Here is a 58,080-nt window from a genome sequence, read left to right on the forward strand (position 1 = left end):
TTAGACAACAGGAACAGAGTGCATTAAATACGAGGCTTTTTATTATGGAGAGATTAAATACAAATCAAGCATGAGCAGTTATTGTTCACAGAATTTTATGCATCAAGAAATGCAAGAATTAAAGCACAGCAGCAGCATTAACTTGCCTAAGTCACACTATACAGTAATGTGCATTCCAGTATATTAGACAACCTTCAATTTTACAGTGTAAACACAATTATGCAGGGCTGTATTTATGTATACACATAGAAATGAAAAGGAGAGAAATACTGGAGAGAAATCTACAATGAATAGTTTTAATAGTTCTTGTGTGTATTTCTTATGTGGACGGGTCCAAATTAATGTTACTGCTACAAGCAAAAGAGCTTTTTAGGTTTTCTGGCTCCTTTTTTGCCAGTATTATAAAGTTTTCAGTGAATCATGGCTGTCTGGTAAGCATAATGACAGTGCACTTCAAGAATTTAATTGTGCTATAACATCATTATGCTATATCTCACAAATTATTGTTTTCAGTACATGAACAGTATGTCAAATCTGCCAGTAAAAAATACACATAAAAACACCAATGCATTCCAGCTGGGACCACCTCAGCAAGTATTTACAGTGTTTCAGTGCTGTGCAACTCAAATAAATGTATCTCATACATAGAAAGTTTGATTAAAATTGTACCATAGTATTTTGCTTATCTTTGCCTCCTTTGGTATTTCAAGATGTTTCATGGAACTTCCTTTACACCATATGGGCCTGAACAGCAAGTGGATAAATGTCCTAATGTTTTGTTATCCCTATAAAAAGCATAAATACAAATGCTCCTCCTAAACAGGTAGAAGCTTTGTTTAAGATTTTATCAGAATTATGGGGACAGACAAACAGAAAAGGAGTAGTTTTACTGTTTGATAAACCTTTTATATATCTTTTGACATTGTAACTGAAATCAGGAGGTACTACCATATTTGCTTTTTTTACTTCTCTGTCTTTGGTTTTGGGTTTTTTTTCTGTTTTCCATAGTAAGCCTTCTGGTTTGTGAAATTCAAAATATCTGATTAGTAAATTTCAGTAACTTGGTTTCTGGTTTTGCTATCTTATTAGTGTTATAAAAAATGGCAAAAGTAAAGCTCACAACATGTCTGTAACTCATGATGTTTTAAAAAAATAGTGATATATTGAATTCTGATAGTATACTATAACAAATTCACTTTGATTTTTCTGCTGAGGAAGTCACTGGCGATACACTGAAAAAAAAGTGTACCATGGAGCCAAAGAATTAATTATCTGTCTTGTAAATGCTTTTTCTCTTTGTATTTACAACAGTTTGAACAGTGGAATAAGTTTGACATTCTGCTTTTGGTCAGCTACCAAATGTCTGTTTGAATTCTCAGACTGATTAGGCAGAGACATGTTTACCAATACATTCCTCTGAGAGCATCTTTAGCCTAATTTGATTTACTGATCCTTGTAAAAAATATCCTTAGCCTGCAAATTTTGTCTTCTACTTTTATTCAGTTTAAATAGTATCACCTGTGATTTTATGCCTGACTTTTTCCTAATATGTGGATTGGGAAGATGTATTTTTTCCTTTTTAACTGGAGTGTAGAGGTTTACACACTGAGTCTATGCCACATTTTCATTACAAAGGAAGTAGAGACTGTTTAAAATTACTTAGCTACTATTCAAAGAGTTACACAACTTTTCTACCTATGTAAAGAGCTGGTTAAAGTTGAATTATTTAGTTGCACTTACACACAGGTGTGGGTTGTGTCTGTGCTCAGGAATTATCCCAGCATTGATTAGTGCAGTAATGAGTTAGCTCATGTTATATTTGAAGATCAGTGGGGGCACGCCTGCTGCTGGCATTGCTTGACAGTGACTGTTGCCTAGACAGGGAGAAAAGCTTAGGACTGTTCCAGTTTCTGCTTTGTGTGGATTCTGAGCTCACCACCCCCATGGAATCAGAAGTGTCTGGTCGGCTGGAGTTTTTTCCATCAGCATTGTAAGGAATTGGGGCTTTGTTTGCACTGAAACTGCTTTGTCTTCTGTCACTGCTCTTTGGAAGAGAATTTGTTGGTGCTGCTGTGCTCTCAACCACTGCCTGTCGTCTACAACTGGTACCAGGAAAAGTTGTACCAGGCTGCACTGAAGTTTGAGATGGCATCTCAGCAAAGCTTCTCAAGTACATGTTTGCAGCAGTGTCTGCATTCTGAGGATCAACAAGAAAATGTTTCTTTTCAGCCTCTTCTTGTGCATGATGTGTCTCAGTCCAAAGCTCCCCAAGAAAGCCTTCGTTATTATTTGTGCTAGCATTTTGAGTCTGATTGTCCAAAGCATTTGTAGCTGGCCTCTTCTTTGGAGATTTCTTTTCCTGATTGCAGTGGGTGTAATTGCTGCTGCTTTCTGTACGGTTATTTGGCACAGACTGAAACATAGAAGGAGAATTTAAAACTGGGTAGAGAATAGTGTCAGTTTGCTTTTCCATCAGAAAGGTATAATTGCTAAGGGCACAAGGCAGTGTTTTCTGAGGGGTGGTGGATATTCCCAAAGAAGAGTGTGGTATCACAGAGTATTTCTTAGATTTGTTTATGTAGAAACTCTCGGAGTCATCTTTGGTTCTATTCTGCTCACAGAGTCCCATTTTAATTTTTCGGAATCCTAAGTGGATAATTTCTAGAATATTTAAAAGCAATGATACAGTTGCTATTGATTGCATAAATAAAATAAACACTGTCTTTTCTGTTGGTCTAGATACAAAGCAGTCAACTGTGTTTGGACATGGGTCTCTCTGACATTTATAAAGGGGATCTAAGTGAAAACCATAAAGAAGATACTGGCCAATCATAAAGCCAACTTCCACTGCAGATCTTGTGAAAATATGTATCACATAAGTGCAGAGCAGAGAGCCTCTCAGGGGTGCTTTGTTCAGCTTCCTTTGATCCAGCTGCCGGAGCTCTCTCTCCAGTCTTTTACGATTTTCAGTCATTTCTAATTCAGTGCTTTCAAGTTCCACCCTTACCTGAGCTTTCTTCTTTTGCCTTTCTTTTTCCAGGGCTCTTAGTCTGTATAAGGCATGCCCCATATACACCAAGGAAGGGGAAGACACAAAAATAACTTGCAAGACCCAGTATCTGATGAGGGAGATGGGAAAGGCCTCATCATAGCACACATTTCTGCAACCAGGCTGCTCAGTGTTGCATATAAATTCTGATTGTTCATCATTCCAAACATCCTCAGTTGCCACTCCAAGGACAAGCATTCGAAATATGAAGAGGATAGTGAGCCAAATCTTTCCAATAATGGTGGAATGAATGTGGACCTCCTCTAAAATGCCTCCAAGGAAATTCCAGTCTCCCATGGTTATTCTGCCATATTAACACTAAAATGTATGAGAGAAAAAGTATCAAAGATTGTAAAAGTTGCATTCTTTCTTTAACATATTATGAAAAACACAACACTGGGAAAACTATCATATCTCACATTGTAGCCATGGGAACATGACCAACTGCTCATTGATTATTAGGTATTATTTTCTTTCACCTATGAGATGGAGAACTGCATTATCTGCCTGTGCCTGCTTTATTTTTATTATTTATTATTAACATCCTGATAAAACATCACTACAAGATATTAAACACCCTCAGTCTGCATCAGATCAGTGGAAACTTGAATGCCTGACTTGTAGCAGGATTTAAAGAGCATTATGTGATCCATTTGAACATCATCCAGTAACAGTGTGAGAGCAGTACATTTATATTTAGGTCACTTATCCAGGTACAGGAATATTTGCTTGTCCTCATTTTTGGATGTTCCAAGCCCCATGTCACAGCTGTAATTATGGCAGTCCAATTACTGTTTCACAGAGAAAATTGGTTATATAAAGGAGCTCAAGAGGGAGTAAATCATCTCATGGAAATGTCAATATTAATTAAAATGACATGTTAAAGCATATCATTTTGTGCAGACATTTGCTTTTTGTTTATGGATGTCACCAATAAATAAATAGAATTGCTGTAATTGGTTCACTTCCTCTGATCAATGAAACCTGCATTTGAAATAGTGAATAGAGTGCCTAAGTGGCAAGCATTACTATTTTTGGCCACAACTCTTTGAAAAATAAATTATTTACACAAAAATTCTTTACCAGCATCTTCCTAAATGGCTGTCATCTGAACACAGATAAACTGGTAACATATGTGTGTAATTGTACATCTCACCTTTCTTTCATATGTTTGTTTCTCCATCAACAGGAGAAACATTGTGGTCAAAATTTTAAATTCCTTTTCAATATTTATGTTATTGTATACATACACAATTGTATCACAATTTTTCTTATGAGTGGGGACAAGCAAAACACTTGTAGCTAAACACCTTTTCATTGTATGTACAGCACAATTCAATAGAATAATATCTTACTTTGGTATTTTTAGGATAAAGATGCTCTAGCTTAGCATTTTCTCTTCAAATGGGGTTCATCTTCACCCTGTAAAACAGAAGTGCTAACAAGGCAACAGAAACTGGAATCTTATGGTTGCAATATTGATGTCCATAGAGGAATATTTATTTTAAGCCTTCTAAACATGAACATACTTTTGCAAATCAGTATATGAATAGGCAATTTAAGCATTTTTTAGAGAGAAACAAATTAAATTATTAATTAAAAATAAAACATACCTTTCTTCACAAAAATATGTAAAACTAAACATCTGCGACGTCCAATAAAAAATTACAGCCCCTGCCATCTTCCATCTATGAGAGTAAATTGACACATTTAAGCAGTTTATTTTGCTACAGTAGCAAATAGAGTGTGAGCTTTGCACATGGAATTTTTATTTGCTGGGGCTGAAGGGAGGAGAAAATCGATCTCTTGTTCAATCTGCTACTGCTCCAAGCATAATTTAACTATGAACAGTAAAAGATTCTCATTTTTAAAAAGCAAGAAATAAAAATTATGCACCTTTAAGTTCTTTGAGATTATCTTCTCTTTTGCCTCAATAGCACCTTTTGAGTTTTAGGAACAGTTCCAGCCTCATATAAATAAAACAGAGCTTTCAGACTATGTTTTAGTTCACATATCTCACTAGCAGCACACTCAGCTTGCCTGTGCAGAAGAAGGTAAATCTTCCCAAACACTCTCATTGGAAATTCCTGCAGTCTGTTCTCCTGCTACAGCTTAACACCACAATCCTGACATTAAAAAAAAAAATCAGTGGATGTACTTTTGGTTACTCCAGACTCACTCCCTGCTCACAGACAGCATCTCATATATTCTGTGATTCTGCACTTCTCTTCCATTCTCCTGAGACAATATTACTTGTCATGCTGATGTCTTTAAAAAAGACAATGGTTTTACTCTATTTTCCCCATCCATATAATTCAGTATTTCTTTTTGGGAGCAAATCATTATAATTCCTGTCTTAAATGTCAGACATACTAAAGATGTCATTCTTATTGATAGTGATACTTATATCTAGCCTATAAAAACTGACTCAGTGACACAAGTTCCATTTTTAATCCAGACCTTAAGCTACCCATCTGCATTACCTCAGCAGGGAAAATAGGGAGAACAGGCTGAAATATTTTCTGTTATAAAAGAGCACACAGACTGTCTGGTCTCAAAGAACATTTTGGGTACTGATGGTAAGCTGGGGAAACCCTTTTCAAATACTCTAAACATTAAGAAATGTTGGGCAGTGGGGAGGGAAAAATACCTTATTTTACAAAAGGGAAAAAGGAAATAAATATGTCTATTTTGTGTACAAAAATGTTTTCTGGAGCCAGCATTAGCAGTGCAGTGGCCAAGGGCACAGCCTCATTAGGCATGCCTGGTATTAATTGCAAGTCCATTGCTAAGACCAATATGAGTTAAGATGCAAATCTAGCACTATAATGTTCTTTTAGGTGATGCTCATCAGCACTCTGCAAAAGTGTAGCTCTGATTCAAATGCCCTGTAAAAGATGAATAAACTTCCTCTGCTGAGAACTCTAAAAAGCTAATCATTATCTTTTAATTTGGTGCTGAAGAGCAGTCAATAGGTCATGTCCAATTTCACACTTGACAGCTTGCTGAAAGTACTCAGTCATCGTGGCAAGCCGGCAGTCTGCAGCCAGCCATCTCTGTGAAGAACTTAAAGCAGGATCCTAAACGTGTGTTTTCTCTGGAGTACTTAAAGTAGGTCTCTAAATATTTATCTGTTATTAATAAAACCCTCTAACTCTGCTGAAGTGATCCACAGACACACACACACAACCTGCCTGCTTGTGCAGAGATGCTGAAGATGTGTTTGAAAACCTGAAGTGTTTGGTGAGGCTGAGCTGCCATGGTTGGTGATTTACTTGCTCTGTAAAACCTAAATATTAAAAAAAATATGTATAACAATCCACAGTGTTCCAGGATGAATTATCTCTTTAAAATGGTACTACAGTTAAATGACAACTTGACAACTCACGAGGGAAAATAAATTCAAGTGCCAACAATAATTTTATAGTGTTGGTGCTGCTTTTTACCTTAGTTAGACAGCTTGCAACTCAAACTGTTTATAGCAACATTCAGAATTTAGTAATTTAGTGTTGTATGGAGAGGCTATTAATTTTTCTTCCAGGTTTGAAGCTACCTCACTGGCTTTTTATTCACTGCAAAGCATTCTCTACATTTTTATGACTATATTGATTTTTCTTAGCTTGTGGTCAAACGTCACAGTAATCCTCCAATCATGGAAATTGTCTCTGAAGATCAAGGCCTTTTCATTTCTATACATCAATAATGTGCACTTTATGTGCACAATTGATTTTTATTTTCTAATGCCATCTGTCTGACCCACAATGGACAGCTAGATGAGGCACAAACATCAGTGAAGTGTCCTACACGTTTTCAGGCTAACATGAACTCACTGCCACAGTTTTCTTTCAGCAGTGAAGGAGGGCCACAAATTATAAACTGCAACAATGAGAAATTTGGACAACTGCACTACTCAGTGTTGTCTTTAGGCTCACCAAATCCAGCAGTAATGGGTTTGAAGGCAGACCAGAGATCACCACATGAAGACTGAAGCACATACTCTCCAAATTAGTGTATTTTCTGTGCTGCCTTATAGATTCACTTTTTATTGCTAAGATACACATGCAAATCAGTAGGTATGTTATAGATTCACTCTCTATTGCTAAGATACACATGCAAATCAGTAGGTGCACATTTATATTTTCACTTTCACAAGCAAAATTTCTGAAGGTGCCCTGGCCTATATCTGAAAGTGTAAGGGTTTTTTTCACAGTTTCTGTCTTTATCTTAGTTCACTGTTGATAGTTTTTAATTCATTCCTCTCTTAGTTCCTTAACTTTAAAAATTTGTATTTTCTGTTTACTTTAATATAGCTTGCTGTCTCTTTTCCTCTCTTAATCCATTGTCTGTAAAATTTTATTTATACATATACACTGGTACTGTAGCTTGCTGTCTATTTTCCTCTCTTAATCCATTGTCTGTAAAATTTCATTTATACATATACACTGGTACTGTAGATTTCTGTGCCTGCTTTCAGTTCTCTCCTGACTTTGCATTTTCAAGTTGCCATGTGTACTTTATCAGGCCTCTTCTCTCTATTTTTTTTTTCTTCTTTCCTGCCTGTTCTGTATCCCTCTGCTGGGCTCAGGGTCAGTGTCAGAGGAAGGGAGATGGGATTGCCTGGGAGCTGCAGCATCTAGGCTGTACTCAGGAGTACAAGGGAGCCAAGGGTACAAGGGATCCAAGGATTAAGACAGGCTGCAGGAAGGGATGGGCTGGGGCAGCAAACGTGCAGCCACTGAGGCTGGGGTACATAAACCACAGCCTCTGGTCAGAGTGCTTTGCTGTTCCTCCAGCTGTTTCAGCTCTTTGGGCAGGAATGTTCTGGCATTTAGAGAATGGAGCTGTCTGAGAAAGGCTTCAGGACCAGGGGAGCTTCAGCAGGCTGTGTAGTAGAAAATACACTTGTGACACCCAATCCCCCAGTCAGGATCCTGGAGGGAACCTCCCTGCTGTGTGACATCCCCCAAAATAAATCCACCAGCCTTGGTGGTCTCACTGGGTCTCATGGTTTCCTTCCCATGTGTCAGAGACTCCCATCAAAATCAGGCTGAGCCCCCCCATCCTAAATGCCGCCCCCAAATGGATCAGAAACCTCCCTCAAATGGGGCAGAGATGTCCTCAAATGGGTAAGAAACACCCCACATCTCCCAAGTGGGGGGTATGGAGGGGAGCAGTGACTGCTGCAAATTGTGGGTGGGGGGACAGCCCTGTCCCACCCCAATAAAGGCACCAGCCCTGGTGTCCCCACAGTCTTCATGGTCTTCGTGGGTCTTGTGATCTTCTGGGGTTGGGGAGACAGAGCCCCCTCCCAGAATGGTGAAGAGAGTACCCCAAACCCACACAAAATGATGGGGGCTGAGAGGGACCCGGGATTGTCGCCCCAAATCGGTGCTGATGGAACAACCCAGGACCTGTGACCCCTCCCGACACCCCCCAGAGGACCCGGCCCCCGGGTGACCCCTCCACCTCCACCCGTCCTCTGGGTGCCCTGGGCCCCTCCGAAGCTCCGCCCCCCCGCCTTGTCACCCGTCGCAACAGTGACAGCGTTGGCGTTTTGGTGGCGTTTCCCTCCGGGGCGGGGTTTCCTCGCCCAGGTCCCCCCAAAACGGTCCCCGCGCCCGCCCCGGCCTCATTTGCCCCCGGATCCGGCGGGGATGCGGCCCCAGAGAGGTGAGGGGGGAAAAGGGGGATGAGGGTTTTTGGGGGCGGGGGGCTGTCGCGGGCCCTTTCAGACTCGCTTTGAGGGGACGCTGGCCTTTTAAGAGTTTTGGGACAAGGTACTGGCCCTTTAAAACACCTGAGAGAGAGCACTTGTCTTTTAAGACGATCCATTAGGGGACACTGGCCCTTTAAGAGCTGCTTTTGGGCGATACTGGCCCTTTAAGAGCTGGTTGTAGGAGACACTGGCCCTTTAAGCCTCGCTATTAGGGGACACTGGCCCTTTAAGAGAGCCAAGAAGGGTCTGCTCACCTTCAGGAGCTCTGGGGGGCAGGAGGGGGGACACCGGCCGTGATGGAGCGGGGGGCTCCCGGGGCCTCCCCGCCGGATTCTCCCCGCGGGGGAGGAGGGGGTTCCCCGGGGAGGAGCGTGGGGACGGCGGGGACGGGCGGTGACGCATGGGAATCCCCGTGACGTCACGACAGGGGGATTCCTGCCTCGCTGGGGGAGTGCCCCGGGCTTTTGGGGTCTCGGTTGTGACACAGAGGTTTGAGAGGTCTCGGGAGTTCAGGGGGGCACCCCCGAACAGGGTCTGGATGACACACGGGGAAACGGTAACCTCTGAGGCCAGTAGGATGGCGGTGTTAAAGAGTGGGACTTCTGTAGGATTTAAGGGTTTAATTCCGACACGTGGTTATTGCCCTCCTAGTTCAGGTGTAGGGGGGACGCCTGGGCTTTTGGTGGGATTTTAGGAGTTTTCAGGGTTTCTCGGCATGCCGGGGACCCCCGAACCCTCCCTTGCATACCCCCAGGTCCCCCCCGCGCCTCTCCGCCCCAGACGGTGAAGCAGCTGCTGAAGGAGCTACGGCAGCAGAAGAGCAGGGAAGGGGCGAGATCCCCGGTGGGTGACCCCCCATCCCGGTGACACCTCCCCTGGGGACACCCCCACTCTCCTCGCTGACCCCCTCGCTCTTCCCCCAGGTTTTGGCTGTGCCCTCTCCGCTCCCCTCGGATGGTGAGTGACCCCCGATCCCCCAGCTCCCCCCACACCCCCTGTGCCCCATACATCCTCTCCATGCCCTCCCCATCCCTACGTCCCCCCTTCCCCTCCCATTCCCTCTCCATGTCCCCCCATCACCGGCTGTCCCCTCAGGCTCTCCCTGGCCCGTTGTCCCCGCGGTGACTCCCGGCCTCTGTGAGGTCCCACACGTGTCCCATGGCAGCCCGGGAGGGGCCCATGGGGGAAGGGTCTCCGGTCCGAGGGGGCTTCAGGTGAGCTGGTTCGAGGGGATGGGGGAGAAATGGGGCGTGAACTGGGAGGTTAAAGGGGGGGCAGTGTGGTAAATGGGGGTCAATGGGAGAAAATGAGAGGGCAGTGGGGGGAGAATGGGGGGGAATGGGGGGAGAAGGGGGGCAGACAACTGGGAGGGGAATGGTGGGGCAATGTGGAGTTACATGGGGGTAATGGGGTGGTTAAGGGAGGCAATGGGAGGGAATGAAGGAAGGAACTGGGGACAGTGGGGGGAGATGATGTAGATGGGGGCAATGGGGTGGCAGCTGGGGGGGCAAGGGGAGGAAAATGGGGGGATAACTGGTACCAAGCCCCCCTCCATCTTGACTGCTGCCCCCCTCCAAGGCTGCTGCCATCCCCGGCCCTGCCTGGCCCCATCCCGCAGTGCCGTGGGGACAATTTGGGGCCTCCCTGCTGGGAAGGGAGATCCAAGAGCCGTACCCTGAACCCCAGGACCTGGCAGCCGCCCGCGCTGTGCTGGGGGGCCGAGACCCCCGGGAGCTGCTGTGGCAGGACGAGGAGGGGGACACGTGAGTGGAGGGGGCATGAGAGGGCACTGGGGGGTATAAGGGGGGGTACAGGCGTTATAAGGGGGTACAGGGGTCACGGGGTCCATGATGGGTCAATGGGCTAAATTGCAGCAAATGGGGGGCGTCAATGGTGGAGCAGTTTAGGGGGTCACTGGTGTGAAGGACAGCCAGTGGGGCCCATGGGAGGGCAGTGGGGTGAGTGGGGTCAATGTGGTGTTCAGTGGGGGGCAGTGGGGTCTGTGGGTGAGATCAGTGTGGGGTAAACAGGAGAATCAATGGGGAGGTCAGCAGGGAGGCAAGGGGGGAAGCAGTGGGACAAGGCAGTGCTGGGAAGCCCCAGGGGCAGCTGTGAGGCACTGGGAGGGGCTATGGGGTGCCAGGTGCTTTTGTGGGGTCTGTGCTCTGGGTGGAACGTGGGGGGTGGGTAGAGGGTTAAGGGGGTCCCCTCTAACCCCGCTCCACCCCCAGGCTGCTGCACGTGCTCTGTGCCGGGGGACAGTGGGCGCTGGCCCGGGCTGCGGCCGAGGCTCTGCGGGACCTGGGGGGACTCGAGCTGCGGGAGCACCTGGGCAAGGTGAGGGGGGACACACCTGGGGGGCCTGGGAGGGCATCTGGGGGAGATCAAAGTGCAGGAGCACCTAGGCAAGTTCGGGGTGGGAAGCTAGAAGTGCAAGAGAAAGTTGCAGGTAAAGAAAAAGTAATAAGTGGGTCGTACTGGGGCAATAAGGGGGTGATGGAGGTAAAATATATGGGGATGGGGTAGTTAATTCTGGGATAATTAATCATGGGGTTCTGTTGCAGTCTAATAATAGAAGGAGTGCTGGAGAATCAAGGGGTAATTAATACTGAGGGGCAATAACAGGTAATTAGTGATGGTGTAATTAGAGTCCAATAAAGGGCAATAAAGGGGCAATCAATAACAAATAATTAATGAGGGGATGATAAAGGAATGATAAGGGGAGGCAGAGCAGTAGCAGAATACCAGGGTGATAATTTGAGGGTCTGGGGGTGCTTGATGCCCCCCAACCATCCCTGACTCCCCCAGATCTCACTGACCTTCCTTTTTTCCCTGCAAAAGCCCCCAGACCCCCTTTACCCCTTAGACATTTAACTCCCCCCAGGAGTCACTCAAACCCCCCTGACCCCTGTTCATTCTGTCCCTGACCCCCCATTTGATGTCCCCAGACTCCCCTGCTGGTGGCAGCAGCAGCTGCAGCCCCGGAGATTGTGCGGGACCTGCTTGTCCTGGGGGCCAACCCTGATGCCGCCGACCACGGGGGCCGCACGGCGCTGCACCTGGCTGCAGCCTATGGGCACCCCGAAATCCTCCAGGTGACACCCCAACCCCCATGGGGACCACAAAACCCTCCCAAAGTGGGTCCAGAAGGGACACTGCTGTCCTGGGAGACCAGAGAACCGGCCTAGTGGGGTTCCTGGTATCCAGGGGGACCCCAAATCTTCCCCCTTGCCTTCCCAGGCCATGATGTCCTCGGGGGTTCCTGTCAACGTGGAGGCCAGAAATTTTGAGGGTCAGCAAATTTAAGGGGGGCAAAGGTGGTGGAGGGGCTTGGGGTGGGCCCCTGGTTTTGGGGTGGGGGTGATTCTTGGGGAGTCCTTGTTTGGGTGGGACTGGGGAGAGTTCAGTTGGTGGGTCCCCAATGGGAGGGGCACTCAGGGGTCCCTGATTTGGGGTCTCTGACAAGTCCCTGTTTCAGGGTGTCTTGGGAGTGTCCCACTTGAGGGGACTCAGTACAGAAGGGGCTTGGGGGTCCCTGGTTTGAAGGGGACCCTGAGAATCCCCATTTTTTGGCAGCTCTTGGTGGGATGCATCCCTGTTTTGGGGGCATTGGGGGATCTTCAGTCTGGGTGTCCTGGATGATGGTGGGAGGGTCCCAGGGGTGTGTCTGTACATTGAGGGGGTCCCTAGGGGAGTCCCCAATTCCAGGGGGGTCCTGTTTGGGGGAGGGGCCGTTCCTGACCCCTCTTGGTTCCCCCCCAGGCCAGACCCCTCTGCACTGCGCTGTCCTGGCCCACAACGCCTCGCTGCAGGGAGGGCACAGCCCCGTGGGGGGCTCTGCAGGGGGGTCCCCCACTCCCCAGGACCGATTCCGCTGTGTGGAGCTGCTCCTGCTGATGGGGGCAGACAGCAGCAGCCAGGTACAGACCCCCCCAAAGACCCCCAGGTACCCCACAACTCTCCAGGTGTCCCTCACATCCCCTGGGTTCCCCACAGACCTCTCAAAGATGACTGTGTCCCACCTCGAGGTCCCTGTGCATTGGAAGCCTTTGGGGTCTGTTGGGGTACCTTGGGAGGGTTGGGGAGGGGTGTGAGACCCCCACAATACGTGTGTGCCCCCCAAAGACCCCTGTGTGCCCCCAAAGACCCCTGTGTCTCCCTTCAAAGCCCCCATGGGCTGGATAAACCTGTTCTCCCAGGCACTGGGATTTCTTGGGGTCCCTTTGGGGAGGTTGTAGGGGGGTGATACCTCCTGTGGGGCCCCCCCAAACCCCTGTTTTGCCCCCAGGACACCAAAAGCAGCCTGACAGCTCTGCACCTGGCTGTGAGGGGAGGCAACCTTGCCCTGGCCCACCTGCTGCTGCGCCAGCCTGGCATGGCCCCCCGCCTGGTCAACATGAAGGTGTGAGAGACTTGGGGGGCTGGGGGGGCTCTGGGGGGAGGTCTTGGTTCCCTCTAGGGCTCTGTGGGGGATTTGGGGCTGGGGGACCTCTGTGGGGCTCTTGGGGCTGATTGGAGGGGTCTGTGGAGCTCTTTGGGGTTCCTGTAGTGGCTTGTGGGGTGTGAAGGGGCTCTGGGAGGTTCAGAGGGATCAAAGGGGCACCGGGGGCTTTGGGGTGTCTGGAGGTATCAGAATCAGATCTCAAGGGTCTCTGAGGGGGCTGGAGGGTGACTCTGGGTACCCTGAGCCCCCTCCCATCCCTCAGGCCCACGGGAACACCCCCCTGCACATGGCAGCAGCACTGCCTGGCACCCCCAGCCAGGAGCCCCTCGTGAGGCTGCTCCTGGCCTGGGGGGCCGACCCCAGCGCCCGCAACCTGGAGCACGAGCTGCCCCAGAGCCTGCTGCCCCCGGGGGCCCCCGGAGAGCAGGTGAGACCCCCAGGTCCCCCTCGGAGCCAGCACCGTCCCCTGAACCCCACCAGCACCCCAGATCAGCCTCACAGCCAGCACCATCCCCAGCACCCCAGACTGACCCCACATCACCCTCAGAGCCAGCACCGTCCCTGAACCCCACCAACACCCCAGATCAGCCTCACAGCCAGCACCCCAGATCTGACCCCAGATCAGCCTCACAGCCAGCACTGTCCCCTGAACCCCAGACTGACCCCACATCACCCTCAGAGCCAGCACCGTCCCCTGCACCCCAGACTGACCCCACATCACCCTCAGAGCCAGCACCATCCCCTGAACCCCACCATCACCCCAGATCACCCTCACAGCCAGCACCATCCCCAGCACCCCACCATCACCCCAGATCTGACCCCAGATCAGCCTCACAGCCAGCACCGTCCCCTGAACCCCACCATCACCCCAGATCACCCTCACAGCCAGCACCCCACCATCACCCCAGATCTGACCCCACATCACCCTCACAGCCAGCACCATCCCCAGCACCCCACCATCACTCCATATCTGGTCACACCCAGCACCCCACTGCACCCTAAAACTTCTTGCTGATGGGGGTAAATGCCTGGAATTGCCCCTGGAACCCCAAAATCCCCCTGCTTTGCCTCAGATCCCTGCTGCTATGCCCCAAATCCCGCTGCTTTACCCCCAAATCCCGCCGCTTTACCCCCTCGTTTTCACCACCCCCCCATCCCAGGATCTCTGGGTGACACCCCCAAGTTCTGGGGTAGAACCCCGTGTTTTGGGGACCCTCCCTGAATTTTCCCTGTCCCACAGCTCCGCCTCCTCCTGAGGAGCCGCCGGGGGTCCCATCGCCCCCCGCCCACCGCCGAGTGACGTCAGAGGGGCGGGGTCTCCCCGGTATCAGATGAGGGGACACCCCCATATTGGGGGATTGAACTTTTCCTGATTTCAATGAAATTGCCCCCAAATTTCTGTGAAATGAGTCTGAACCACATTGGTTTGGTGGGGGGAGGAACACGGAGGGAGTCGAGCTCCCCCTTGCCCTCCCCCTCAGCCTCATTAATGGGGGCTGCTAATGAGGGGCGTCTCCTCTAAATTGGGGAATTTGGGTGGAACATGCCAAATTGGAGAGGAAACCCAAAAACTGAGAGAATTCTGGAATTAAATAAAAACTTCCTTAAAATCTGAGTCTGATTTTTCCCAGTACCCTCAGTCCCTCCCAGTGCATCCCAGTGACAACAGAAAAAGGAGGAGGTTTTGAAACAAAGGGCTTCAAATTGAGAAAAACTCCTTTTTTCTTATTTTAAGGATTAAGTCATCAAAAACACCTCTTTGATACTATTTTAGGGCTTTAAATTAGGGGGGTAAACGGTGGGAAGCATGAGGGGAAAAGAGCAGGAAACATAAGGGAGAAAGGGTGGGAAATGCAAGGGGAAGGAGGTGATAACCATGAGGGTGGGAAATGCAAGGAAGCCAATTGAGCTTAGTAACACTCTATATGGAGTCCAGTGTTATACACTGATGTGTTGTCTTGATTTTTGAAGTTTTTCTAAGCCTTCTGATGTTTACATTCTCATAATGAAGTTTTTCACACACTTTATGTAAATAACTTATTGTTTTACGTTATTTTATAGAAGAAGAAAGACTTGATAAACTGTTGGTTTGTCTAGTGTCATTGGAAAGGTAGCACTGTCACCCTCCAATCCACTGTGACTTTTGAAAATCTATAAATGTTGGAGTCAAAAATTTAATATATTCTCTTTTACCCTTATAAAGAACTGCGTGTCCGCGCCGCGTTGTTTCGTGTCCCGTAGTAACACTGATTCAGTACAGGACCTGAAAAATATAAAAAGATAAAATCTTGAACCAAAAGCCATCCCCCCACGGGTCGGTGCCCTCTCTCCCAAGGGCACAGCGCCCCCTCGCTGCCGTTTCCCCGCTCACGGCTCCAGCAGGGGGCGCTGCGTGCCCGCCCCAGGGCCCCCAGTGCAGGAGCCTCCGGTAACGGCGCTCGAACGGAGCCCACGGGGGAAACGCGGGGCTGGGCAGGCAGGCAATGCCTGGGAGATGGGCACAGCTGATTCGGAACCCAGGACATTCCTCTGGCTGCCCTGGAGGAGTTGAGACCCTGCCCGGGGGGTTCAGAGACCTTGGCACAGAGCCCAAGACACACCTGTGACTTTGATCTTGACCCATGGAAAAACAATTACCAACCTTTATATGAAGAATTAAGTCAAGAGAGTCTAAGCAAAATAATAATTAGTTTGTCATAGGATGAAAAATAGATTTTTGGGGTTTTTAGAATGGGGGTTCGGGGTCTCCAGATTCCTCCTCAAGATGGAGGAATCTGGGCATACCCTGTCCTCCTTCTTTCTTCTTCCCAGCCTCCATGTTCTAAGTGATGGTGGCACTTTTGGGTTGGTTTAGAGTAGGAACTTACTGTCTAACAAAGGTGATAGGTATTGGGAAGTAATTGTAAATAATTTACGCATAGTCTTTAATATAAAAAGACAACATTGCCTCTGAGGCCATCAGGGTGCCTCAAACCGACCTACCAGACAGACCTCAGCACGTCGGAGAAACAATGTTATAGATAAGAAATAATAAATAACCTTGAGAATGAGAACAGAAGAATCCTGACTCCTTATTCGACTCGGGGCTGGGAAAAAGAGACTTGCACGTATCTCAGAGTCACTCTGACAAGCAGAGATTCTGAGAGCCTAGAACTTCATTGACTTGTCAATCCGTGCCTACGTCTTCTTTCCATGTCTTGCCAAACACTTCCCTGCCATTCCTTGCCTATCCCTCCCTTGAATTGTCTGGACTTTGTTTACCCCTCTCTTGCCTTGCCTTGCCTTCCCTTCCCGTGTTGGAATGACCCTGGCTGGATGCCAGGCTCCCACCAAAGCCTGTCAGTCCCCTCAGGAACGTGATGTGGGGAGAAAATATGTATTTCATTCATTGAGATAAGGACATTAATTAAGATAAAGAGAGAGATCTCCTCCGATCCATGGGCCCAGCATCTCATGTCACCAGACACATTACAAATTCTTGGTAAAAGCTATTTACCATGCTCCCCGTCCCCGTGTCTGGGCAACAGCCTCTCAAGGGCTATTCTAGAGACACGAAGGTTCTGCTACCGACACCGTGCTGTTAACGGGAGATTAGAGTAACGGAAATAAAAGCCGGCTCTGGCCAGTGTCCATTATCACATTTCAAGTCTTCTAGCCTTGCAGTCAGTCACCTTTACAGCGGAGGAGCCATCGCTCCCGGAGCCCTCCCGGAGCCCTCACGGCCCGGGGGGCGGGGCCGGCGGGCGCTCTAGCCCCGCCCCCTCCATGCTGAGGGCCGCGCGCGCCGTCGCGTCACGGGCGCGCTCCCGCTCCCCGCCCCGCCCCTCGCGCGGCCACGCGTCACGTGCGCGCGTCACGTGGCGCCGTCCCTGGCCGATGAGGTCAGCGGCGGGGTCACGTGAGCGGTGCCTACGCGCAGTGGGGCCGGGTGCAGATGGCGGACGCGGAGGCCGAGGCGCGGCCGGAGGTGTCGCGGGTGGTGCCGGCGCTCCGCGCCCGCCTCTGGCAGCTGCAGACGGAGCTGCGCGAGCAGGAGGTGTCGGAGGCTTCGTCCCGAGCCTACTGCCGGGGCTTCTGCCAGGTAGGCGGCGGGCGGGGCGGGCCGCGGCGCGGGCGGCAGGGGGGATGCGGCGGGGCGGGCTCGGGCTGTCCCCGCTGTGTCCCCGCTCTGTCCCCGCTCTGTCCCCGCTGTCCCGGCGCTGGCGGCGCGCAGGGCTCGGGGCTCCGTGCCCGCCCTGCCGAGGGCGCCCCGCGGGCTCTGCGGCGCCAGCCCGGAGCGGGGCCGGGGGCAGCGCTCGGCTTTGGGCTTGGGCATCGCTGCGGAGCGGGGCGGCCTGGCTGGGGCAACGGGGCAAGAGCAGTCCTGGCTCGGTTCTGAGCCTTACGATGGTCTGTTCCACTGTTTCGCTTGTCTCGGGATCAAATCTGCGTATTCGCCTTGTTTGAGACGTGTAAGCAGCGCTTGCGGGGCCTGCAGGGCCCTTCAGGCACTGATGAGCGTGGTTTGGATGTCTTGTGTTGAATGCCTGCTTAGTGCACCCCCAGGGAGATCTCCAATTTCTGAATCGGGGCCCTGAGTTCCAGAAGAAGAGCTGATATTGTTTAAAGCCACAGTGATGGAGATAACTCGTTCTTAAGTAAATTCTTCCTATTATTAGTTTTTGCCACCCTCACAGCATCATTTACTGTGAGCTCTAAGGTTGAAAAATTGTTATGATACTGAGTTTGGAACTTGTCTCTGCCGAGTCTGGACAGATTGTGGGTTTTAAATAAGAAAGAAAAAATCTGTTTTCTCAGCTGATAAAGCTATAGTGTCTGACTGATGAATGGTAAAATCAGAGAAAAAAGCTTGCTGGGCTGTCACAAATTGTGTGTAAGTGGTGTTACCCTTCCCAGTCTTCCATTTTGCATCCACAGGTTGTGTGCTTTGCCATACCATTGTGGGAGGATGTTAAACTATCACTCACTGAAACAAGAGAATAAGTGTATTTTCTATGTTCCAAAACTCTTCCAAGCTGCTGGGTGCAGCTGCATCCTGCTGTGTTTGTCCTGAATTCATTTTGTGTGACCTTGCTCTGACATGGAACCTGCTACAAAGTGTCACCCTGTCTACGTTCAGGATTTGCTAAAATTGTTTCCAGTGGTGAACATTGTGTCAGAACATTGAGACAAGTATTCAGCTGGCCCTTAATCGTGGGTGTCAGCATGATCTGTGTGTGTGCATGTCCAGTTTCCCAGATTAGCTGGGTACAGAAGAAGCTTTAAAGATGCTTGATCAGTGGATTGTGGTGAAAGACAGTTCTGCTACCTAAAAAAAATAAAGTCAACAACAAAAAGACCCCAAACCATGCCCCAAAATAATGTAGCCCTCTGGGTCCTTGTGCTGTTATTGTTCGGTTTTAAAATGCTGTGATAGCACAGATAAAAATGGAAAAGGTTGGTTTTGACTTTCCACCAGTCTTGGACTTTGTGGATTGTCATGCCTGGACTCCAGAGATTGCATCCATGGAGCTGCTGGTCCATCCTGAAGCAGCTCCATCCTTCATAGAGGATGAATTTGTGATGTCTTTGTGCAGTCAGACCACTGTGGGTGGGGTGGAATTTTATGTCTGGGTTTCTCCTAACAGGGGATGTTTGTGATAACTTCAATAACTCAAGGTCTGCCCATGAGTGAAGTTTAGGGAGCTCAATTTTGTATTAATTACTTGGAAGCTACCGCTGATACCTGGCTATAAAATTATTAAGCCACAGCAAAATGTGCCTAGAAAGAAGCTGAATTTATCTGGCCTTAAGTTTGATTTTGGGAAGTAGCTGACATGAGGAGAGCTGAAATATTTTATGTTTGCCATCCTGTGAGTACAGCTGAGGCAGGGGCCTGGAATTTGCTCTGTTTTGCTGTGGAAATGACCATGGCTGGTAATTTCCAGGCAAACTGAACCAAATGAGGGAATTCCCTTTGCTTTGAGCTGTGTCAATGCTGTTTTACCATTGGTAAACTTGTGCTGCTGTGTGCAGCTTGCCAGCAGCTCACACAGGGGGTGATGCTGGGTGTCACCATTTCCTTGCAGATCCCATTTCCAAGCAGGGAAATGCTACTGTTGTCCAGGATAACAAAACAAAGAAACTGCTGAAGCCTAAATCATGGGTTGACTCTGCAGCTTTATATTGTATAGGCATTCATGCTTTGCACGTTCACCTTGGGAATTTTTATTTTTTTCTTTGTGGAGAGCAGTATGTACCCAAAGAGCAGAAAGAACAACTGAGGGGAGTGTTTGAGGCTGTGCTGTCATAAATAGGAAGAACAGTTTTCAGTGAAGGCGAGGTTGTAGGATGTCAAATCCCATCTGCCCGTGCCCAGCAGCTGTTGGCTTTCTGAAATTTTTGAAGGTGACAGGTTGAGTGCAATCAGATATGGTTAAGAAGATGAGAAAGTATTTTTCTTAAAAAGTCTCAAAGCTGTACCAACAGGTCAGGAAACTTTGAGATCTTCATCTTCAAATTGGGTCTGAGCTAAAATATTTCACTTTTGAGGAAGTGCAGCTAAGGAGTGTGGTGGCATTGCAGAGAGTGAACACCTGGGCTGGCCTGTGTGTTACACATGAGGGGTGTGGGCTCTGCCCTTCTCACCCCATTTACCCATCCCAGATGTTACTGGAATGCAAGAGGAGGGTGGGATGAGCTGTAAATGGGTGTTTGTTAGCCAGACTTTAAATGTGTGAATACTCTCTCAGGTAATTATACTGTAAGGTACTAATTGCTTCTAAATTGTTAGCTGAGAATCCCTTAAACATGTAGTTTAATTCTGTCAAATTAATAATTTTTCCATAATAATTTTTATAAAGACTGCCAGGAGAAATCCATAGTGGACAACTGAACAACCATGGCTTGTGAAACAGCACAAGGGCTTTCAAAAACTTCTTTAATACAATTACTACGTTTGGCTTATTTGTCAGTGTGCTAACACTAACAGCATCATAATATTCCAAACTAGATCCTTGAAGTCTAAGCTATTAATAAATCTGTCACCTTGAATGTGTTTTTTACACTGAAACCATTGTTTGTGTTTGACAAGAAGTTTCTCATAAATAGTTACTCAGTGAATTGCTCATGTTAGCTTTAAGACTTTGATCCCAGGGCAAGGCTGCAGTGTTTACTAGAAAATTTATTTAATTTTAGAAAGTATTCTGCTGTGTTTTATGCTTTACATAGACCAGGTAGTTTATGATCAAAGTGTCTGTCAAAATAATTGAGTGCTAAATTTGGCTTTTTAAATAGATTGGTTTTAATGGATGTATTTTTAGAAAGGTGTAAGGATTGGTGTGTTTGATCTGTTCTCTAGGCACTGTGATGGTGGTGTTACTGCTGGCTTTACCAAACAGCTGATTTATGACAGTCAGCACTTCACTCTCTGGGGATTGCAGCTTGACAGTCTTTGAATGGGATTTAATGCTACAAAGCAATGTGTGATTTGAGTTATATTATCAAATCCATTAATCTGTTAAATAAACTTGAAGACTGGTGTTACCATTACCTGCTGCAGCTAATGATATTTGTGCTGTGCTTAAGGATGATTTCTGCAAACTTCCAATTCCCTGCCCCAGCTTAACTCTTTATAACTATTAATATCATGTGGGCTTTGGGGAAAGTTTGTAACTTCCATTCACCCAGAAGTTCTGTTCGTTAATTGTTGGAGAACAATCCAATTACTGTTTCTTAGATGGTATTTTTGTATCGATTTTTAAAGTGTAACACCTGATTCTGCTGCTCTGCACTGTTTTTAGGTTAGGACTAAAATAGTGTAGTTATATCACAGATGTGACATTGGGTACTGACCACATTTCCTGCTGTGATGGAGGGTAGGTGTTGGTCATTATTGTGACTGCAGGTGGTTTTAGCAAGCCTGTAGAAGGGTTTGTTCCATAGCTGCTATTTCCATTCACCTTCTGATAAGATCGTGTGGGGTTTTTTTAAGGTGTTAAAATCGGTTTGTTGTGTCAGAGTGACAACTTTAAGTGATTTGAAAACTGATATGGCCTCACCATGCTTGTAAGGACAATTTGACTTGTTTTAAATGGTAGGGCAAAGCACTCTGAACTATTTTTTTTTCCCCATGCAGTCACAGAATTCCCAGAATCACTGAGTTGGAAGAGACCTTAAAGATCATTGAGTCCAACCCATGCCCCAACACCTCAACTAAACCCTGGCATTGAGTGCCACATTTTCTCTTTGATTTTTTACGATTTTCTAAGCCTTCTGATGTTGACATTCTTGTAGCAAACTCTCTCACACACTTTCTGTAAATAACTCATTGTTTTGCATTCTTTTATGGAAGAAGAGAGATTTGATGGGCTGTTGGTCTGTCCAGTGTCATTGGAGAGGTGGCACTGTCACCCCCCAAAATAAAAAGAAGTATCTCAGACAGTTCAGTTGGTGATTAAGGCATTTACAATGTGTACAACTGCTGAAAGCAAAATCGGCAGAGACAACAAATCCATCCAAACAATCTGATGACATAATAATAAATAGCTTCTCTAAAAACTCACCACATCGTTTATCTTAGAACCTTTCTGTTTAATTGCAATTAACATTACATGAATGGAGCTGTCTTGGACTATGCCCACCCAAGCTTCTAGAATTATTCTAAAATTATCCTTTTACCCAGTTTTTTTGGGGGGATGTACTGGTGTTATCCCTGTGTTGATGTGATTTCATTAAACCTGGCTAGATTTTATAGTGCTGCCCAGGTAATGTGGGATTGCTGTGGCCAAGGAGTAAAATCTGGGGTAATTTTGTGTTTGAAAAATGCCCACATAATGATCTGATCTGGGATTTGGATCCCTTTCTGGTGGCTTCATGTTTGCTCTGTGGGTAATACATGGATGTTTAAAACACCTCACCTGTAATGTTCTTAATCTTGAATTTCTGCCTATTTTTTGTGCATTCTCACTGGTGATAAAGATTCCAGTGTTACATACCTGGTTCTGTCTCCATGGTAGATGTACAAAAGGAGCCAAGTGTAGAACTTCTCCCTGAATTTTCTGCTTAATACCTCACATTTCTGCTAATTGCATCTAGCTTTCTCCCAAGTAGAAATTCAGATAACTTTATCAAGATAATAAGCTAAATAAAAATATATTTCAATATAAGGGAGAATTTCTGTTGAGATGAAAAGCTGCTACTTTAAATTCTTCTTCAAGGTAAAAATGTCTCACTTCCAGGATGATTCCACTGTATGTGTCTGATATGGTGTGTTGATATTTGTTTTTAAGCAAAAGTGTGTTACATACCTGGTTCTGTCTCCATGGTTGTTGTACAAAAGGAGCCAAGTGTAGAACTTCTCCCTGAATTTTCTACTTAATACTCATATTTCTGCCAATTGCATCTAGCTTTCTCCCAAGTAGAAATTCTGATAACTTTATCAAGATAATAATGTAAATAAAAATATATTTCAATTAAAGGGAGAATTTCTGTTGAGGTGAAAAGCTGCTACTTTAAATTCTTCTTCAGGGTAAAAATTTCTCACTTCCAGATGACACTGTATGTGTCTGATATGGTGTGTTGATATTTGTTTTTAAGCAAAAGTGTGTTACATACCTGGTTCTGTCTCCATGGTTGTTGTACAAAAGGAGCCAAGTGTAGAACTTCTCCCTGAATTTTCTACTTAATAGCTCACATTTCTGCTAATTCCATCTAGCTTTCTCCCAAGTAGAAATTCAGATAACTTTATCAAGATAATAAGCTAAATAAAAATATATTTCAATAAAAAGGAGAATTGTGATGAAAATTGAGATGAAAAGGAGAATTGAGATGAAAAGCTGTCACTTTAAATTCTTCTTCAGAGTAAAAATTTCTCACTTCCAGAATGATTCCACTGCATGTGTCTGATGTTGTGTATTGATATTTGTTTTTCAGTGTGCTACAGGAGTTTCTAATGCCAATCCTGTTGTTTCAGACACTGCTCCAGTATGCTGGCAGTCGGGGTGCATCGGAACATATTTTACCTTTTTTGGAAGTGTATCGAATCTCCATCCAAAGCTTTGCTAATGCAAGACCTTACTTGACTACAGAATGTGAAGATGTTCTTCTGGTACTTGGCAGGCTAGTGCTGTAAGTTTTAAGTTGGTATATTAAATTTTTTTTTTGTTTTAAAAAGAATTGAACTTTATAAATGAAAGGGCAAGCTGTTGAAATTGTTTATTGCTTAATGTGACAGCTATATTTGCAATTTATCTAGTACATTTAGTACATTTTTAATTATACCACAGAAATGTGTTTGAGCTTTTAATTAATTAATGTGGACAAGTTTTATTCTTCTGTATTTGGATAATCATGTGGGTTTTAGGAGGGTTCTGTTCTTGAAGCTTAGTGTGGTACTCATTTAACAGAAGTATCAATATGAGACTTTGACACATGGATTAATAAACCTTATATGAGACTTTCACACATTAATTGATAAACCTTGTCCCTTGCTCTGCAGTGGCAGCTGTGTGTCCTGTCCCCTTCAGTGCAGGGACATTGTGAGTGTGTCCCTTGTTGAAAAGGACAAGCTGATTTGTGTTCATGGCAGGCTGAGTTGTGCTGTAAGATTGCAAAGCACACCAGACATGACTTAAAGCACAGCAATTCCTGGAACAGGATAGAGATCATTTTACAGTCCATCAGCTGAATTGGGATAACTTGGAGTTCCTCAAAGTCTGTCCTAAGTGCAAAGCAGATTTTGTAATTGAGGAGTGTAGACTGAGGGTTTTGTGTGCCCTGGGGTGTAATCAGTATAACCTGAGAGTGATAAGGTGATGTGCTGGTTGTTCCTTGCTAGTGAGGTTTCATCTGAGGAGGGAGGGTGAAAATCTAGAACCTTGAATATGAAGATCATCATAGAATAAAAGAGATTCTGTGACAATTTTTGGTTTTTTTGTTATCAGTCTCTTCCTTGTTTTGTGGTCTGAACTCAGGTATTCTCTTTAATGGACTTCAGCAGTGAACTCCTTGGGCAAATGCTTTATTTTGTAATGGACTGACTTGCAGTATAAATGAACAGCTCAGAACCAGATTATCTCCAAATGATGCCTTGAATTATCTTCTTTTTAATTGTGAGAAATATGTGAACTAGGAGTGGTTTGGGGTTTTTTGAAAACATGAAATCAGGAGAAGTGTGTCCTAAGTTCTTACAGTGGAAACCTAAAACTTTAACTACATTTACCTGGTACATGATACACATTTTTGGCAAAATATCTTCATTGCTTTTCCAGACTGTCCCCTTAAGGATAGAGTATTATTGTCTTCATCATTAATTAGCTTGTGTATTTGGTTGTTTCCTACTGAAGTAATTTTAAAAGTTTGTCATTTAGTGTTTGTTTGCAGGGCATCTCTACTTGGACTACTTTCTGTATATTGATATCTTGGGGTGTAAATCCCAATTCTGTAACAAAATTGCTTTTCTCTTGTTGGGAAATAACAGAATATTCTGCTTTTGCTAATATGTTTTTTTCCAGGTTTTGGGGGAGGATTTTGTTGTAGCCTGTATATTCAGAAAACTTTGTGTTAGAGGACAGTAGAAAAGCTGACTTGCTGAAATCTTCTCTTTCTTACAATGACTACATTTGAAAGGAATCTAAAGAATGAGGAATACAAAGAGTGAGGTGGAAGATAAGGAGGACAGTGGCATACCCGAATTTACTCTCCCACAGATTTTCTTTTTCATAAGTTTCCAAGGGAGTGTGAGAGAAGTTAGAGCAGGGAATTAAAGATAAAAGTTGAGGTTCCATGAGGGAGGAAGACTGTTAGTTAGGGACATGAAAACTTACTGTTCCCATGTAATTGGGATTTTTGAGGAGATATTTGGGTTCCCCACAGCAATCACACACACTGTGTTTTCAAGTCTGTGTTTTCAGAATTGAACTTTGATTGGAAGTGAAATGAGCAAACTTGCTGTTCCAAAGCAGAAGCGCTCTGCTTCCTATTGAAATCCTCCTTCCCTTCCAACATTCCTCCTGGAGAAGAGGAAAAGAACTTCTTCCTCCTGCCTTCCTTCTCAGCAGGGTGAGGCAGTAACAGCAAAATTCAGTGTGCTGTGGTGTCACAGAATGAGGCTTTTGTCGGGGATGAGCCATTTGTCGGTGAGGGGAGACTCGGACACTCAATATGAGTGAGAAGCAAGTTCTGTTTATTGAAGAGAGCATCAGACACTTATACAGCGAGTAATAAGCTCATGAATATTCTGTAATTTACACCGTCCATTGGCCACACCACAACATCAGCTCTTCTCCATTCCTTAGGGGTTACATCGCTCTTTTCTCGTGTCTCTTTCACTATTTGTTATCAAACTACAGCTAGGCTCAAGGACACGCTATCTTGCAGGTGCAGGAGTTGGAATTAGCCACAGCTTTGTAATTTTTCAGTCTCTAGCAGCTAAATTCCCAACACTGTGGTTTCCCTGCTGGGTGCTGCTTGTGTTCCCACTGACATGGTGTAGGACTGTGAGTTACCTCACATGCAGTGTGAGATATTGTTGGGTCACTGTCCAACCTCAGGAAACAAAAGGAAAGCTTGGAGTGGTTGTTCTTGTAGATTCCAGGTGTGACAAACAGTGACAAACAATTGGGGGTGTGTGGGGGTGAGAAACAGAGATGTTCTTTGTGGCCATGGAGTGACTTACCTGCTTTGCTCAGCTGGAGCTTGGACAGGTTATTCTCACAGCCCAAAGCACAGTGCATTCCCCTCACCCTCCCAGTGTTACTATTTCAAAGGTAATTCTCTGGAGAAGAATTAATAAAGAATTAGGAGACCCTTGAAGCTGGTTATTCACTCAGGCTTCTGTGAGTGCTTTATTTCTGAGGCTGGTGTGAGGGGGAAGGTGTCATGTTACCATCAGTATGGAAATTTTGCTTCCATCTGAAAATAGTTTATTTGATGCTTGTGACAGTGTTCACAGGGGTCTTAGGATGAGGGAAGAGATGAGGATCTGACTCCATGTTTCAGAAGGCTTGATTTATTATTTTATTATATATTTTATATTAAAACTATACTAAAAAAATAGAAGAAAGGATTTCATCAGAAGGCTGGCTAAGAATAGAAGAAGAAAGAATGAACAACAAAGGTTTGTGGCTGGGCTCTCTGTCTGAGCCAGCTGACTGTGGTTGGCCATTAATTAGAAACAATCAACATAAGACCAATCACAGATGCACCTGTTGCATTCCACAGCAGCAGATAATCAATGTTTACATTTTGTTCCTGAGGCTTCTCAGCTTCTCAGGAGAAAAAATCCTAAGGAAAGGATTTTTCAGAAAATGTGTCTGTGACAGATGCTAAGATTAATAGATTAAAAAGGAATAAATATTTGGTCATAAGTCACATGGTGTTTGACAGTAACTAAGATTTAACTGCTTTCCACTTTCTCCTGTGTGCTGTGATGGCACAGAACTGAAAGGGGATTCACCACTTCTGCAACTTTGAGAAAGTGTTAGTATGGGGGTTTTTTCAACCATAAAAAGTGAAAGGAGATTTGAATGCCATCAGATTTAAGAAGCAAAACTGTATTGAACCAATCAGACCAGTCTGCCTCAAGCTTGGAGCTCTAGCTCACCTAAATACTAATACTAATAATAATAATGATAATGATAGTAATAATGTTCCAGGAAGAGTGTGCTTGCTTCCCTCAGCCCTCTGTGAGCAGGCACAGGTGACACTGAGCTGTTTGTGTCACAAAGCATTTCTCAGCCTAATCCACTGCTGCAGGTTGATTCAACCACTCTGCTGTCTATCATTAAGAGCTAATTCAACTCTTAATAAGCACAGGATAATTCCTGGCAACAAGTGAACAATGCATGCTGATAATCCAATGTATAATGAGTCATCTTTTGTCTCTGAGAAGATTAGCATAGAAAGTGTTCTATTACAGTCTAAAGATAAACAGTTCTAAAAGATTTTAAAAGTTTCTGTGAAGGAGGTATAATTGAAATGAGGTATTAATGAAAAATTATAAGCAAATAATATGTTGGGTTTTGCACTGAGTTATTTGTTCCAAAATAAAGAAATTTATATCTAAGACACCTTTACTTAAAAGATATTTTGAAGTTGAGTGTTTCAGATAGTTAATATTTCTTCTAATAATGTAAACATTCAAGCACCCACTGCAGTTTATTTGCAAAAGTTGTGATTGAAGTTTAGAATTGAGTTTTGTACAGGTAGGCATTGTGGTGGTACTGGTGGAGTAGGGTTAGAAAGGTTTGACTTCATGGCATGATCCTGGAATTTTGATTTTTGGCCTAGCCATGACATGTAAACTCCATTTAGTTGCATTACAATTAAGAGGAAAATGGGATTTCAGGGGCAGAAGTGTGTTTTAAAGTATTGTATAATAAGGACCAAAAGAAAGAATTAAGTTAAATAGTGTGTTGTTCCCCTTGGCAGTGGGATGTTTTTATGCACTTGTGTGTTTGAATCAATTTTTACAAAAAAACTTTGTTAATTGACTTAGAATTCTAATTATTCTTCTGCCAAGGAAATTGTGATTGCAGTATCCTGGATATTGCTTTTACAATGTGCTGTAAGTTGGTTTATGTGGTAGTTTATAATCTGGAGCTCCAGATTTGTTATGGTTCCAGACCAGAGTTCTCTGTGTTGGGATCCTGGGGAAGACTTGAAGACTTGCAGCAAAAAAACTTTTCCCTTTTGATTCAGATCAGTCCTGTACAGACAGTAACTCTGGAGGCATAAATTAAATCCTCTTGTCTTCCTAGACTATCTCACTCTGTATACACAATGCTTTCAAAATGTAATTGCAGATTTTTTCACTGTCCAAGTAGCAACTTAATGCTTAAGTTCAGAAAAATTATATTTAAAAGCTCACTTTGACATTTTGTTCAAGTCTATTATATTACATAACCAATATCATAGATATGAAAAATAAATGTTCTAGGAGATGTAATTCTAGGAATTAAAAGTGGACATAGGTAGGATTGATTAAAAGTGAAGTGTGCATCAAAAGACTTTACAAAAGCACAATGACCATGAAGTTTGCAAGTGTGTTACTGGGTGCAGAGTCTGTGTGAGTTAGAAGAAAACAGAACACATACATAGGGTTTTTCTTGGTTGGTTGGTTTGTTGACCTTTTTTTTGTTGTTTGGGAGTTTTTGTTGGTTTTCTTGTTGTTTTGTTGAGTTTTTAAAGTTCTAGGTTTTTTTAACGTTAAAATAGAGTTCAGGTGTTTCATAAAGTTGGTTTTGATGGTCTGATAGCACCAACCTGAGTCTAAACATTTGGGCTGGTGAATTAACTTGTACTGCCAAGTTGGACTAGAAGGCACCACAAAGTCCTGGTTATTTTATGAAGGTGAGACCTGTGGGAATATCTGGTGTTCCTGTTGGCAGCTTTTTCATCAGCAGCAAAGTCCTGTCCTGATGTGTGAATAATGATGGAATGACAGTGCTGGAGGCTGTTGTGTTTTCTGCCCATCCAATAAAAGTGCTTAGAGCTTTTTGCAGCAACCTGTATTTCAAGGAACCAGGATTGGGAGTGAACTCAGATGTAGGAAATGTGAAAAGGATGGCCAGATACATTCAATATTCATCCATTTGGTCCTGTTGAGGTATATGGCTGCTGAATCTGAGTAGGCATAGCATTTGGTAGGTAACTGTTCAGTGCATTAGTCAGGAGGAACATGAACATTATTTTTGAGTTCTAAGCAAATCTGAAACTCCTGTTTGCTTCATGGTCATCTCTTCCTTTTCCACTTCCAGCTCAGTTCTTCTGTGTCTAACATTGAATGTGTTGCCCTATCATTCTTCTATTTAATATTTGAGAGAGGATGTTTTGAAGAAAAAGTAGCAAGAGTTGAAACTATCCAACAGTGTAGATGTAGCTTATAAAAAAGCTTATGGTGCTTTTTTATAGATGGTGTCCTAGATTAGTTTTCTTATATTGTCACAACTTATTAAAACATTTTTGCTGTGTGTAAGTCTTGTGAATGTCTAGGCAGTGTCATGGTTAACATTTTTAGTTGGACAGGATTGTTCAGCAGGGTTTTAGGCAGTGTTCTGTACAAGGCTGGATATCTCCTGTGGGAGAACAAGGCAGCAGTGCTGCCCTGGCAGGTTGCAGTTTGTGCTGTAGCCATTGGAATGCTCCTCAGTTGGTATCAGAGGCTCAGGAGGTGTTTGCAGGTGCTGGTGCTCTCCTGACATATCCTGTGCAGGTCCATTTTGGTGCTGGTGCAGGTGTCTTCTGTCAGGCTGTTTCTTAGGGGTTTTTTCCTTATCTGTGTCAGTGCTGAAATGTTGAATTAGGTGAAGCTGGCTTTCATTCTCCCTCTAGGCAGAGACCATGCTGGACTCCAGTGAGCTTTATTTAGAATGGTTACTAGGTTTCCTTTGAGAAGAAAGAATAAAATTCTGTGATGCAGTGTCCCTGAGCTACATTGAATGGACTTATCTTAGCTGCAATCTTAAATTAGAGAGATGACATGTAGTAAAAGGAGCACTGTCTCCATGTGATGAATCATGGCTGATTTACAGGCTGTTCCAGCCTTTAATTGATGTACACAATCTAACATGTTTCAGTGTTACTGTCATTGCTTAGCTGAATACTAAGTAGCATGTGCCAGAAATGTTATTTAATGTGTTCAGGTAGCATGTTTACTTGCCTTTTGCTTTTCCAGGAGTTGTTTTGAGCTACTGCTTTCAATTCCTGAAAGTGAATTGCCACATGAGGTGTGGTTAGGATTCCATCAATCCATTCAGGTAAGTCTACTGAATTTCTTTTTTGCAATTTACATATTAAAAATAAAAAAAAAAAGGCTGGAGTTGTATTCCTTCTCTTCTACCCTTCCCCTGAGTTCCACTTGTCCTGCATTGCTGTTACCTAGGCAGCAAGAATTTCTGAGCAGCCAAAGTCTGACTGCAGCAACCACATTGGGAGTCTTAATACCCAAGAGCATATTTATATCTCACTGTTGGTGGCAGCTTAGGCAGAAAAACCTTACTGAGTCTTGCTTGAATGGTTTGTATGAGAGACAGAGCTAAATGAAGTGATTTAACAGCTCTGAAGCATTGCTTTGGTGATAAAAGAGCTTTTGTGGAGGCCTGAGTGGCAGGTTGGTGTCTGTACCTGGTCTGAGAGATGGGAATGGTAGGGCAGGTCTTTAGTCCAGGTGGTTCTTAGAAGGATTTCTTTCTGGGTGGTGCTGAAATAAGCTCATACAACACTCTTGCACTCAAATCAAGGTGGCTGATGCAGGAAGAAGAGATATTTTCTGGGTTTTAGTCTGGAGGATGTACCTGGCTGTGTGCAGGAACTGGAGTTCCTCATGGAGCTGAAACACAGGAGTGGTGGTGCTGTGTTCATATTGATGGATGTGGATTCCAGCACCAGGGACTGCTCTGGTTCTGCTGTTAGCTGTGACTGGTGGGGCTGGAATCTATCTCAGTTACAAGTTACTGAAGTGAGGATCATTGCAGGAAATAGTTGGAAGTGACTTAGACCTTGCAGCTGTGCTTATTGCATGACCCCTTGCACTGGGGATTTCTCAGTCCCTGAGGTTTGGCTGCTGCTGCTTTAGCTCTGAAGATGCTAATACTGAGTTTCTATTTTTGTTTTCCCTGCAGTCAAGGAAACGAGGTGTGAAAGCTTTTCAGTAGACTGAAGATGAATAAACCTGTCACTTTGAACTGAGAGAAGCAGTCTAGCAGAGCTTTGTAGTCCTGCCAGTAGCAGAAGGGACAGAGATGGGCTGTGCTTGAGTGAGTCAAGGTGTAGAGAAACCTCCTTTTCCTGAAATATCATGGAATATTTACTCTCATGAAACAGCTGTGTGTGGCATGTACTTGGTAATAGAAAGAAATTCAGTTTGAATAGTTTAAATCCTGTTGCCTTAGTGGTGACAAGGATCTGTCTGGATTTAGTCCAGCTAAATCTTTAAATTCTCCTACACTGGAGAATACACCACTTCCCTGGGGAGATTATTTCAGTGGCTGAATCTTCTCATTATGAAAAATTTCCTTGGTTGTCTAGTCTGCATTTCCCCAGGAGTAACTTGTACCCATTACTCCATGTCTTTTCCATGTGAGTTATTGTAAAAAGGGACTATCCATTGGTTTTTGTAGCTACCCATTAAATACTGGAAGGTGATAAGGTCTCCCCTAAGCCTTGTGATCTTATCTTACACTAAAAGGGAAATATGTTTGTGACTGAGAAGGCCTAGACCTGAAAAAAGGGATTTGGAATATGGGTGGGCATATACAGGCTTGTTTTCATTATAGCAGAGTTACAGTGCAGCTTTAAAAGTTGCTAGCTTTTAACTGGAGGGATCTGCAAGGAGAATTCTTACCAAGTTTAGTTATTTCTATGGTCTCACAGATCTGTGCATTTCTAGGATTTTGAGATGAGTGACTGAACATTGATACATCTGTCAATAGAGAGCAGATTTTTAGTTTGATGAGATGGCTCTATTTAGGCTGAATATTTTGGAAGGGAGCTGTTAAATTCCAGTGGTAGAAGAGTGTGATGTCCCACTCTTAAGAAGGACAGAGCACCCAAGATTTGTAAACCCTTGTGGCCTTAATAATCTACAGAAGTCAGAGGATGCACAAACCCAACATTTTATTAGTGAATTACATGCTTGGCATGGAAATTGGTGTATTAGTGCTTTACCTGCTATGTAGGCACACAGCAGGGGGATTGGATCAAGGGTTAAGGTAACTTCTCCAGCCACATTTTGTTCTTTCTCACAATGTTTTATTAGCAACAATCCTTGTGTGTTATTACCAACAACTTTGTTGGATCCTCAGCATCTCACTATTGGTGTTTGGGACACACATGTGAGCCTTTCTCTTCTGGGGTTCTGCAAAGGGTGGCAAAGCTCAGATCTCTCATGTCAGCTTTTAGAACTAAGGGAAAATTCAAGATGTGCTGCTGCCAGGAGTAGTAATATATACTTGGCTTTTGTAGTGACTTTTTGAAGCTGCAGCTTCCAAGTTTAGCACTCACCTAATGCTGCCCATAGTTCAGATAGTGAATGGATTAAATGTGGTGATGTTCTGAAAACTTGCTGAAGAGGTTTGTGGATTTTTACAAACAGGTGTTTCTAATAAGATTTTGAAGTAGCTTTTTGGCAGAAGTGTGAGAATGACAGCACTTGGACCCTGCCTTGGAGCACAGCAGGAACCCAGTTGTCACCACAGGAGTGTGTGAGTCATGTGAAATACAATAGGGACAGAAATCACTTGTAGGCTGTCTTGTAGTTTAAAACCTGTGTGTGACTGTGTTGTGCAGATCTCCAGGCAAATCCAGTAGGAAAGCACCACAGAATATTATGTTATATTATATTATGTTAGCACATGCCCAAGACTGATGGAGGTAAATGTGCTTATTGCTTTCCTAACAAAACAGACAAGAGGACTATAACTCCTAATATGGGAGACATTTTTTGGATCTGCCTGCAGTAATTGTTGCTCTGTAACAATCTACACAGGTAATGGGAATCAGTGAAACTTCAAATAAATTTTCATCCCAGGAATGTGAAAGGTGAGTGAGGGCTTGCATTGCAAAGCATTAAGGTGTAGACACTGTCCTAGACCTGCAAGTGGAGTGTCACTGATGTCCAGCTTATACTGGACACAAAATGCTGTCAAAGTCTTTATTTGGGGTCTGGACCTGTTCATTCTGGTATCCTAAATAGCAGCAGTTATGTTCTGCAGTCACCCATGAGTCAGTTTTCCTCATCCCTAAGCAAGATCAGAGGCAGCTTGGGCAAAATGGAAACAAGATGTGAGATTGTATGGCAGGAGTCTCAGCATGGATTTATTCAGCTGCAGCAAGCAAACAGATGCAGACACAAGTGGGGGAAAGCTGTAAAAGATGAGTGAAAGGATTTGGGCAGAATTACAGCAGGGCTCTTGATACAAGTAAACTGTTAATCTGGGGGAGGAGCTCAGTGGAGAAGTGTGGATTGATATCATCTAGTCAGGTGAAGAAGGTAAAACTTGCATTCAAAAACATCTTCAATGAGAGTAGAGATGTTTTGTTTTGTGTATTGAATATGGGTTGTGGAACAGGGTTCCCTTACAAAGAGCATCAGTGCTGTATTTTGATAAACTCTGAGTTGAGGGAGAGCATAAGCCAAAAAGTTCTGTGAAGCTGTAGTAGATGCTGATCACTCCAAACTGCCAGGACTGAAAATCCTGATGTCTTCAGTAAAATGTTTCAAGGCTTGTCTTTTCTTTTGAACTTTGTCTATAGGCTCTTACTGTATTATTCTTTCCTGACTTCATCTAGACTGAAATGTTTGTCCTGCTCTTTAGAACCTGTTTATGGTGTTGTAGTAATTTAATGAGATCTATATATGTAAATGTTGCATTAAGTTTCTTCAAGGACTTTGGATGCATTATATATATATATATATATAATATGTATAAATAATAGATTTTTGCATATATTCCCATTAGTATTAACTTTATATGGTTTAGCTAAGCACTGTAGTGCAAGGGGAGTGTAGTGACAGTAGTTAAATATTTATGCTACATGTGTGGGTGAATTTTGTGCTTGGTATTTTGATATTGATACCCTGAATCTCTAACACTGTGCTGACTCAGCTTGTATGAAAAGCCTCTTTTTTCTCATCTTCTCAGGTCCTTTCAGCCCTCAATAGAGAGGTGCTGAAATGTGATGGATCCCCATAGCTGGGCTGGGCTCTGCTGGCTCTGTAGTGCATCCTGCAGCCCTCAGTTAGGGAACAGTTGCTATTGGAATGACATTGTTTATGTTGGATGTCTGGATCATTGAATGCCATAGTCTGAGGGACAGTGGCATTTTCAGTACCTAACCTCTGTCCAGGTTGTATAATTTTTAATTTTTTTTGTCAGCCATGTCATTCCAGGAGTGATGGCAGATGAATGGGCAGCCTGGCTGTTTCTGAGCTCCTCAGTGCTTTGATTGGTAATTCCACCCCTTTCTAGGGCATAACACCTGTGCTGAATAAAGCTGATTAAAGCTCAGCAAATTCAGTCTTCAAGGTCAAGTTTGAACACACAGGCTCTTAAATGCTGATGTGTTTTGGAGTTAGTCTTTGACCTGATCTGTAGTTGAGACTGAGAATAATGCTTTAACATAGTGTGAGGGAAGAGAATTTATCATGTTGTGCTGAAAAGACTTAATGCTGTGTGACATGTAGTTGGGAAAGGCTGAAGTAGAGGTTGTTGAAATGGGCTTCTATTGATTTTTTTAGGTGAGATCCAGTATCTTGTCTACCTGCACACATGCAGCTGTTTTCTTAATCATCCTCAAGACTGAAGATAAAATACATAGACTTCCCATAGGAAATAACTACCAGTCACAGAAACTGGGCTGTGTTAGGTGTTTCATGGATGCAAATTTAGATCAGTTTGTTGTCTTCCAGTGGTGTTTTTAAAGCTGTTTTGAGGCTGCAACTTGAGCATCGTTTGACAGTAACATTGTGTGTCATTCACCTGGCTGGTTCTATTGGCATGTCATTTAGCTCAGTGTAAAGAGGGGAATTGATCATGTTTTAGTTTAAAAAAGCAAAACAAGAAAAACCCCACTTCTTCCCTGAGGGTCTTTGTGGTGAGTTTGTTCACTGTTCCACATGCAGTGGAAGCAAACACTTGACAGGAAGAGCAGCTGTGTGAGCCTAAGGATTGTTTCAGTGATGTTCTCAAATCCTTCAATTCAAAGGAAAATTCAGTTCAAATTCAAAGCCTGAAACCTTTGTGTGTCAGTCTCTCAGTGCTGATAGCTAAGAGCAGTTTGAGCTCTGGTCAGGAGCATGTAAAGTCCCTGATGTCTTTAATGTGACTCTCCAAAATGACTTTTAACCTTGTGAGTAGCATTTCAGGCTCCAGACCAGCAATCAGTCTTTGCAAGCATCTACCTGGCTGTCTTTGCATTTGTCAATTAACACCAACTCCTCTGCCAATACCAACACCTGATTTTTGAGGAGGTCTTACCAATAACTCCCTCCCTAGTTTTACTTCCTTTATAATCACTTTTAGAAGTAGTGTGGTATTTAATGGTTTCAGCTAGCAGGTTGCTATGAGCTAACAGTTGGAACACAATTACAATGTGTATCTAAAACTAAAATTAATTTTGAGGCAATAGCTACAGAAAATCTTTGGTGCTACTAAGGAAGATGAGATTGTTAAAGTTACCAAAACTGCTTCATTGTTGAATTTAGCTATGAGACTTCTAATTTTATGGTCCTTAGAAGGTGGAAGTCTGCACTATAGTTCTGCATTTGGAAAGAACTCCTAATGTGTGGGGCTTTGTTCACTCTGATGTTGATTTGGGTTTTTTCTTGCAGTTGGAAAAATACTCATATAGGGCAGAAGCACTGGCTTCCACAAAGTGTCCTTTCAGACAGTTTCAGAGTGCTTTCAGCCATAGTTTGAAATTTCAGTGTGTTCAGTCTGCAGCTCTCTGAAGGTTTCTGTTGTGGCAGAGGCATGAGTGTGCTGGAAGAAAGCTCAGTTACTGATCCACCTCTTCACTCAGAGTGAGAGGGCTTTCTTCAGTCAGGTTGTTTAGGGTCCTGCCCCACCAGATGTTGTCTTTAAGCAATGGAAAATGCACAAACTTTCATTAGTCCTTTCAAAATGAGGGTTTACATATGGAAACACTTCCTGCACACACACTTAGAGAATTTCTTTTCGTGACTCCCTTCCTAGACAGCTCCAGCTACATTCTGGCAATATAGTGAAGATAAAGACAGCTCTAAGATTTCCCTTTTCACCCTCTCTTCTACACTTGGTGATCTGTACTGGATGTGGATTACTGTGGCAAATGAATTGTACAGGACAGTTGCAAGCTAGGTATTGTACTGCAGCAGGATTTCAGAGGTGCCAAACAGGAATAAACACTTCAGGAATCTCTTGGTCATGCTCTGAGGCTGTTCAGCATAGCCAGCCTTGTTTGCAGTAAGATCTCACTGCTGACCTACACTTAAATTACAGATCCTAGAGACCTGTGGTACCAAACTGGAACCTAGCCAGCTTGGCTGTTGGCCAAAGGTTGGGCCTTTGGACAGTGACCAACCTGTTCTGATACTGGGAGTTAGACCATGTGCAGCCTTTGGCTGTGTGGAGCTTCACTGAGTCCCTGTCAGGGATGTTCTGCAGCCTGTTGAGTGCAGCAGGGATGGTTCTGCAGCCTGTTGGATGCAGGGATGGTTCTGCAGCCTGGTGGATGCAGCAGGGATGTTCTGCAGCCTGGTGGATGCAGCAGGGATGTTCTGCAGCCTGGTGGATGCAGCAGGGATGTTCTGCAGCCTGTTGAGTGCAGCAGGGATGCTCTGCAGCCTGTTGAGTGCAGCAGGGATGTTCTGCAGCCTGTTGGATGATGCAGGGATGCTCTGCAGCCTGGTGGATGCAGCAGGGATGTTCTGCAGCCTGGTGGATGCAGCAGGGATGCTCTGCAGCCTGGTGGATGCAGCAGGGATGCTCTGCAGCCTGGTGGATGCAGGGATGCTCTGCAGCCTGGTGGATGCAGCAGGGATGCTCTGCAGCCTGGTGGATGCAGCAGGGATGTTCTGCAGCCTGGTGGATGCAGGGATGGTTCTGCAGCCTGGTGGATGCAGGGATGTTCTGCAGCCTGTTGGATGATGCAGGGATGTTCTGCAGCCTGGTGGATGATGCAGGGATGTTCTGCAGCCTGTTGGATGATGCAGGGATGTTCTGCAGCCTGGTGGATGCAGCAGGGATGTTCTGCAGCCTGTTGAGTGCAGCAGGGATGTTCTGCAGCCTGGTGGATGCAGGGATGGTTCTGCAGCCTGTTGAGTACAGCAGGGATGGTTCTGCAGCCTGGTGGATGCAGGGATGGTTCTGCAGCCTGTTGGATGATGCAGGGATGCTCTGCAGCCTGTTGGGTGCAGCAGGGATGTTCTGCAGCCTGGTGGATGCAGCAGGGATGTTCTGCAGCCTGGTGGATGCAGCAGGGATGCTCTGCAGCCTGGTGGATGCAGGGATGGTTCTGCAGCCTGTTGGATGCAGGGATGCTCTGCAGCCTGGTGGATGCAGCAGGGATGTTCTGCAGCCTGGTGGATGATGCAGGGATGTTCTGCAGCCTGTTGGATGCAGCAGGGATGTTCTGCAGCCTGTTGAGTGCAGCAGGGATGCTCTGCAGCCTGGTGGATGCAGCAGGGATGTTCTGCAGCCTGGTGGATGCAGCAGGGATGCTCTGCAGCCTGGTGGATGATGCAGGGATGTTCTGCAGCCTGGTGGATGCAGCAGGGATGGTTCTGCAGCCTGTTGGATGCAGGGATGCTCTGCAGCCTGGTGGATGATGCAGGGATGTTCTGCAGCCTGTTGGATGATGCAGGGATGTTCTGCAGCCTGGTGGATGCAGCAGGGATGGTTCTGCAGCCTGGTGGATGCAGCAGGGATGTTCTGCAGCCTGGTGGATGCAGCAGGGATGTTCTGCAGCCTGGTGGATGCAGGGATGGTTCTGCAGCCTGTTGGATGATGCAGGGATGCTCTGCAGCCTGGTGGATGCAGGGATGGTTCTGCAGCCTGTGGAATGCCCTAATGCCTCCCAGCAGTGTCAGCTGCTCTCCTGGTTCTGTAGGACTGGTGGCTAATGAATGTGCTCTATCCCATTATTCAGCCAATAAATGTGTTTAAAATTCCAGCTCACCTTAAGAAGTGCTACTGGGAGACAGCTGCCAGTTGGGTTTGTACAGTTTGTCACAAGCCTTTTAAGTCTGGCTATTGAGCTGGTTTTTTACCTGTATTTTGTCCACTTTTCCTTATTTTAACAATTTGGTTTTCAAGATAAAATTGGGAGATTGTCAGAAGCCTTGCCAAGTATGACTAATGTGATCTGTAGCTCATCACAGCAGGCAGTCAGATTGCTGGGTGTAGTTTCCAGGAGAATTTATCCCATGTTCTTTTTGGGGTCAGGCTGTGCTGACTGGCCTGTAGCTCCCCGGGGTTTCTTATTCTTCCAGTCTCTAGAAACCTTTCTCCAGGAAAGGTCCAACAGAGGCTGCCAAAAGCAAGCCTAAGGTTAAAGATTGTGTTAAAAATACAAATTTGACACACAGCTCAGCAGAAGGAGGGGGCATTGCCACATATTGAACTTAAGATCTGCTGTGAGAAGCATTTTTACTGAAGGTGTAGCCACAAATTGCTTACAGTTAGTTGGCTTCATTTGTCAGCATTAGGAAATTCTGAAAGATGATATTTAATGCTTTCAGTTCAAGTCACCCTACCTGTTTCTCAAACAGGGACATCAAATGCCTGGAATTTGTTTCAAGCTGCTTTCTTTTCTGTGTTAGACTCTAGATTCTTCCCATGTGTAATGTCTTTTTTAATTCCTCCTTTACTCCTCAGATTTCCAGCATTCAAAGCAGCAGGGCCTGATCACTGTGAGCAGAGTGCTGTGTGTGGGGGTTTGTGGGTGACCCTCAGCTGCTGCTCATGGGGAGTCTCTGGCTCAGCCTTCACAGCAGCAAACCATCCCTGGATCTTAGAATAAATGCACTGGATATAGATCAGTTTCTTAGAAATTTGCATCTTCATTTGCAGTAGAAGTTTTCATCTTAATGATGAAATATCCCATGGCATTCTCCAACTGGTGACTGATGGCTCTCATGATCCCAAAGTGAATTGACTGGCTCATCTTTAGTGTAAACACTAAATGTGCAATTTTAGACTCTTACCATTGTGTTATTCATTTTGAAAATTATTTAATTTTCTGAGTTTTTCAATAGCATTATATGCTTTGATACAGAATCATCCTGTCTTTTATACAGTTCCTGTTTTTTTAATATATATACACACATGTACATGGAGAACCATAAAAGTTGCAGAATAGACTTTTTGATTTAAGCAATTTCAGTCAGCTCAGTAGTCTGAAATTGGAAAATTTTGCAGTAGGATTAGGGAAGTACAATGACATTGAACTGTTAAAATCCCAATGCAAACTTGTCACAGCAGTAATGACTGAGAGGAATAGTGTGGAAGCATTAGCATGTAGTGAAATGTTGGGATAGATAATGTAAAATTACATTGGCTTAATTTTTAGCTAAGACTCTTAATGACTTTTTTTTACATTTTATAGGATTCACATGATGCTTTACTGGAATTTGGGAATAACAACCTCCAGATATTGGTGGATATCACAAGGGAAGGGGTATGGAAAAATCCAGTTCTTCTTAAAATTCTATCCCAGCAACCAGTAGAAACTGAGGAAGGTAAGAGTGTGTTTCTAGAGATGATGTGTGGTTGTTCAGAAATTACTTGGGGCAGTTTTGTTGGATAAGCAGTGACTTGAAGACAGAAGAGTTGCATTTTGAATTGTATTGTGGGGTAGTATTCATATGTTGCTGAATAATATTTATTATGAAACTGTCTCACTGGCATTTTGAATAATGTGTCCACTTGTACAAGCACTGCATCTCTGCTTGGACTGTACTGTCCATTAGTTCGAATATTTTGAAACTCCATTTTTAAAAATAATTATTTCTTTTTATATCATAAGAATACAGAAATTTTTCTGCCTGAGATGCTTTGTTTCTCATAACTCTGTGCTTTTAAATGTTTTCCTGAACTCTTCACAGGGAGGAATTGAGTGTGTCCATACTTTTCAGAGACATAAAACATTCATGTGGAAGGGCAGTGTGGAGTGTTATTAACTCTAGGTTGGGAGGCACTTTGTGTTTAGAAATGTGTATGGAAATAAGATCTTGATTCAGAAACTGCTGAGAGGTGAGGAACAGGAGGTGCTAGTGTCACCTTATTTAATGTAGTCTTTCTAATGACTTCTGATAAATTCTCTCTTTACTCTGATTTTTTCCCATTAGTGGTGCCATTACGTACTTGTAGGTATTTTATCTGTTTCATTAACAGTGCACTAGACTGCAGTTTACCTCTGGTAGTCTAAAGTTACAAATAATACAGAAGGAAGGAAGAATTTAAAATAAACTCTTTAAAAAAAAGTATTTTAAGTTTTCTTCCGTTCTGGCTTTGGGTAGCCTCTCTTTGAGTTGAAGTATGTCAGTATTTTCAAGGAATAAATAGGAACATGTTACAGTTATTGAGACAATATGTTGCTCCTTGTGCTAAAAAAAGAGCAGCATGTTTGCACTGCAGTCTTCATGTCAGGTATTAATAGCATGGCAGAAATATTTGAACTGTTGTGGTTTAAACTCAGCTGGAAACATTGAGCCCCACTCAGCTGCTCCCTTTTCCCCACCCTATCTGGTGAGAGGGAGATGAGGGCTGAGTTAAGAACAATTTCCTTGTAAACAGCAATGAGATAAGGAAATGAACAGTGACAGCAACAATACCAGTAACAACAGTTTATAAAAGAGGTGATTACATTCCAAACCACTGTGTTGTGGCCAAAGTGTGGGAGTTCCTCAGTCCCCTGCAGCACTGCAGGCTGGGCAGGAAGGGACCTGGGGGTGCTGCTGGACAGCAGCTGGGCATGAGCCAGGGGGGCTCCAGGTGCCCACGGGCACCTGGCCAGGGTCAGCAGTGCTGTGCCAGCAGAGTGAAGCAATACACAGAATAAATAAATAAATAAATAAACTCCACAAGCAGATACAGTTCTGAGGTGGGTGTGGATGTCAGTGCCTGGCACAAGCGAGAGAGCTCTGTGAAAATTGTGCCCTGAGCCTCAGTCTGAGCCACATCTTTATTCACAGAGGTGTTCCATATTCATTGCATTGCACAACTTTTCTATGCATGTTCAACCCCTGGCCCTGCCTGTCCTTGCACGCCCTTCTGGGCATGCCTTGTTTGCTGTGTGGTTGCACATTTGAACTTTTCTCCTTTGCACATGTGCTTTTGGTCCCTTGGTGCTTATCTGAGTACAGCTGTCAGCCTTGATCAGCTTGGAAACAGAGGAGTCTCTTTATCTGGGCTCTTTGCATCACTTGCTCTTCTCTGGTATTGTTCTTTATGCAAGAAGCTTCAGAAATTTGTGTTTTCCTATGCCCTTTGTATCATGCAGAGGTTTCTTAAGTAAAAAGATTAAAATTCAACACATAGTTCTACAGGCTAAACTTTAACTGCTTGATTCATATTGCTGATTCAAGTGAACTCTAAAAATCTCTATTTCAGGAGCAGGAAATGCTTCTGCCCCTGGACTCAGCCGTGCCTGGGCTGCACCTTGAGAGCTGTGTCCAGTTCTGGGCCTCAGCTCAGGGGGGACATTGTGGTGTTCAGACAGGCCCAGAGAAGGGCAGGGCTGGTGAAGCAGTGCCTGGTGGAGCTGGGGTTGTTTAACCTGGAGAAAAGGAGGCTGTGGGGGGACATTTCCACTCTCCTCAGCTGCCTGCAGGGTGTACTCAGGTGGGGTTGGCCTCTTCCCCCAGGCAAGCAGGGACAGGCCAAGGCACAGCCTTGAGCTGCATCAGGGGAAGTGTAGGCTGGACATGGGGAAAAAATTCTTCACTGAAAGAGGAATTGGGTACTGGGATGGTGTGCCCAGGGAGGGGTGAGGTCTCAGTCCTGGAGGTGTTTAACAACAGACTGCATGTGGCACTCAGTGCCATGGTTTCATTGATGAGGAGGTGTTAGCTCATAGGTTGGACTTGATGATCTCAAAGGTCTTTTCCAATATAGTTCATTCTGGTTTTGTGCCATTCATTGAGTGCATTTTTAGGCAGTCTGGAATACTCCACAGGCACACCTGAACAGTCTGAATGTGACTCAGGAATCACATTTGTATTAGACAAATCTGGCAAAAGCACATTTCTCAAGTAAAGTGTTAGACATTTTGAGTAAAGGGTACTTCTGAGAAGTTGAATACCTGCCTAAAATGTTGCTTCTACCATGTGTCTTGCATTTGTGGCAGTCTTGGAGACCTTGGTTTGTTTTTCTGCTTGCTCTGTCCGAGCAGCTGGAATTGGTCTCTTGGCCTTGTGTAGGATGTGGTTGGAGTTGGTATTAAGCAACTATCTCTAAATGTCTACTAAATTATCTAAATCATTTGTTACTTTCAGAATCATATCAAGTAAATGCTAATTTCTGTAACAGATTGTAAGTCACTGATGAGTTACAAGGTTTGTCTTTGTTCTTTCGCTTGTGTCACTTCTTTGATCTGCATGTTCTGTGCTAGCAGGCTCCATTTGATAGAAATAGCAGCAATCAAAGTGTATTTCCTGCAGGTCCCAGAGGGGATGGCACTTCTGCTTTTAGACTTGGGAGAAGGAGCTCCAGTGCAATGGATTTTCAGTTGCCTTAGTTAAACTGCCATTTTAACCTTCAGTACAACAGCAGCTTCACAAAGTGTCTCTTTCAGTCATCTAAAGCTTAATTTCTTTGAACAGTCTGGTTTTTATGCTTTTTGGGGTTTTGTGATGAGTACCTGGAAAGCATTCTTAGATTTTGCTGTTGTGAGCCAGATGTGAGAGTGGCTCAGTGTGCCCAGCTGAGGCTGTTTTGTGAACTGGCAGTTCATGCTAATGGTAATCAGATGCTTGAGTGAACAATCCTAAAGGTGTGCCAGGTTCCTGCCTTTCTTGTTTAGAGTTCTTCATTTTAATTCTGGTTTTTAATGCACTGGCCTGGAAAAGGAACTGGTATCAAATATTTGTTCCAGCAGAAGTTTCATAGCAGCATTGCAGTGGGTTCTGCTGCTCTATTACTGTTAATAAATTGCACTTTGATGTTCTAGGCTGATGTTTCCTAATTTTTTCTGTCAGCTGCTGAGGATGGTTGGTTGGGTCATTAATATTTGCTTGAGGAAAGGGCTTTAAAAAATAATTTCAGCTTAGGGCTTTTGGGCTTTTATGACTAACCAATACCAGCATCCTGATGGGACCACAGTTGATGCTGTTGAATTTGTGACATCCCGTGTAGCTCTGTGCCTCAGGCAGCTTTAATGCTGATTCCAAAACTTCCCCTCAACTTTTGTCTTAACAAACCCAGAACCAGAGAGGTTGGGGTCAGCTTGTTGAGTGCAGCAGATGAGTTCCAACAACTTGGAATGTCTGTCTTGAAGAGATTTGTAGGACAGCTGGGATAACCATGCAACAACTGCTGCTGTAAAATACACAGCCCTCAGTGCCAGCTGTGCATTCTTAACTTATCTGACTGCACATCAGCACCTGTCCTTCAGTCCTGTTCCACAGGGACTTTCAGCAGAAATGCTCACCCAAGATGATGTTTCTCTGCAATGTTCATCACAGTGACCACAGAGTCTTTTCATGCTTTATAAAAGTTGTATTCATAATATTGTGGTGTAACTTAAATTATCTTTCACTGCAAGTGTTTTGAGTGAGAGAGGAATCTCTTATTGCTGTTTGGTCCTGGCATAAGAGAGCTGCTGAGATGTGTGTAGAGTTGGAATCTGCACTGCCCTTTTGGCCAAAGGGTTTGGAAGGGAAGGGTTGCAGGGTGTCTGTGCTGATTTTTATAGCAAGCTGTTTTAGTCTTGAGAAGTTTGATAGAACATTGTGACAGAACACATAACAGCAGGAGAGCTAGGAAGAGAAGGAACAGGAAAGTCTGTTCATGGACATGTATGGAAATGTAACAGATTTAGGACTGAGTATAAAATTAGGTTCTCTGAGGGAAAACATCTCTTCTCATTTTGCTGTCTATTCCTCAGTTTTTGTTCCTTTTTCAGGAAAAGGGGAAACTTTCCACTTTAGAGTAAAGCTAAGGGCTAGGACAGATGTCTGACTGGTGACTCATTTCTGCATTTTGCTCCTACCATCATCACTTCCATCTGCATGACAGGGAGCTCAGTTTGTCACTTGGCTCCTTTGCAGAGTTCACCACACACTCGTTTAGGTGTGAAAGAATTGGCCTGAGGGCACAGAGCTGCCCCCTTTGTGGGGAACATGTGATAACTGACTGCTCTCAAAGGCTGCAGCAAGCTGAGACCCCCCTGTGCATTCTGGCAGGGCATCCACCTCCATCAAAGCTTCTCATTTGTGCTGGAAGATAAATTGTGACTGTTAAACTGAAAGTGATTCATTTCCCTGACTGCAAGGAGTCTTAAAATATTTCCCATGTCTTGACTAGCTGCCTCTGACACTTTAGTAAAACTTCATTTAAGCAGTTGCCAAGTGCATGTCTAGCTGTGTAAACAAGAGGAATCTAAACGTTAGAGGAGGTTAAAGGAGTTTTTTTTTTCTAGTATGTCCTTTACTTCTTTTTCCCAGATCCATAAGAGGAATATTCTGTGAGCCAAGAGGTGTAGAAATAGGGACTTGGAGAATTGCTTTGAATTGTTTGTGGGCACTAAGGCCCATGAATGGCAGTTCCACTTGAAGAGGTGCCTGATCTGATAGTGGGTGATCCAGCTTTGTGGGAGTTTTCCCTAACAGTGATTTCCTGGCCATCTGTTGTGGCAGCATCAAATAACATCAAATATCCATTTTGAAGCACTGTTAGCTTTCCTCCATGAGTATTCAAGCAGTGTCATACAGATGCAGTTTTTAAGGAAGAGAGGAGCTTGTTTCCTAGCAACTGGAGATCTTACTGCAGGCTGCCTCTTGGTCAGGCACTTCTTTTTGCTTTATCCATTGAAGTTCCTTTAATGTGAAGTGTCAGCTGGATCAAGAGTTGAATGCTCAGAGGTTTATCCTGTGAAAAACAGAAACAATTACAGCAGATTTAAATGTTATAATGATTCTCTAATAGACCACTAAGCTGATTCCTGCAGAATACAAGTGAGTTGCACTACAGGTATGTGGTATGTAGCTGGCACCTGAATGAGTTTTCTGCTAACCTGTGTAGTGTCTGTTAGAACACACTGTTGTTTGTTTGAGCAGAAAGCATGAAAACTGAAACATTTTAAGTGCAGAAAGCATGAAAACTTTCTTGTTATGTGCCATCCTGTCTTTTAGAAATGTACATACCATTTTGGTTTCTTAACATCCCATCTTGCGTAGTAATAATGAGATCCTAACATAGTGGAAGAGCCATTGAATAGAAATATTTTCTTAAGTTGTTAGTCTAAAGCAGGCATTCCTTTTTACTCCTGCAGAGTCTCTTGCAGGCACCAGAGGTGACTGGTTGACTGCAGTTGCTGCAGAGCACCATTCTAGCTTGTGTTTTATCAGAATGTCTCATGCATTTCCATGATTTCTTGTACAGTTCATCAGCCAGTTTGTTCCTTGGTTCATATCATTACTGCATGTAGTGTAAGCATGTGTTGAACCATCTCTCTTAATTCACAAGAGTTTTTTGAATGATGTACAGATCTGGAGAGTGGTATCAAGGCTTTGTGAAGATATTTATGTTTAGCTGGAAATAGCACCACGGATATTTTGAAGTGTATGATTTCATCATGTTGGTTTTGCACAGCCTGATTTTTGATAGTGAGGGGGGGCATGGAAGTGGCTTCTGTGAGAAGCTGCTGGAAGCTTCCACCATGGACATGCTGCTGGCCAAGGCTGGGCCACATAGAAATGATGGAAAGGCCTCCCTGATAACAGATTTAAGAAGAAAATCAAAACAAAGTGGGGGTGTCCTGGTTTAGGGCAAATTTGTTAAAGAATCTGCAAAGGAGGGCCCCTCCAGAAAGCAAAACCCACACGGCCCCTCCCCCCAACCGGTTCAGGAAAAAATTCCTCAGAGAGAGGTGGAAAGAACCTGTTTATTTGACAGACACAGCACCCCCCCAGCACACAAAATGAACAATACCCGATGACACCGCTTTGAGAAAGATGGCAAAATCAGAAAGTCTCTGTCGGGGTGGTTGCTCTGTTCTCAGTCCCTCCGGCGCTGGGCAGCGCTGCAGCCGAACCCTTGGTGTTCCCGGGTCCCAGTCCGGAGCAGGTTCAGATGGTCACAGACACAGGAGAGGAAGCAATGTGGACTGTTTAGCTAAACTAGCTAATAAGCAGAGGCAAAACAGAGCAGAAAAAGAGAGCAAGCAAAAGCAGCAAGCTGAAGCTGGAAGTGAAAAAACAGCCCTATGTACTGCTTGTCTCTGTGTCCCTGATAAGAGAAACCCAAACAAAACTTCCACTCTTCAGAGCCGGTCTTAAAGGCACAGAACAGGTGAATGGGGATACAAGAATAATAACATCACTCCAGGACAGGGGGCAATTTGAATTGCAGCTAGAGAAGAGGAGGAGGTGAGAATGTGATGGAAACACCAAGGGCAGTGGAGAAGGAGGGGCAGGAGATGCTCCAGGTGCCAGAGCTGAGATTCCTCTGCAGGCTGTGGTGAGAGCAGGGTGAAACAGCCCCTGAAATGCATGGATCCATGGGGGAGGCAGAGATCCACCCACAGCCTGTGGGGATCCATGGGGGAGGCAGAGATCCACCCTCAGCCTGTGGGGATCCATGGGGGAGGCAGAGATCCACCCACAGCCTGTGGGGATCCATGGGGGAGCAGAGATCCACCCTCAGCCTGTGGGGATCCATGGGGGAGGGCAAGATCACCCTCAGCTGTGGGGATCCATGGGGGAGGCAGGATCCACCTCAGCGTGTGGGGATCCATGGGGAACAGAGATCCACCCTCAGCCTGTGGGGATCCATGGGGAGCAGAGTCCACCCACAGCTGTGGGATCCCAGTGGGGTAGGGCAGAGATCCACCCTCAGCCTGTGGGGATCCATGGGGGAGGCAGAGATCCACCCTCAGCCTGTGGGGATCCAGACAAAGGCTGTGAGGAAGAGGGGCTCTCTCCTGTGTCTGGTGACCGACAGCAGGACAGGGGGACATGGAATGAAGCTGTGTCAGGGTAAGCACAGGTTGGACATCAGGGAAATGTTCTTTACTCCCAGGGTGGTTGGGTACTGGAACAAGCTCCCCAGAAGAGCAGTCCCAGCACCAAAGCTGCCAGAGTTCAGGGAGCATTTACCAATGCTGTTAGTCACACAGTTTAATTTGAGGTAGTACTTTGAGGGGCAAGACTTGCAGGTCCTTTCCAACTGAATTCTGTTTCTATGATAAACACCTGGGAAGAGAACAAAACTAAATCTGTGAGGTATTTAATCCAAATAAGTAAATTTTGCTTGCTATTTACAAAAATAATCTGAATTTCTACTACTGAATTAGTTCTTCAAGTCTCATAATTATTAGTAGTATCTGCTTGTATAAGACATAAGCCTAGAATGTCTTTAACACAATTCTTCCAAAGTCCCACAAAGATAATATTTTGACCTTCAACTTCATTTTACCTATTTTGGCATTGCATGGGGTTTTAACAGTTTGAAAAAGTTGAAAAGCAAGTAATGAATGACTTTTTTTTTTATTTTTTACTATAAAACTACAGTTGAAAGGTGCTGATTCCAAACTTCAGTATCTGGTATCTGGTGTGATCAGAGACCTTTGGCCATTGCTAAAGGACATCATCTTTAATGGTGCTGTCTTTTGGGAGGCGTGGGGGTCTGTTTTCTATAGCCCAGCGTTCTCTTGCTGCAGAGTTTGGGAGAAGAGAATCCATTGCAGTCACTTGTCACCATGCCTGGAGTTTCCTAAAAACACAGTCCCTACACAGATTTGTGAAGAAGTATGAATGCAGTGAGACAATTTCATTTAATGTCACCTGTAAATTGGTCTGTTCTCAAAGGATTTTTTCTTTTCCTAGCTAATAAATTGATTACACGAGAAGGGCCTTCCTTTCTGCAGATGCGAATCAAACATTTGATGAAGTCCAACTGCATCCCCCAGGCCACCTTCTTGTCAAAATTGTGTGCAGATTCTCCAGAAATTGCAAATGTTTCATCTTTTCGCCAAGCCTACATCACATGTGTGTGTTCAATGCTGCCTAATGAAGATTCCATTAAGGAGGTTAGTAGCCTACAGTCCCTTTTTAATATATATTTGTGAAGCATTTTAGAATTTATTTATGTAGTACTAAGCACTGAAGCTGAAGAGTGAAACTGTTGCATAAGAGGAATTTTGAAAGATTATTTTGAAAGATTGGACAATGTGTGGTCATCCCTTTGCAGGAATTGGATGTGATAGGGCTGGCTGAGTCAGGTGTGGAAGTTAAATTGCTGAGCTCCTACAAATTAAACTATTTCTATCTATATCTATAATTAATAGCAAATATATGCACACACAAGTGTATATATGCATCTGTAAGTGCACACTTCTCTAGAGGTATTATGTAAATGTGTATTATGTGAATGTTTAACTCTTAAATTGCTGTTAGTGGCTCATATCCAAGCTGACACCCTGGTTTGATACCCAGGGTTATAACAGAGATGGTTTTGTTATTGCTCACCCAGAGCAAAGGAGGCTGGAAGGACACACAGCCAGGACAGGTGACCCCACTGAACAAAGGATGTCCCAGACCATGGCATCATGCTCCCTGCACACAGTGAGGGGAAGGAGGAGGAAGGGGAGTGTGCTGAGAGATGGAATTTGTCTTCTCAAGTCTCCATTATGCACAATTGTGCCTTGCTCTCCTGGAGGTGCCTGTCCATGGGTAGCAGTGAATTAATTCCTGCTTTTGTTTTTGTGCATGGCTTTTGCTTCACCTATTCTATTGTCTTTACCTCTACCTACAAGTTTTCTCTTTTTACCCTTCAAATTCAGTCCCTGGTACCTTTGGTAGGGGAGTTGAGCAGCTTTGAGGGGCCTGGGTCCAGCTGGGGTTAAACCACAACAAGGAGACAAATCCCAAGCAAGTTCAGCAATGTCTGCTTAAGGTGGAACATATCTGTGTATCAAACCAGGGTGTCAGCTTGGATAGAAGCCACAAACAGTAATTATGAAGAGCATTTACTACTAAGACAACATTATGTTTTAATATATTTTTTCACTGGATCTATTCTGCTTCACAGAACAGACTGTGTTCTAGCAATATGTACTTTAAACAGCTGTTGATATTATAAACATTTCAAACTTCTTGCTCATCATGAATAACAATGATAGAGAACAAACAACAGGAAGTTAAACTGATTTTTGCAGCCATCTCAGTCAGCAGGAGAGCAGAAGCAGGGATATTAACCCAGTTTCCCATTCTGGCTTGACACTGGAGTTCATTCAGCAATGCCAGCATTTCCTAGGGTCCACTGACTTTTGGTGTTCAACTTGAGCCCCAGAACTGAGCTCTTGCAGCAGCCATTTCCAGGGCAATTCACAAACTGCAAGGCCTTGCAGATGTGTCAGTTTTGCACTGGATAGAGTTTATAAAATACAGCAGATTTGGGGGGGAAGGAAGGAGGGAGTGTCACTGATTCACCCCTGGCAAGAGAGAAACCCCAGTAAGTTATTTAGGTGACAGTGCTTTGATATCTAAGGGAACAGACCCCAGCTGGACCCAGGCCCCTCACAGCTGCTCAACTCCCCTACCAGAAGTACCAGGGACTGAATTGGAAGGGTAAAAAGAGAAAACTTGTAGGTAGAGGTAAAGACAATAGAATAGGTAAAGACAATAAAAGCCATGTACCAAAGCAAAGCAAAAGCAGGAATTAATTCACTGCTACCCATGGGCAGGCACCTCCAGGAGAGCAAGGCACAATTGTGCATAATGGAGACTTGAGAAGACAAATTCCATCTCTCAAATGCTCCCCTTCCTCCTCCTTCCCCTCACTGTGTGCAGGGAGCATGATGCCATGGTCTGGGATATCCTTTGGTCAGCTGGGTCACCTGTCCTGGCTGTGTGTCCTTCCAGCCTCCTTTGCTCAGCAATAACAAAACCATCTCTGTTATAACCCTGTGCCCAGCAGAAATCCCAAACACAGCCCCACACCAGCCAGGAAGAAAATGAACTCTACCCCAGCCAAAATCAGCACTGTTCTAAACACTTCTGTTTCTGCCATCATGCTTTGAAATGTGGCTGTTCAGAATCAGCACCTAGGGATGAGGAGAACAACAGCCTGGCTTTTTCACAACTCTTGATCTTTTTGGACCTGGCTTCTAATTTTCAAAAGTAACACAAGAATCCCTGTAAGGGCAGAGACACAGAATGGGAAGTTTTAGATAGATGGTTGCCTGCATGCAAGTATTTAGCTGAGCTGCCCAAAGTGGAAGGTTGTCCCAAAGAAAACTGATATTGAGAGGGGTCAGAACTAACAGGTGAACTTCTCACACCATCTTGTAGCTGAAAGGTGTGGCATGATCTCTGGGTACAGGAGATGTAATGTTTTGTGTGTGAGATTTGATTTCTTTTATAAATGCACTGTGAATAAAGTACCTTTTCTTTTTAATTTTCTTTAAGATTGCAAAGGTGGATTGCAAAGAGGTTCTAGACATCATATGTAATCTGGAATCTGAGGGACAAGAAAACACTGCATTTATTCTCTGTACAACATATCTTACCCATCAGCTTCAAACAGCAAATGTGTATTGCTCTTGGTAAGTATAAGCTGCTTCTGCTACCTGTTCCTCTCTAGCTAGAACTGAGTGAATATAGTACAAAAATATGTAGAGAAGGTGAATTTATCCTTTACTTGAGAAGTGCAGCAGACTGAAGCTCTTCCTAGATAATTACTTATTTTGTCACAAGTTGCTATGCTAATAGAGCAGTTAGGAAAAAGTAATGTTTAAACAATTTAAAACTGAAATAGCTCTCCCACTCTTGGCATGAACACTGGTACTGCTGTGGGGTGATGGATCTGTCAGTGCTCTCAGGGTTGCTGTTAAACCCCTGGCTTTGTGCTTCCACAGAGGATGTTGTCAGTCTGTTATTCCTTGGGAATTCTTGGCCCCATGAAAGTCTGGTGCATTTTTTTGACCTGTTCCACAGAGATGTCAGTATTAGGAATGAGCAGAAGCAACACTCTGTTGATTCTCTCCACTTCCCCTCCAAGAGCCTTTTTGTATTTTTATAATTTCTGTAACTCCAAGAATTCTCAAGTTCCAGCTGCCTTCCCTGGGGATGAGATGGGAGAATGAAGTCTTCTGTCTAATGGTGATGCTGACATTGCAGAGATGTATAAATTGAAGTTCTGGTGGTGTACCTAGCAGTCCTTGTACAGCTGCTTGCTTATTGGAAGAGAAGAGGCAACTTTGTGTTATGATTCATCTTATCCATTTTAAATTTTTATGTGAGAGGTACAGGCTCTGGAAGTGTGGGACTGGGTTTATTTTGTTTAGAAAGGAAGCCTGCAGATGAATCCCAGTGCCAGTGTGTTTCCCCTGTGAGGATCAGGAGATGCACAGGGGTTTGATCTGATGCTGGGAGCACAGGAACAGTTCTGTGCAGTGTCACCTGGAGATCAGGACCTCATTGAAGTGTGTGCTGTCCTTGAATAACACTTACATTTTTCTTGGCATCAGCTCTGAACTGACACTGTGAGTGCACAGATTGTGTGTATTTGCAATGTTCTTACATTCTGCTTTCAACTCTTCACAGGGAACTGACACTTTTCTGGAGCAAACTGCAGAGAAGAATAGATCCTTCCTTAGATTCCTTTTTGGAGAGATGTCGTCAGTTTGGCATCATTGCCAAGACACTACAGCATTTATTTTTCTTGATAAGAGTCATACAATCTGAAGTAAGTAACAGTCCTGAGTTTTTGGACACAGCTAGAGCTGTCTACATGAATTTATTATTTTCTTAATAATTCTATTGAACTGGAAAAAAATATAGCTTATTTCATTAATCATACTCTCTGATTATGCCTAAGAACACACTGATAAAAACCTTCTGTTTTCTTTAAACAGGCAGAGGAAGCAGGACTTGCTGTGTCTGTGTTGTTGTGTGTGAGAGCCCTTCAGATCAGGTCCAACGGAAGCGATGAAATGAAGACATCAGTGTGCAAAACAATTGCTTGCCTTTTACCAGAAGACCTTGAAGTTAGAAGAGCCTGTCAGCTCACAGAATTCTTGCTTGAGCCAACTTTGAATGGATTTAATGCCTTGGAGGAGCTCTATATGCAGCCAGACCAAAAATTTGATGAAGAGAACGCACTGGTTCCGAATTCACTCCGCTGTGAGCTGCTGTTAGCTCTGAAAGCATATTGGCCATTTGATCCTGAATTTTGGGACTGGAAGACTTTGAAGAGGCATTGTCTTAAACTCTTAGGGAAGGTAGCTTCTGATTCTGAGGATGATGCAGGTTGTCATCTGTCACTCAATGAAACTGATATGTTAGAAACTTTCTTTAGTGACTATGATGAGACAAAAGAACACAAATATTATGATGGGAAAGACACAATGAGCCACCCTAAGGAAAAAGCAAGAGTAAAAAAACCAATTGGTTCTTCAGAAAGATACCAGAGATGGCTTCAATACAAGTTTTTTTGTGTGCTCTGCAAAAGGGAGTGTATAGAGGCCAGAATACTGCATCATTCTAAGATGCACATGGAAGATGGTATTTATACATGTCCTGTTTGCACAAAAAAGTTCAAGAGAAAGGAATTTTTTGTACCACACGTAATGGAACATGTTAAAATGCCACCTAGCAGAACACACAGACCTAAAAAGAAAATAATTCTGAAAAAAGAGAGATCACCACAAAAGGCAACAGCTCCCAGCAGCCCACCCCCAGTGTTCCCAGAAAGGTCACACCAGACACAGCTCCCTGAAAGCTTCGACGATGACACAGAGGAATATGTCACATTCAGCCAGCTGGAAAACTGCCAGCTGCAAGACAGAGACATCTACCCCTGCCCTGGCACAGATTGCTCCAGAGTATTCAAACAGTTCAAGTACCTGAGCGTACACCTGAAAGCTGAACACCAGAACAACGACGAGAACGCCAAACACTACTTGGACATGAAGAACAGGCGGGAGAAGTGCGCCTTCTGCCGCCGCCACTTCATGACCTCCTTCCACCTGCGGGAGCACGAGCGCGTGCACTGCGGGCCCCAGCCCTACATGTGCGTGTCCATGGACTGCTACGCCAGGTTTGGCTCTGTCAATGAGCTGCTCAACCACAAACAGACCCACGACGACCTGCGCTATAAGTGTGAGCTCAACGGCTGCAATATCGTTTTCAGTGACTTAGGGCAGCTGTACCATCACGAGGCGCAGCACTTCAGGGATGCCTCGTACACTTGTAACTATTTTGGTTGTAAGAAGTTTTATTATTCAAAGACTGAATTTCAGAATCACCTCGCAGCACATGATATTAAAGTGTCAAATGGGGAAGGGAAGCAAACGCTGAACCTTGAAGGGTTGGTTTCAGAAGAAAAATCCAGTTATCTTCCAGAGTCTCGGCTGCTTGAACAATCTGAAAATTCCAATCTGAATGATAACTTGGATCCCTCAGGCTCTCAGGAAATTCCACAGGTGAAGGAAGAATCTCTCTCTGACAGTGAAGATCTCAACAGTGAAAGTAATTGCAGCCTGCATTGTGGGAAGCACAGGGCAGATGCTGCAGCAAGCCAAGGTCAGACATCCCCACAGCTCCTTGGAACAGCGGCTCACAGCCAGTCAGGTCCAGGTTTTGTTGTGTCCCAGGAAGGAATCTTCCATCCAGCAAATATGAAAGAACAGTGTTCCAATGTGGCAGTTTGCTTTGATGAAAAAAATCTTTCCTGTGGTTTTGAAGGCTGCTGTTCCACCCACAAAAATTCCAGAAGTTTGCAAAAGCACCTTCGAAGGGTCCATCCATACAACTTTAAAGGTAAAAGAAATATGGAAATGAAAACTAAATACTTTCTTGATCTGTTGAATGATGCTCAGGACAGTAAATCCCCTACAGATATGAGTCCAGAGTTAGGTCATAATTCTGATACAAATGCTGACTCTCCAGAAAGTGTGTGTTGTGCTGTAGATGCTAAAGGAAGCAGTGGCCTGAGGGAAGAAACCTGTCCTTCTTCCCCAGAAACATCTTTTTATGACAGCTCTAAAGAACTAGACATTGAAGATAACATGTTGGAACTAATGTTAGGCTTGAAACACCTAAGCTTAAAAAATAACATTCAGAATTCTTCAAGACAGAAATCTTTCCTGGGCTATTCATCTAGGGATTCCAAGTGCTCTGAGTCAGTTGATGAAGCTACCTCAAAATTTCACCTTCAAGATCAAGATGATAATTTACCCAGCCAGTACCTTACTCAGCTGGCAGCTAAACCATTTTTCTGTGAGTGTCACGGATGTACATGTGAGTTTGTGACCAGAGAAGCTCTCTTAATGCATTATGTTAAAAAGCATAACTATTCAAAGGAAATGGTTCTTCAGCTAAATATGTTCCAGCATCGATATTCACCATTTAAGTGTCATATTTGCCAAAGATCTTTCACAAGAAAAACACATCTTCGAATTCACTACAGAAACAAACATCAAATTGGCTGTCAGAGGGTGGCTCACAAGGTGTGTCCCAGTGACAAATTTGATCATGTAGGTTTGTGTACAGAGGACATGCATAAGAACAGCACTGCTCCAGTGCCTGCCTGTGCAAACAGCGTTGGGTTCTCTGGACACTCGGACTCTGAACAGCTGTGCCACCCAAAAAAGGAAGACTGCTGTTCTGAGACTGACTTGGAGTCCAATGAGGAGACAGACAATGATGTAACGAGAAAAACATCTAACATAACTTCCCTGGACAGCCATAGGGAAGAGCTGGAAGCAAGACAGGGAAGAGGAAGCAAAAGAACAGTTGCTAAAGGAAACTTATGTTACATATTGCATAAGTACCACAAACCATTTCATTGTATACATAAAAGCTGCAACTCAGCATTCACAAACCAGAAAGGTTTGATTCGCCATTACAGAACTGTTCACCAGTATAATAAGGAACAGCTCTGCTTAGAAAAAGACAAAGCAAGAACAAAAAGGGAACTTGTCAAATGTAAAAAAATATTTGCATGCAAACACAAAGAGTGTGGTAAGCGTTTTCTGTGTTCTAAAGCTCTTGCTAAACATTGTAGTGACTTCCACAATGAAATCTTAGAGGATCAAAAACTGCTTTCTGAAGCGGAGTCTGCCAGATTTGCTTGTAACCAAGCGCACTGCCATGCTGTATTTTATACATTTAATAAGCTTAAACGGCACCTAATAGAAGAACATGCCAATGAAGAAAAATTAAACAAAGATTTTGAAATCCATTGTGACCTTAATGGCTGCAATCGAATTTTCACAAATTACAGTCACTATTCTCAGCATGTATATTTCAGACACAGTGAATATTATGATAGTCTCTTTGGAAATCCCAAAGAGGAGGAAGATGATGAAGATAAAAATGAGCAAAATTGTTTGAAAGACAGCTTTGGCACAAGCAAGCAGAATGGGAAACAATTAAAAGACAGAGCTAAAAGAATTAACAGAAGCAGGGAAAAGCATTTGCTAAATTTCAAAACAAAAGAGGAAGCCCTACAAATGTGCAAAGAGAAGTCCAACCAGACCCAGTACCCCTGCATGGTGCAGGGGTGCCTGTCTGTGGTCAAACTGGAGAGCAGCATCGTCAGGCACTACAAGCGCACACACCAGATGACCAACATGTACATCGAGCAGCGCCTTCAGAAACTCGTCCTTTGTGTCAAATGTGGCATCATGATTGAGAAGCAGTCCTGCTCCAACTCAGCTTCAGACTTGGATAAAGAAGGTGTAGAAGTCAACGAGGATAAATCAGCAAATTCTGAGCCCGTGCAGGAGAGTGACAAACCCCTTGTTGCAAACCCTGCAGGCGATCCTCCAGACGAGAGTAACGAAGACCAAAAACAGAGTTCACCGAGCGGTGTGAATGGTGATGCCAGTGCCTTTGTGTATTCAGGCACTTTAAAATATAACCACAGTTCCCAGAACTCCTCTTTTGAAGAGCCTAACAGCAGGGAGACAACTGTGTGTAAAACTGAAGATCTTCCTGAAAGCAGTGAAAGAGAGAATAGCTCTTCTTTGCCCAGTTTACAATTAGAGTTGCCAAGAGAGAAAGACCCAGAAGGATGTCAACATAGTGCTGTTAATCAGAATGCAAAAAGAAATGTACTTTGTGCTACAAAAGACAAATTTCAAAAACCTCCTGTGTCCAAACCATTTGATTTAAAGACATATAAACCAATGGGATTTGAGTCTTCATTTTTAAAATTTATTCAGGAGAGTGAGGGAAAGGATGATGACGATGATGATGATTGTGATGAGGTCGTAGAATGGGAGTCTCCTGAGCAGTTGCCAGTAGATGAAATGTTGCAAAAAGAGGGAGACAGTCAAGGGAATACACCAGTAAACAACTTTGTAAGTGATGAAAATGTAATCATAACCCCAAATAATCCTGGGCAGCTAACAGAGATCCAGCCCTTGCTGTCAGAGTCCTCCTCTGCCCCTTCTTTAGAAAACCTGAGGGCAATCTTGGACAAGGCCCTAACGGACTGTGGAGACCTTGCCTTAAAACAGCTGCATTACTTACGGCCAGTAGTAGTTCTTGAAAGATCCAAGTTTTCCACACCTCTCATAGATTTATTTCCAACAAAAAAGGCAGATGAGCTGTGTGTAGGAAGTACATAAGTAGCTTTGCTTAGAGCAGATAGCCTCCACTACTGCTGTACGGGGAGAACTTCAAATTAGAACAGTAATTGTTACAGTACACACTTTTTAGGTTAGTTTTGACTGTTTAATTCCATGAATGTATAATATCTGTCAAAAGTAATGGCCAAGTTAATTTAGCTCCCCATTTTTTTCAATGAACAATGCTGATTTTGGTGCTATTTAACACATCAGAATACTGGGGGCTTCCTCTTGAAGAGTAAATGTGCATGATTGTATATGGAAAAAGTTCTGGGGTACCAGGGTTTGGGGGGCGATGGAGTTATTACTTGACTTGAATGTGCACCCCAGGGTGCTTTGTGTAACATATTGTACACTACAGCATCTTATATTTTTTGAGTTATGAGTTTCAATAAATTACAGTTTTTCACCCATTTGTTTACTGTACAGTAAATCTTTAATGTGCTTTACTTGTAATTGAGTTTGGGACCATTCTGAGTGCATTGGACAGTGTTGCTTAAGTTTTATGCATTTGTAGATAATTTATCAGACTGATAAAATAGATACAGAAAAGTAAAGTATTACATTTTATTTTACAACATTCTCTGTGCTTTTTTTAGACTTGAAAGAACTATAATTAGTCCAGGCTTACTAATTACACTTCTGCATGAGAAAGTCTTTGTTCCTTTAAAGGCAGGGGGTGTTTTCTGAGACTGTCTGGCACCACCTGAGTGTGTGATGAGTGGTGTTGAGACTTCCAAGCAGGTTGTGTCACATCAAAGTACCAGTATACATCTGGAGTTCCCTGGTTACCTTTTGGACAATGAATGATGAAACCTAGCTGGAAGATTCACCAGAAGAGTCAGCTAGTATTTTAAACTCTGTTTCTTGCTCTTTATATAATTTCTTTCCACACATGGCTACATCAGGAGGCTCAGAATCACTGGGGTATTTCCCCATCTCCATGGGGATTCTAATGAGCAAGCAGCAATCTGATTGAGGGTTTGGGTGTTGTTGGGGCTTTTGAGGTTTTATACTGTGATTTGAAAAGCAGCAGTGGAAAGGAAATGGAAAAAACTTTGGGAAATGTTTCTGTTGGGTGCAGAAATGATGGCAGCTATCAAACAGTGAACTGTGGTATGACCAAAATGAGGCAGAAATGGCATCTTCGTACTGCAATTAGGAAAATAAAGTTATTTGGGCATCCTTAAAAGTTAGGTTAAAAATCATGCACCAATCAAGAGAAGTGTGGCTTACTGCCTAGCCTCTCAAGTAATTTCCTCTCTAAACTCTAAGCTGTTTTTAATGAAAGAAATATGGTGCATCAATCTTCTCACAAAGTTCTAAAAATGGAAGTAAGCTGTGTCAAAAGGTTCAATACTGCAACATCACCAGCCAGCCTTCAGTGTGTTCCAAAGTAATAATGAAATACCTTTTAATTTCAAGTTTGAGTCATGTTTTAACATACTTGAATCTTCAAGATCTCAAACCAGAAAAGCTGAACAGCAAAATTAATAGAGTTGTGATGGCTGCTTCAGGTACTGGGCCAGAGAGACCCCGTTACCCTCTCAGGGTTTGAGCATCCCAGAGAAGAGCCTGTCCCTTTGTGGCCAGCATGAACAGTAAATTCTTTGA

At 44.1% G+C, this 58,080-nt stretch overlaps 3 protein-coding genes across 4 annotated transcripts; 2 read left to right on the forward strand and 1 right to left on the reverse strand.

Moving 5' to 3' along the window:
* Positions 1–1,646: 1,646 nt before the first annotated feature.
* GJA9 (gap junction protein alpha 9) lies at positions 1,647–3,346 on the reverse strand. The gene has a single exon (XM_064731536.1). The coding sequence runs from the start codon at positions 3,344–3,346 to the stop codon at positions 1,814–1,816; it is 1,533 nt and encodes a 510-aa protein (XP_064587606.1). The 3' UTR covers positions 1,647–1,813.
* A 5,286-nt stretch (positions 3,347–8,632) lies between these two features.
* LOC135457215 (NF-kappa-B inhibitor delta-like) lies at positions 8,633–14,824 on the forward strand. 2 transcript variants are annotated; one of them, XM_064731646.1, is made up of 12 exons: positions 8,633–8,719; positions 9,520–9,608; positions 9,689–9,722; positions 9,861–9,979; positions 10,344–10,528; positions 10,997–11,102; positions 11,714–11,860; positions 12,006–12,057; positions 12,528–12,685; positions 13,054–13,167; positions 13,472–13,636; positions 14,450–14,824. In XM_064731646.1, exons 1-12 carry the CDS (start codon positions 8,704–8,706, stop codon positions 14,507–14,509), a joined length of 1,245 nt encoding a protein of 414 aa, XP_064587716.1. In that variant the 5' UTR covers positions 8,633–8,703; the 3' UTR covers positions 14,510–14,824. The 2 variants fall into 2 exon arrangements, with proteins under 2 accessions (XP_064587716.1, XP_064587715.1); XM_064731645.1 differs by lacking the exon at positions 14,450–14,824 and having other exon boundaries at positions 13,472–13,810.
* Positions 14,825–17,112: 2,288 nt separating this feature from the next.
* Positions 17,113–56,879, forward strand: RLF (RLF zinc finger). The gene is made up of 8 exons (XM_064731611.1): positions 17,113–17,290; positions 23,162–23,316; positions 29,864–29,945; positions 39,274–39,406; positions 47,714–47,916; positions 50,297–50,433; positions 51,434–51,575; positions 51,745–56,879. Exons 1-8 carry the CDS (start codon positions 17,144–17,146, stop codon positions 56,464–56,466), a joined length of 5,721 nt encoding a protein of 1,906 aa, XP_064587681.1. The 5' UTR covers positions 17,113–17,143; the 3' UTR covers positions 56,467–56,879.
* The last annotated feature ends 1,201 nt before the right edge of the window (positions 56,880–58,080 follow it).

This window comes from Zonotrichia leucophrys, chromosome 23, assembly GCF_028769735.1.
Source record: "Zonotrichia leucophrys gambelii isolate GWCS_2022_RI chromosome 23, RI_Zleu_2.0, whole genome shotgun sequence".
Classification (NCBI taxonomy): domain Eukaryota; kingdom Metazoa; phylum Chordata; class Aves; order Passeriformes; family Passerellidae; genus Zonotrichia; species Zonotrichia leucophrys.

Coding starts and splice junctions, on each gene's coding strand:
- GJA9 (XM_064731536.1), bottom strand. CDS start 3,346: ATGGGAGACTGGAATTTCCTTGGAGGCATTTTAGAGGAGGTCCACATT.
- LOC135457215 (XM_064731645.1), top strand. Junction 10,529..10,996: donor CAGGACGAGGAGGGGGACAC/GTGAGTGGAGGG, acceptor CTCCACCCCCAG/GCTGCTGCACGTGCTCTGTG. Junction 13,168..13,471: donor CCCGCCTGGTCAACATGAAG/GTGTGAGAGACT, acceptor CCCATCCCTCAG/GCCCACGGGAACACCCCCCT.
- RLF (XM_064731611.1), top strand. CDS start 17,144: ATGGCGGACGCGGAGGCCGAGGCGCGGCCGGAGGTGTCGCGGGTGGTG. Junction 23,317..29,863: donor GTACTTGGCAGGCTAGTGCT/GTAAGTTTTAAG, acceptor TTGCTTTTCCAG/GAGTTGTTTTGAGCTACTGC. Junction 47,917..50,296: donor ATGAAGATTCCATTAAGGAG/GTTAGTAGCCTA, acceptor ATTTTCTTTAAG/ATTGCAAAGGTGGATTGCAA.